Here is a 72089-nt window from a genome sequence, read left to right as displayed (position 1 = left end):
AGGCACAAAAGAACCTAGAGAAGTACCAACCGTCAGAGTTTTATATGGCATCGTACCTCCTAGATGCAATATGTGTGAGATGCCATTTTGATAGGTGGAGTTACAACTAAAACCTTGAGATGTCAGAGCTTGTGCACCTTCATTATAAGATCTTTTGGGACTTGGGCTACAAGATTATGCATGAAATCACTTATGAGTCATTTATTTCCCCTTTCTATTAGTTTCTCTTCCAGGAAGATGCTCCTTGCACATCCAAGAGAGCTAAGTAAATAATCATTAGAGTGGTAAATTGGTTTCCCATTGAAGAAGTCACCTTCATCAGATTTTTTGGCTCCTATAAGCTCCCTCATGCTCTCCCCAAGTTAGTGACAGATAGGATACTCCTGTAAGAGGTTTGTTAATAGATGACTACAAGGTTCTCTAGAACACTAGTCAAAGGAAATAAAAATCTTTGGCCCTCCTTCCCTTTGACTATTGGAACATACATCCTCGATAATTTCAAGGGGGCCGAAGCAAAAGTTGGAGAAATGAAAGGATTATTCTTTGTGGATTTGGATCACCGTAGGTATGACCCAAAGTGGATTGTGGTGACACATTACAAGAAAGTATGTTTCAATTGGTCATATGTTCATAACAAGCATAGTCATGAAGATAAAGTCAACAACCGGTACAATGATTCCAGGGAATTAGGACCAAGTGAACAATAAGAAAAGGAGGATAAGTACGCCAAAAACTCTCAAGAAAGCATAAACCTATAATTCTGAGTAAGAATTCTTAAAAGAAATAAAGAGTAACAAAATACATGTGGAAAAAAATAAGAAGCATAAAAGCAATGACCAAGAGGACCCATTGGATGAGAAAGAGGGGAACGAAGATGAAGAAACCCTAGTGGAAAGTAATTCAAATCTTTCCAGGAAGAAGTAGGAGATAAGGAAAGAAAGGGAGGAAGAGCTTAGACAATCACAAGGGACATGAGACTAGCAAGAAGAAAAAAGAAAACAATGAGCCAGAGAGAAAGCATAAGCAAGAAGAAGAATTCAAAACAAAACAAGAAGAAGAGGAGAAAGAAAAGAAAAGAATTGAAGAATAACAAAAGAGAAAATACGAAGAATATAAAAGGAGGTTGGAAGAGGAAGAAATCGAGAAGAAATAGGAAGAGCTCAATAAGAAAGTTGATCTCAATCGCCTTAACCAACATCAGGGTCAAGGGTTTGAGATGCAAATTGATATATCTCCATTGGAAATTCCTCCATCAACCCCAATTAATGGTGGACACCTACCACTTAAAGGATTGGGCATCCCAGATGAAGAAGAGGAAGAAGTATTGTACATTACTAGATTGATTTTTTATCAGGTCCACTGTAATATTATGTAGGGGAGAAGAAAACGCTATGCCAAGTGTAGAAAATCTGATGGTAGGTAAACCCGATAATGCAATATATATCAAAGCAGAATACTATAACCTACTTCTACTATAAATTTTTAGAAGCTTAAATATCGAGTTGAACAATATAACTGGAAGAAGAAGAATCAATGCACAATACACATGAAAATAATTTAGGTAAAGCCTCAGCTAAAAACCCCACTATCTGTATTATCATACAAGGTGGAAATACATAGGAATTATACAAAGCCTTAGCTCTCACAACTAGCCAACTCTCAGTAAAATCCTCACAGATGCTCACAGGAAATCTTGGCTTCTCTTTAGCCTTCCTCTCTTCCCTTTAAGCTCCTATTTCCTTGTGTTGTTCCTCTGGGATGATTCTCCTGTTACCAAGTGGATGACCTCCTCCAAAACTGTGCAATCCTCAAGGATGAATCCTTGACTACATGCACGATTTTTATTTATAAGAAAACACATGCAACTGATAGTACACTATCCTTGACATTTAACTCAACTTGATCTTTCTCAGAATAGACATGCATGAGTTTCTGTTGAGGGAATCTTTAGTTAACTAGAGTAGCACTAGTTGAGTGCATGCATGCATCAACTGACTGTTAACTCTCTATTAGTTCCTCAAATAGTTTGGAACTAATTTAACTGGACTTAACTCAGTAAACTGAGTTAACTAATTACAACTCAAATATAACTCAATCTTATCCCCTTAATTTAAGGGATAACTATTGCATGACTTCAGAAAGACTTCTAACTTGAATTTCTCCAACTAATTAATTCAAAATGAATTAATCAATTATTTCCAAGTAGTTGTTAAGACTAAATTTGATTTTAATTCATAATTTAATTCAAGGAAAAATTAAATTGGAATATTCTTGTTGCCATATTTCAACACTCCCTCTCAACAAGAAAGGGATTATCTGCCACCCGATCCTGTCTCTATGGAACTCGAAGTTACACTTTGACAATGCCTTTGTCAAAATGTCTGCATCTTTCTCCTCTGTCGAAATATATTGTAGCAACATGATCCTCTCGACTTGTGAAAAGACACGGGCAACAAATCTTGCCTTATGCTTCTCCACACTACCATCAGCAGCTTGCTTTACCTTGTAAAGCCAACAGGAGCTCACAATTGACTTGTTCTCTAGTCTCAAAGCCACATCCCAAACACTATTACGAACTATGGAGTCATACTCCTCCACCATAACATCAACTCAAATTGGCTGCTGCACTGCTTCCTCAAAGGAAGATGGTTTGGTCTCGTCAAATTCCCCAACAAGGGACATGTATCCAATGTACCTCTCAGGTGACCTCCTCTGTCTACACTGAGAAGATGGTGCTCCCACATTCTCTCTCACATCCTCCAAAAATCTGTCATCTTCTCTTGTGTGCTTCCATCCATCTCTGGAAGACTTTTCTTGAGTGGATGTCTCCACTCCTGGAACCTTTGCATGCAGGTGCTTCGCATCAGTCTGAGTCTCCTCCTCCTTAGGAACCAACAGTTCCTCCACAGCCTGTAGTTGGAGCTCCCTCTCAAGGGAAACTCACATGGCCTTCTGCTCATCAAACTTGAGATCTCTGCGAACCACTGTCTTCTGACTGGTAGACAAGTACACTCGATAGTTGTGAGGTGTATCAGTGTACCCCACAAATATCCCCAACTCTGCTGTTGCATCAAGCTTCTTCTGTGTATCCTTTGTCACATGGCAATATACCGATGAGCCAATGATCCTAAAGTTACCCACATCTGGTCTCTTACTGGAGAAAGCTTCCGTGGGTGTCTTCATCCTAGGTATGCGATGTGGGCTTATATTTTGAAAATAGACCACTACATTGCATGCCTCATCCCACAAGTGAAGTGGTAGGCCTTGGTGATGCAGCATTTCCCGTGTTTCCCCTACAATAGTTATGTTCTTCCTCTCAGCCACCCCATTCTGCTATGGGTTATGAGGTGTCTTCAACTCTCGTTTAATTCCTTCACTGCACAGAATTCCTTAAACTCTTGAGAGACATATTCTCCACCGTTGTCACTTCTCAAGGCCTAGATCTTCATCCCTGACTCTTTCTCGACCAAAGATTTGAACTCACAAACCTTTGCAAAAGTTTGGTCCTTATTCTGCATGAAATAAATCCAACATTTACGAGAATACTCATCAATGAAAATCACATAATACCTTTGGTTCACTATGGATGCCATTGAGAATGGTCCACACACATCAGTATGAACTCGCTCTAAGATAGCCTCTGCTCAAATGTCTCGATCATGAAAGGAAGACTTGGTGTAATTTCCCAAGGTACAACCTTTGCATGTGTCAACTTGCTCAAGTTTACCTTTGGGAAGTCATGTAGATATCTACAGCATTATCTTCAAATCCCCATGATGCAAATGGTTGTTATAGCTCCAAACCTCACTCTTGATGTTTGTGATGCTGCACTCATGGCCTAGGGCAACCCCTCCTTCTAGACCTGGTCCAAATATTCAAAAAACAATGTTTTACTCCCTATACGAGACATTGCCCTGAGATAAACGTGTGTGTACACGAGTCTGTGTATACCCAACCCACGTATATGTCTTAAAACACTTGAAAAAAAATTAAAACTCCTTAATTTCAGGTGGAGATCGTGGGTTTTACCTGTTGATTACCTAGTAGTGCCCATGGCCCAATTGTTCCCAATGAATTCCCAACTAAAAAAATACTTTGGGAGAAGTATAAAAAGGCTTCAATGGGAAGGCCTAAAGGAGGAGAGAATAGAGAGATCACTCTACTGAGATTTTCCCTGACCAGGTCTGAAGATCCTTGTGCTTCCAGCACTTCCCCCATTTACAGGAAACCCTTGTTTCCTTGTGTGATGATGTCTTTCTACTTGAGAGATCATGAAGTAAGTCATGGAAGGAGTTTGTTAAAGGCTTGAGACTAGACGAATCCGGAGGATGGTTCCACTTGGAGCCTGTGAAAGGACGAATTAGGTGAAATCATTCCTTTCTGTACTTTAGTTATTTATAATAAAAGAAACACTTGTCTTGTTCCTGATATAAATCTTCTTCATGTTCATGATGTCAATGTTATAATTCATATGTGAATGGTTGTTTTTAATTGTATAACTAACTGCCTTTCCTTATGTTATGAAGATGATTTCTTTATGATGCTTGGTCAATATACTATTGTACTTTATGGAATTGTTTGTTTTGCAGGTTGAAGGACTAAAAGGAACTCAAAGAGGGTTTGGAACCTAACTAGATCTTCTCAAACGAAGGACCCTTAGGTGCACCCCTTTTTCATATAGTTTGTTTATATTAGCATCATGGCTATATGGAATGTGTGTTTCTCTCTGTAAATAACCTCTGATCTGCTAGGGTATCAACCTAAGACCCTAGGGGAATTTATCCCTTAATAGAATTAGCAACTCCGCTGGGGACAATAGTATTGTTGTTCCTAGTTTGGGTTTATTCAAGCCAAACGAGCTCAGCTATCTGTTTTCTTGCTGTTACTGTGTAGTCTGTTCCTGTAGGAACTTGAATTGTAAGTTTGATCAGTTTCTTCAGACTGCTTTTTGTTTTTTCTTGAAATCTTTTATATACGTTGTTTTTCCAGTTTACAGAAGTGTATATACGGATGTTTCCTTAATTAAACCTGCGTATACACATGTTTCCTTAGGATGAGTCGCGTATACATGCAGCTGTGCACTAACACAGTCGTGTATATCTTGTAATTTTCAAGATTTTTCAAATATTTATGTTTCTAATGGTCTGTCTGCTGGTTTGATTCAGTCCTAAACAATTACTCTTCTGTGTCAGTCTTTAGTTTTATAGCAAGTATCTGATTTCAAATTCTCTCTGATTGTGGAAGGTGTTGGTCTTATTTGCTTTTGCAAGCGTCATCATTTTTGTTTAAGCACACAAGATTTCTTGCTGGGAATCTTGGTTGCTCTGATTCCTCAGGGCACGAAGGTTGATCTCAATCTTTGTGTCAAATATTGTTTTGGTGACCTTTTTGTTTGCTTGTCGAAAGTACATTTTTGTGACCATCTACTTTTCTTGCTTTCCGAAAGTTGTTGATTGACACTTTCTTGAAAATTGTCTTTTTGATCTTTTGGTCTTTGTTGCCAAGCTCTTATTGCTGCTTTTGATTGCTAAGAGCATCTCGAAACACATTTTTTTTGTTGAGTTTTCATCCATTTTGTGTTGTCAGCTTGCAAAGTTTTTTGTTGCCAAATTTTCAATTGTAAAGTTTTAGTCTTGTTGAGAGCACTTTTTAAAAGACATTTTTGTTTTTTCTTTTGAAGAAAACTTCTTGAAAAACTTGGTTTTTCTTTCTTGAACTTTGTTTTGATTTAGTTTCTTTTATTGATTGAAAGTGCATTTTTGTTTGTCTTGAAACTTGCTTTTAGTGTAGAGACAAAAATGAGCATTAGCAACTCATATTCCATCTAAATATTTTAAGTGGCAAATCATATTGATAAACAAGTTACTTTCATTTCTTGATTTACAGTAGTCATAAGTCTTGCATCAGCATGTACTCATTGCATTAGGATAAATTTGCACATCTTTTTAGGACATCCATAGTTTTGTTAACTTTTGTGAGTGTGAAGCTTGAGTAAGAGAAAAGAAAAGAAAAATTTGTTGCTTTCTTTGAAGTTCCTCTGAACCTAGTAGAATTTTCTTTCATTGAATAACAAAACGAGTGCATTTGCATATAGTTTGGTTTTTATTAATTTATTTTGCATCAAAACACCACAAGTTTCATTTCCACTTATCCCTTGACTTAAGAACAACCCATTTAAAAACAAGCGCTAATTAAAATATACTAGAACTTTTCATAATTGTCAAGCTAGACACACCAACAAGTTTTAGGATATTTTAGGGCCTTGGATTAGGCGAGTGGAGAGAAAACTCTCCAAGGCCATTTAAACTGTCAAACATAGGAGTCTGAATAGTGAGTGAAAATCCAATAGCGTTAGGGAGACTAGGAAAGCTCCGGATCTGGGAGTTAAGCATGAGGGTTTTTGAAGATAAGGAAGAGAGATACCCCCTCTCCTACTTGTTAGATCTAACCTCAAGACTATTCCGCCTGGCTTCTGATACGAGTTGGTAACCTTAGTTGCTACTCCTAGGGATCTACATAGGCGGCTATGGAGGGGAATCCTGTGGCACTTGAGGTCGACGTTGTATCACTCTCAATGGTACTACTGGAGGGCACCCTTGCGAAGCTTGGGGGCTTGCACCAGCGTAGGTTGTTGTTAGGAGGTCAGCGTAACTTCCTCTGTTACCTTCGCTGGTAGGACTGGGCCATCATTATCCCAGACTATCTTCAGAAGGCCCTTTACTTCACTTTCTTGTATTTTGGTGTCCAGTCCTCATCACCCAGAGTGGAAATACTCGAAAGTTGTTTGACTGACTGATATCTTTTAGGGACTTTTTAGTGTGTGCTCTGTGCTCTTAGTTGGCCTAGCTTTCATTTTTTCTTGAGTCTTTAGCTAGAACTTAATAAAAAATTCAAAGTGGTTGACCGATCACCTAGATGGTCTCAAAGACTTCGTGGTCTTTCACCACCAAGTTTAGAGCCTTCTCCTAGAAGGTGCAGAGGCAATACTGCTAGTGGATTTTGTCCCGTGGTAGCTGACGCATCGAGGATTGATCCTCCTCACAGGGACATTAGTGTTCAAAACAGGCCTGGTACTTTCGTAGAACAAGAGAGGAACACTCCAATTCTTTCTCAAGTTCTCTTTCAATCGAAAGATAACATAGAAGTAGAAGAATTTCAAGAGTCGTTAGCGACTCTGAATTCTCCCTTACCTTCTAGTTATCCAGAAGTATTACAATACATTGGGTCTCCGGCGCATAGACTGTCAAGTCCAGGTCACATTACGCACTTACCATCGATGGCTACTACTGGAAGCATGGCTTCTACCACAAGTGTTACAACTATGCAGACTCCAACATTAGTACAAACGGGAGGAACAATCTCCATCCCCTCTGCATCTTTGGGTCTTTTGCTAGCACATCTTTAGTTGGGTCTACCTCCATTCCTTCTATGAGTGGAAATTCCCAAGCCAATGCTTTTCGTACTGGATTCTTTCCATTTGGCACCCATTCACAGGGTATTCTGTCAGTTCCATTTAGTGCCTCCACATCCATGATGGGTGGATCAGCTACATTTCAGGGTTTTCCTTTTGGGAGTGGTCATATACCACATTCCATCCTGACGATAGGATATATTCCTTTTTCTGCCACAGGACAAAGCAGTAATCCCTTTCAAGGTTGGACTAACCCTGTGGTTAGTGGCATGGGAACTGGGAATCCATTTTTCGGCCAATAAGGGAATAGGCCGTACTCCACAGTTAGTTCATTTTGAAGTATTCCTCCCTTAGCTTCTACTTGGAATCCTTATCAGGGGTTATCGAATCCTTATAATCCTTTAGGAGGGAGCTTCACCAGTTATGGAGGTTTTTTGGCCGGAGTTGGTCAAACTCTGAGTTTTGCTGGATCACAAGGTCTGCCTTTTGGTTCAGCTAGTTCTGCGGGTTACTTCGGGCAACCTGGTGCCTCCCAAAATCTAGGCCAATCTTTTCAGAACTTTGGGAACTCCGCCCAGTCTGGGTGGAATCCCCAAGGTCCTCCTAGGCTTCCCTTTTTGGCAACATTGAACTTGCTAGATCTCACAAAATTAACAAACGATCCAATCAAATACAATCTGGCCTGGCCTCTGGTCCCAACCAAACTCCCTTCGGACATTCCAAAGTTCGAGGGGAAGGGTGGCGAAGACCCGGGCGACCACGTAACCACATTCCATTTGTGGTGCTCATCAAACTCCCTTATTGATGACTTGATTAGGTTGAGACTTTTTCAACGCACCTTGACTGGTAATGCGACCAAGTGGTATATAGAGTTGCCAGGGGGTAGCTTTACATCTTTCATCGACTTAGCTAATATTTTCTTAAATCATTTCCAGTTGCCTGTCCGTTATGATGCCGGAACTGAACTTCTGGCCAATTTCCGTCAGGACACGACAACTCACATTTCTGACCACATTCAGGAATGGAGATGGAGAAAGAGGCTTATTAAAGCCGAGATTCCTCCAGAATACCGTCTCGAATGGTTTTTGAAATCTTTACAACCTGAAATCTCTAAGGATGTCTCCCTGTCCGGAGTCTATTTTGAGGAGCAAGCTATTTTTAGAGCCCAACAATTAGAGTTGATTTATTCTCAGTCTGGGATTCTACAAAAAATCTTGCTTGATGCTCCCAGGACTAAGGTTGATATGACCAAGTCGAAGCCAATTCCCCACGTGGATGGTATCGTTGGATCGATAGACACAAATGTGGTGAACCTTTTGAGTCAACTACAGCAGTTGTCTTTACAAACTGCTTCTAACAACCAGGTCACATCATCTAACCCTTCGTCTTCCCAACCCTCTTCAATTAATGCCGTCCAATCTGCCAACCCCAAAGGAAATCAAAATTCCAATGGGAAGAAGAAAGGACAAGGTAATAAAAAGAGTCAAGATGAGAAGACTGACACGAATAAATCTGGCAATAATGCTAGTAGTGGCAGAAATGAGTCTAAAAATAAAGTCAAGTTTCCATGCAAGTTATGCAGTGGAGACCATTTAACCCATCTCTGCCCCAAGATTCAAGATGCTCAGCGCTTGTTAGGGAAACAAGGGACTTCTAGCTCTCAAGCTGTGTTAACCAACCCTTTTCCCCAAGGGTAGCAACTTCTTTCTGGCGCGAGTTCAAACCCTGGTACCTCCACAAGGGGCAACCAGGAAGGGGAAAAGTCATCAAATGTCATGATGGGTTCCAATGTCCATGTGGCCACTCGGTCACATGATTATGGTGAAGCAGAAACTTCCAAGGACAAAACTGCTCCCGGAAATACTGACCTTCATATTGAGCGACCCCCTGTTGAGACTATACCACGGATACCGAAAGGTTCCACTAAACACGCAACTATTAATCCTAATGCTAGGGCCGCCCAGAATTACTCCATTGTTGAGGATCTGGCTCAGAGTCCATGCGCCATGTCCACTTTAGAGGTTCTCTAGTCATGTCTAGCTCAACGAAGTGCTTTACTTTCGGCGATTGGGGTAGTTGATCCAACTAACTCTTTAGTGCTCACTTTCGACATGTTAAATGTCAAAAAGCGACTCCCTCATCATATGGCTTTCCAAATAATGTCTACATACTGGAAAATTAACATTTTTCATACCATTATTGATGAAGGAGCTTCCACGTGTGTCATGTCGATGTCATGTTGGAAGGTTATTGGATCGCCTTTGGCTGTTCCTTCACCTACCCTCCTTACTGCATTTGATGGACATTCTCATAAGCCACATGGGATTATCCTGGCTCTTCCCATATGTGTTGGGGGGGAAGTTCATTAATATTGAAGTAGAAGTCATTGATGCTAACCTAGACTACAATATTCTCTTAGGAAGGAACTGGGTATACAAAATGGACGTCGTTGTTTTGACTCTGTTTTGTGTCATTTTCTTTCCTCATGAAGGGAAAATCGTTAAGGTTGATTAATTGGATTATTGTCCAGTCGATCCTCAAGTAACTTCTGACTCTACTGTTCCTTTAGTGGATAACCCATCCGCCTACTTAGAATCTAGGAGTTGGGATGTATTCTTCATTGATGGGTACCTTTGATCTTCCCTCTCCTATCGCTAGAATCAATGTCGTTTCATCATCTAAGGAGTATCCTCGAAAAGAGTTCTTCCAAACTCATTATTTTTCGGACCCTTGGACCTTGCCTTCACCTACGACCACATTAGCTGAAGGACAAGTTAATGGAATGGCATTCCCTATGTCTGTAGTAAAGCTTAGATACCAGTCTATCGTTAACTCTGCAGACAACCACTCTACTCCTTTTTCTAAGGAGGAGCTAGATGGTGATGTGGCCGCAGCCTGGACCCTTGATTCTACCTTCGCCTTGGACTGCTTAGATACAGTTTTACCTTCTAAAGAAGCAATCCTAGAAGTAATGATGGGTGTAGATTGACCTTGGGAATACTTACACCATCGTTCATATTTTCTTCCTCCATTGCAGGAAGTAGAATCTAGGTTCTCCGAGCTCTTTACTAGTGATGTTTGTATGGTATCAAATCCTTTGGCTCCAGCACACTTTTGTGCCAAAGGTAATATGTCGATGATTTCAAAAACGATATCTATAAACATCTTTATGAACCCTAACGTGATCGAGAATCTCTTCATCGGAGTCGAATGTTCCCCTGAAGAAATTCAAGTTTACACTAACCTTTTCAAGGAATTTCGAGATGTATTCACTTGGTCTTATGAAGAAATGCTTGTCATTGATCCATCTATAGTTCAACATGAGATCAAGACGTATGAAAACGCCAAACCAGTTTGTCAAAGGCTTCGGTCGGTTAATCCTAGGAAAGCAGCAGCCATTAAAGCTGAAGTAGAGAAGCTGCTCAAGGTGGGTTTTATATACCCTGTTCCTCTTACCGATTGGGTTTCTAATCCAGTCCCTGTGGATAAAAAGAAAGGAACAATCCAAGTCTGCATTGACTTTAGGGACCTAAATAAAGCTTGTCCCAAAGATAATTACCCCACACCATTTATTGATTAGATTATTGACAAATGTGCTGGTAATGAGATTTTTTCCTTCATGGACAGTTTTTTCTGGTTATAATTAAATCTCTATCCGTCCTGAGGATCAACATAAGATAGCTTTTATATGTCCCTAGGGTACCTTTGCATACAGAAAGATGCCTTTTGGTCTTAAAAATGTTAGAGTTACTTTCTAGCGGGCCATGTCATATGCTTTCCACGACATTAAACATATCATCGAAGCATACTTGGACAATCTAGCTGCTCATTCTCGAAAGAGAATTGATCATCCTAGTCACCCTCGATTGGTTTTTGAGCAATGTCGTTTTTATAAGATCTAGTTGAATCCCAATAAGTGCATTTTCATAGTTACATCTGGTTGGTTATTAGGGTTCATCATGTCAAATGAAGGGATTCAGATTGATCCCTTCAAGGTTGAGGCAATAATTCAATTGCCTTACCTGTCCTCAATTCGATAACTTCAAATTCTTCAAGGGAAAGCTAATTTCTTAAGAAGGTTTATAGCAAACTATGCCAAGATCACTAAATGATTTATGCATTTGCTACGTAAAGGAGTTCCATTTGTATGGGACAACTTTGCACAACGGTCGTTCGATGCTTTGAAAAAGGCATTAGTCTCTGCCCCACTTTTGAGTCTGCCGGATTATGGTAGGGACTTTCTTTTATATCTCGTTGCAGCAGAATCAACCATTCAGATGGTTCTCATTCAGGAAGACGATGCTCTCACGGAGCATGTGATTTATTATTTGAGCTGAGGCTTGATAGTTCCTAAACTTCGCTATTCTCCGGTTGAGAAGTTGGCTTTGGTTGTTGTCCATGCTATCCAGCGGCTCCGTCATTATATCTTGCTATGCAAAACTTTTGTCTTAGAAGCGATCAATCCATTTCAATTGGACCTCAGTAGGTGAGTGATTGGGGGAAAATATAATTGATGGATAGTCATTTTACAAGAATTTGATCTCGAGTTCTTGTCCGCCAAGTCTAAGAAATCCATGGTTTTCGCCAAGCTAATTTCCGAGCTTCCTTGTGGAGAGGATACTATTTATGAGGAAAGTTTTCTCGACGAACATTTATTCCTCATCTCTTCACTCGACCCTTGGTATGGAGATATCATTGTCTATCTCCAGACTTCGAAGTTTCCCTCTACTTTCTCTAAGGATGAACGCTGGAAATTACGTCACCTGGCCAAGAAATATGTTATCATAGGTGATAGATTATACCATTGAGGGGTTGATTCAATCCTTCGACACTGTTTAACCCTAGAGGAAGCAGAGTCAATGCTCAATGACTGCCACAGTGGAGCTTGTGGTGGTCATCTTTCAGGGCTTGCTGCAGCCCACCGTATCTTACGTGCCGACTATTTTTGGCCTTCGCTCTTCAAAGACTGTGTTGAAGCGGTCAAATGCTATCACCCCTATCAAATCTATACTCGGAAGATGCGTGCACATCCAGCTCCTCTTTTTCCCGTTGTCATTGTCGGTCCTTTTACTAAGTGGGGTATTGATTTTACAACTTGTAATCTGCCTTCAACAACGTAAAAGGGGTGCACCTGAGGGTCCTTCGTTTGAGAAGATCCAGTTAGGGTCCAAACCCTCTTTGTGTTCCTTTTAGTCCTTCAACCTGCAAAACAAACAATTCTAGAAAGTACAACAGTATATTGACCAAGCATCATAAAGAAATCATCTTCATAACATAAGGAAAGGTAGTTAGTTATAGAATTAAAAACAACCATTCACATATGAATTATAACATTGAAATCATGAACATGAAGAAGATTTATATCAGGAACAAGACAAGTGTTTCTTTTATTATAAATAACTAAAGTACAGAAAGGAATGATTTGACCTAATTCGTCCTTTCGCAGGCTCTAAGCGGAACCGTCCTCTAGATTCATCTAGTCTCAAGCCTTTAACAAACTCCTTCCATGACTTACTCCATGGTCTCTCAAGTAGAAAGACATCATCAGACAAGGAAACAAGGGTTTCCTGTAAATGGGGGAAGTGCTGGAAGCATAAGGATCTTCAGACCTGGTCAGGGAAAATCTCAGTAGAGTGATCTTTCTCTCTATTCTCTCCTCCTTTAGGCCTTCCCATTGAAGCCTTTTTATACTTCTCCCAAAGTAGTTTTTTAGTTGGGAATTCGTTGGGAACAGTTGGGCCACGGGCACTAATAGGTAATCAGCAGGTTAAACCTGTGATATCCACCTGAAATTAAGGAGCTTTAATTTTTTTTAAGTGTTTTAAGACATATACGTGGGTTGGGTATACACAGACCTGTGTACACACGTGTTTAGCTTAGGGAAATGTCGTGTATAGGGAGTAAAACACTGTTTTTTTAATATTTGGACCAGGTTTGGAAGGAGGGGTTGCCCTAGGCCATGAGTGCAGCATCACAAACATCAAGAGTGAGGTTTGGAGCTATAACAATGGCCCAACTACCTGTGCCACAACTTGCCAATGTCTTGGCTTTGCAACAATTCTGCTTTCGTACTCAATGCTGCACAATCATCTACCTCTAGTTTATAGAGATTCTTCACCCAAATCCCTATCCTCTTGGTTTGACCCATGGTTATGTGTCTTAGGAATTCCTTTCATTTACTAAAGACAACATCGTAGCCTTTGTCCTCCAACATCGCAACCGATACCAAGTTCTTCTTCAGTCCAGGCACATACTTCAAATCTGTCAAGGTGATAGGAGCTCCATGCTCCCTCTGAAAAACAACCGTGCCTAATCTTGAAATGTTATACCTTCTGTCATTACCCGTCTCTATGCACATCTTGAGGTATTTATCCTCCAAGGCACTGAATAAATTTTTATCATCGGTCATGTGGAATGAGGCTCCACTATCAAGATACTAGACACAACCCATTATCAATGACACCATGCATGCGATGAGGGTAAAGTCCATTTCGAACTAAGAGGCTAATGCCTCACCTTCCACTCCTTCTGAGGATCCCTTCTTTGACTTCCTCGACGGGAAATTAGTCACATAATGTCCCATCTCGTGACAATTAAAGCATCTCACTTTAGACATGTCGCCCTTCTTCCCTCCATGAGAAGAATTTGATTTGGAATGGGAAGCCTTCCCCTTCCCTTTCCTTGCCTTACTTTCTAAGGCCAGATTTTCTTCATCATCATTCTTGGATGAAGAACCATCTCATTTGCTCCTCCTGATCTCCTCCTGCATAAGATCTGACCAAAGTTGTTCCCAATACAACAGGTTTCTCCCTTCCATTCACAGAGTCCTTGTAGCTATTCCAACTCTTTGGAAGGCGAAGGAGAGTGAGCCTCACCATATAATCATCAGAAATAGTTATTCCCACACTGCCAAGCTCATCTTTGTAGGTGGTGAGCTTGTTCAGATATGTGGAAATAGTATCGCCCTTCTCCATCTTGATTCTTCAAAGCTTATCCTTGAGCACCAATTTCCTCTAGTCGCTACTGTTCTGGTAGAGGTCCTTCAATGTCTTCCACATTGAAAATGGAGTATCCTTCCCATGGATACTCAAGACAATATGGTCTCAAACTCCCTCAAGGATGATCTGTCTCGCCTTCGCCACACACTTCTTCCACTCAGCCAACTCTTGTGCATTAGTTGAAGCCGGTTTTGGGATTTCTTGATCAATGAATTCCTTCAAGCCATTGTCTTCTAATACAACCTCCATTCTATATTTCCATGCTATGTAATTCGAGCTACCTTCCAAGGCATACTCAAGTCTCAAGACATAGAATGCCATTGGCCAACCTTGAAGTATGACATGAATTCGATTTGCACCTGAAACCCAGAACTTCAAACTTTGAATTCTATTCCCAGTATACTGTTCACAGCTCTGATACCATGCAGAATTTTCTACAAATCTAGCTTTGATACCATGTAGAAAATCTGATGGTAGGTTAACCCGATAATGCAATATAAATCAAAGCAAAATATTGTAACCTACTTCTACTATCAATTTGCGGAAGCTTAAAGATCGAGTTGAACATTATAACCAGAAGAATAAGAATCAATGCATAATACACATGAAAATACTTTGGGAAAAGCCTCAGCTAAAAACCCCACTATTTGTATTATCATACAAGGTGGAAATACATAGGAATTATACAAAGCCTTAGCTCTCACAGCTAGCCAGTTCTTAGTACAATCCTCATAGATGCTCACAGGTAATCTTGGCTTCTCTTCAGCCTTCCTCTCTGCCCTCCAAGATCCTATTTTTTTGCACTGTTCCTCTGGGATGATTCTCCTATTACCAAGTGGATGAACTCCTCCAAAACTGCGCAATCCTCAACGATGAATCCTTGAATGCATGCACGAGTTTTCTTTATAAGAAAACACATGAAACTGATAGCACACTATCCTTGACATTTAACTCAACTGGGTCTTTCTCAGAATAAACATGCATTAGTTTTTGATGAGGGAATCTTCAGTTAACTGGAGTAGCACTAGTTGAGTGCATGCATGCATCAACTGACTGTTAACTCTCTATTAGTTCCTCAAATAGTTTGGAACTAATTTAATTGGTCTCAACTCAGTAAACTGAGTTAACTAATTACAACTCAAATATAACTCAATCTTGTCTCCTTAATTTAAGGGATAACTCTTGCATGACTTCAGAAAGACTTCTAACTTGAATTTCTCCAACTAATTAGTTCAAAATGAATTAATCAGTTATTTCCAAGTAGCTGTTAAGACTAAATTCGATTTTAATTCACAATTTAATTCAAGGAAAAACTAAATTGGAATATTCTTGTTGCCATATTTCAACACCAAGAGCCCTACCAGGCCTTTATCAGTGACTATAGAGAAATATATTGTCTTGGATACTTCAATGAATCTTGAGATGATCGCTTCAACTGGAACTACCTTTGTGATTTGATGGAGATCTTGTGTGATGGTGGTGTGGATATTCTCAGTTTAATGATTGAAAGTTCTTTTGAACTTTGGTGTACTATTTCTTCATGTGTCTTCATCCCTTGTGAGATTTTCTTATAATAGATTATGTGCTTACCTTATTCTTATGTTAGTAAACTTATTTATTGATATTAGCATTGTATCATTGTGTTACTGTACGCTCACTTATGCTTCTATATGGTTATTAATCATGAAATTATTCATGGTTGGTAAATTTATCTTATATGTATGTGTGGATCTTATTTGAATCCTTGCTAAATATTATTTCCTTGGGATTCATTCTATGAAATTATGTTGTTTCTATTCATGGTATCTGTTATGTTGTATTTTCGTAGGTTACTTGCATTTGTTGAAGTTTTAGTTGTTCTCTCTTAAGTTGACACTTGTATTGTCTGAGGCAAATCTTAATCAACTAGATGGCAGGTAGGCCTACATACCTGATGGGATTCCTTAACCAAATGGTGTAGAATCTAATTGGGACACTTCACTGGGGATATCCCCTAGCTGTTGGTGGTACATTCCATCCCATCAACAAATTTTGCGCTATAAGGAGGGCATATTTTACTAGATGGATAGTACTAACACCCATCCTGGTCCTAAGGCTTCCAAATAGGATTGTAACCAACTCTCTGTTATTCCTCCTTTACCTCCTCATCGTCCTTCTCAGGGTACTCCTTTACACGAGCTTCCCCCAAATGATTCTCAACCTCCTCCACTCAAGCATTATCTGGACGAGGAGGAAAAACCTCTCTATGATGTCACATATAAGAAGTTGAGAGCTTTATGCCCTGTTACTCAACAATTCTCTAAAGGTCTCAAATGTATCCCCACCACAACCTCTCTTCCTAATCAACACATGTCTAAGCCTCACCATACCCGTAAAGGTGTCCTGGTAAGTTCGATACCACATTTGATTAGTATGACTTTGGATGATTATGTGGATGTTGTTGAGAGACTTTCAATTGAAGGTTTGGAGAGCCCCGAGGATTTGAAAGGGAGGGACATAGAGGCAAGAATTCACAAGGTGGAAATCAACCATGACAAATGAATGATGAGGTGGTTCAAAAACCAAGGGTTGAAGGGAACATTAGGAATCAAGTCAATTTGCACAACATTGATGCCCCCTAGAACGAGAGGAACCTTACATTTCTGAGTAATTTGAGGAACCTTAGAAACATCATAAAATTTAGGAATCTAGGAAACCTAAGGGTCCCTATGGGAAATGACGAAGAACCTCCATGCACTAGTGAAGGCTCTAGGTTTGGTTCTAAAAGTGACGAGGAAGAAAATGTTAACCAAGTGATCTATCAACGATCAAGAGCTAGCTGTCAACAACCTTTATCTTGGATGGCCCAATCTCCTTTAGATGTCCATGGTCCGCTTCATGACATGCCTCGACACCCTGAGAAAAAACCCCCGAAATATGACCTTGAGAAAGGGACCATGACTGAAGACCATATCAACAATGTTTACCTAGCCTTGCAAATGATGAGAGTACAACATGATGATGTTGCTTGTAGGATTTTCCCTCACACCCTTGAGAATAAAGTAGCCACATGGTATCACTCTTTGCATGTAGCTTCTATACAAAATTAGGATGAGTTCCAAAAGACTTTTCTCGAAAATTTCGCTAAAGATAAGACACCATCTATGCTTCTTAGTGAGCGAAGTAATTTGAATATGAGTAAGAAGGAAAATGTTAAAGAATTCAATCAAGGATTCACCACCATATTGATAAGTTCATAGTTGATGGTTTTTGGAAATGGTTTAAGGAAAAATGGCGGGAGTGAGCAACGAGGGTTCAGAGAGTAGCAGAGACTGTTTCTAATGGAGGGCGGCAGAGGAGGGAGCTTGACTCCCTCCTACAAGGATGTGGTATTCAACAAAGGCAAAACACCGGTGATAAACAGTAAAGGCGTGGTTGAGGAAAAAAACAGAGATAATGATAAGGGGACAGAGAGGACTAAGACCAAGGTAAACAGTAGCATAAAGGACAAGGAGGAAGAAGAAAAAAATCATGGTTCACAAGACCGAAAGCAAAAGGGACCTTGCAAGCCTAAAGTAGAAATCACTCCCATAGTAATATTAAATGATCCTACTCTGCAAGCGCACAAAGATCACATGGGGAATTATTCCATTATCTACAAATTCATGGGACTATGGCCCACTGAAAAAGCTTTACAAACGTGGATCAAGTATCATTGGAAACCCAAAGGAAGCATTAACCTACATCTTGGGTCAAAGGGATTCTTCACAGTAGTGTTCTGAAACATCGAAGACAAAGATAGAATATTCAAAGGAGGACCCTACTTCTTTGCAGTAGGTGGTCTCTATATGAGGCCTTGGATGATGAAATTCATCCCAGAGTGGGAGACCTTCACCTCGGTTCTAGTATGGCTAAGCCTATATTCTCTACCTCTTGATTATTGGCAAACTGAATCACTAGCAGCTATTGGAAATAAACTAGGGCGTTTTGTCAAAGTTTCTGAAGCCAAAAGAAGAGGGAAATATACCTCCTTTGCAAGAATATCTGTGGAAATGGATCTATTAGAAACTCTTCCAGATGAAGTTATTTTGGAAGTTTTTGATGAGGAGTGGGTGTAGACAGTGGACTACGAGCATATCCCATTTAGATGTCGTAGATGCCATGAACATGGACATCTATTCAGAGATTGCCCTCTCAGCAAAGCAGGAAACAAAGGCAACCTCAATACTTCGAAGGATACAAAGAGCTTTCAGAAAGTGGCAAGCAGAGGAAAAAAGGCAAAAAGAGAATAAATAAACAATAGAATGAGAGGCAGAAGGTCAGTCAGAACAAGTTTCAAGTGCTAGACGATAATGAAGAAAACATGAAGGAAAATCAATCTCAAGAGGAAGATCCTAATGAAAAAGAAAAGGAAGAAAACAATAAACAATCTCAAGATATGGGTTATCAAAATGAGACTGTTATGAGTGAAATAGAAATGGAGATGGACCAGGAAATGACCCAAAGCATAATAGATCTAGAGGATCATGAATTACAGGAAATTCTAGACAAGGAAAACCTGGACCTGGAAGGATTCTTGAGGTAGGGATCCAAGGAAGGAATAGAAGCAATACCTCCAAAAGAATGCTCCAGAATACATCAGTTATTTTTATGGAAACCCCAAGAAAGAGGGTTGGATAAAGGTAAAAGTATTCACAAGCAGGAGCAAAAAGGTGTGAAAACTATGAAATCAACTCCAGGATTAGCAACTAGAAATCTAGGAAAGAAACGGGGCAGGAAAAAGAAAAATTAGCTCTTGATGGAGTGTGCAAAGCTGATGATAGATTTGGGTAAGATGAAAGACCTAACCAGTTACTCTTTCACAAATCTTTAATTATGAAGTTCATATCTTGGAATATCAGAGGTCTAGGTAGTAAAAGAAAACAAAGAATGTTAAGTAACAGAATGAAACTAGCAACACCGGATATAATCTTTATTCAGGAAACAAAATGCTCCATTCAAAAATTAAATCAAATCCATAGAAAATGGATGGATAGATTTGAGTTTCTCAAAGTGAAAGCAGAGAACACAGCGGGAGGCATCCTCACTCTATGGAACCCCCAAAAAGTCAGCATATTAGATGCAGAGGCATCAAGAAATTATTTATCTGTTATTATTCAACCAGTGGGAGTCGTGGATACTTTCCTGGTCACAAATGTTTATGGTCCACAAAGAATAGATGAGAAACTGAGACTCTTAAACTCCTTGGCAAAGCTCAGAAGTAGAAATGAAGAAATACCTTGGGTCTTGGGAGGATATTTTAACATGATTAAATCACTTTCTGAAAAAAAAGGAGGCACCAGATTGCTTAATAAAGACTCCAAATTGTTCCAAACCTTCACAGATGATATGAATCTGGTTGACTCGGCAATGCATAATGGCCTTTTTACTTGGAACAACAAAAGAGGAGGTGAGGCTCAGGTAGCCTCCAAGTTAGACAGATTTTTGATCTCAGAGGAGCTTATGCTAGCAAATAGAGAAATAATAGCTAAAGTTCTCCCCTTTGGAGGTTCTGATCACTGGCCGATTCAATTAGAACTCAAGGGGTTTGATTCTCCCAGGAATAGACCCTTCAGGTTTGAGAATATCTGGCTCTCCCACCCAGACTTCATTAGCAACATTGACAAATGGTGGGTAGAAGATCTGCAGATCCAGGGTACTAACATGTTCATCCTACACAAAAGACTTCAACATATTAAATTCAGACTCAAAGAATGGAACAAGAAGGTTTTTGGTAACATTTTTGTGGATAAAAAGGCAGTGGAAACCAAACTACAGGAACTCAATCAAGCATTGATCATAGAGGGTTTTGATAAAGTCAAAAGTCAGCAAGCTGATAAACACCATCAAGAATGGGAAAAATTATGCAAACAAGAGGAAATCTTTTGGAGACAAAAGTCTCAAATTCAATGGCTCAAAGAAGGTAAACATAATACTAAATTTTTTCATAGACCCGCCATAGCCAATAGAGCTCACAACAGAATCTCTTTGATATTAAATGACAATGGGGAGCTCCAGACCTCTCATAAGAATATCAAATATGTGTTGATTCAACATTTCAAAAGTATCACTAAGGAAAATAATCCAGACAGAGAGCAATGCATCAAAGATATTATAAAAAATATCCCTAAGCTAGTGTGAAGAGAGGACAATTCTAACCTGATCAAAACAGTCACCGAAGAGGAAGTCAGTGAAGTTATTAAAGATATGCAGAATGGCAAAGCTCGAGGTCTAGATTGTTTCAATGTGGATTTTTTTAAGGCCTATTGGAACATTGTCAAGCAGGACATTCTGAATGTTGTGGAGGATTCCAAAAGAAGCACAACTATTTTGAAATCCCTCAACACCTCCTTCATCTCTCTGATCCCTAAACAGGATTCAGCCCTGACTGCTGATAAGTATAGACCCATTGCTTTATGCAATGTGGTATACAAGATTATATCCAAGGTTTTGGCTAGCAGACTCAAACCTCTTCTTCCTTCTTTAATCTCAGGTGAACAATCTGGTTATGTGGAAGGCAGACAAATCCTTAATAATATTATTCTAGCCCACGAGACAGTTCACATGCTAACCAGCAAAAGACAGGCCGGTATGATCATGCAATTAGATATTGCCAAAGCCTATGACAAGGTAAACTGGATCTATATCAAGAGGATCCTTTCTACTTTTGGGTTTGATCACAACTGGGTCAGATGGGTTATGGCTCTGGTTACCTCTTCCAGCTTTTCTATTCTAGTGAATGGATCTCCCTCAGATATCTTCACTCCTTCTAGAGGCCTCAGGCAGGGTGACCCACTCTCTCCCTTTCTCTTTATCCTCATGATGGAAGGATTGGGCAGAGCCATTAAGAAAGCTAAAGCCTTCGGAAAAATTAAGGGCCTTCAATTAACAGAGAATGGACAGACAATGACACACCAACAATTTGTGGATGATACAATGCTGCATGGAATTCCTATAGTCAAAGAAGCTTCAGCATACAAAAAGATCCTGAATAACTTTGCCTTGGCTACAGGTATGGAAGTTAATCTCTCCAAATCAATTTTTTTTTCTTAAATACTAACATTGCAATTCAGAGAAATATCTCCAGAATTCTGGGCTTTCAAAGGGATTCCCTCCCTTCAAAGTATTTGGGAATTCCCCTTACAGCCAGGCCCCTGCACAAAAGTATTTCGGAACCGGTGCTCAACAAGATGCAAGACAAAGTTAAAAAATGGACTATCAGATCATTGAACCTAGCTGGTAGGTTGATACTGACAAAAGTCGTTCTACAGTCAATCCCGATTTTCTTTTTATCAGCCCTCCCAGCTCCCAAAGGTGTCTTACAGCAATTCAGGAATATCCAGAGAGACTTCCTTTGGGGCAAGGAAGAAACAAGGAAGAAATGGGCCCTTGTTTCTTGGGATAAAATCTACAAACCTAAGAGTCACGGGGGTCTAGGCTTAGATGATTAGGAAATTCTAAGTAATGTTCTAGGAGCCAAACTCTGGTGGAGATGGGTTAAAGAACTAGAAGCTCAATGGGCTAAAACCTAGAAATAAAAATATGCAAGTTCGTGGCAAACAAATGATCTTATTACAATGTCTGGAAACATAAAAGGCTCTTACATCGGGAATAAAGCTTGGGAAAACAGAAGCCTAGTACAAGACTATAGTTTATGGGAAATCAAAGTAGGAGATCTTGCTCTCTTTTGGGAGGACAAATGGTAGCAAGAACCAATGTTGTTAAAAGAGGAATGTATGATCCTCAATCAGGAAATAGATTCCCAAGGATTAACCAAAGTTAAATATTTCTGGAATCTTCCTCACAACTCTAGAAAATGGAGAAATTGGAGAAGCATAGACTGTAGAGATGACATCCCCCTAAAAATAAAAGCCGAGGCAATTATGAGCATGCTAAGACAAAGGAAAATCTTAGTAACAGAGGGGCAGGATCAGTTAAGATGGGGCGTCAATAAAGAAGGCTCCTTTAATCTTAAGGAAGCTAAGAGAATTACCCTGAATCTAGATTCTAGCAATTCAACAAATTCATGGCAACAACTTTGGAGCCACCAAGGGTGGATGAAGATCAAGCTATTCATGTGGTTAGTTCACCACAAATTTTTTTTTAACTTGGGATAACATTAGGAAAATAGGGGTTATTGGTCCTTCTAGATGTCAGCTATGTGAAGCTCAAGAGGAAACAATGGAGCATATTATTAATAGTTGCACCTTTATCACCTGGTTGTGGGATTCTTTTGCCACCATTTTTCAACAGATAGACAGAGACAAAGGAAGCATCACTAATACCCTGAACAAGTGGAGAAGGAACTTTTCAGAGAATGAGATTCTCAATCTGGACTAGGCCTTTATGCCAAGCTTCATTATCTAGAATGTGTGGAAAGAACGGAATAAAAGAATTTTCAATGATGAAAAAACTAGTCCTCTCCCCCTGTTGGATCTAATCTTGAAGCAGATTAAGGAGATAGTTAGTACCACTGTTCACAATTATCCCAAAAACCCTCCCACAGAAAATGAGATGAGAACTCTCAGGCAACTGAGAATGCAAGAGATCATTACTAATGGACTTAGTAGAAGAGAAGGAAATTTGGGAAAGGATAAGGATTTCTGGCAGCCTCCATCGAAAGGGTACCTGAAATGCAATATTGATGGTGCTTCAAAAGGAAACCCTGGAATAGCCAGATACAGAGGGGTGTTAAGAGATGAAGAAGGTTTTATAGTCTTCATTTTCCACTGCCACTTAGGTAAATCCACAAACAATATGGCTGAATTAATGGCCTTAGAACAATGCCTAGAACTGCTGAATCTAAATCATAGCTCAAATGTCATCATAGAGGCAGACTTAGAGATCTCCATAAAAGCTGTTAAAAGAATTAGTTGTGGAGCAGTGCCAGAGAAGGTCTCAAAACACTGGAGACCAATACAAGTGTATCAAAGAGTTCAAAAACATCTCCTAAGTCTACGAACTGTTAGTTTCAGACATGTTAGACGAGAAGCCAACAAACTAGCAGACACTTTAGCCAACCAAGGGGTGATTAATTCAAAGTGCAGATTTGAAATGAAATGGCAGGAGGTGACTGAGGGTAGAGTAAAATTTCTATGCGAAGAACAAGCAGCAGAAGATAGAGAAATTTTTAAATATTGGGCCAGAAGGAAAGGTATTGAATGAAGATGTCTAAACAGGTTCGATCTCAGTTCTCGGGTTGGTACCGGGAAGATGAACATGCTCAAAGCAGTCATATAACACCCTGGCGGAAAGTGACTAGATCCCTTTCCCTTCAGGTTGTACTACAGGGTTCTATCCACAGTCAGCAGCGGTCTCTATTTGGAAAAGGGTGGTTCCAATTTTTTGGCAAAGGCGGTTCCCCTACATTCCTCTCACTGGTCGGAAAACTAGGCTCAAGAAGTTTACGGGTGATCACTCGGCTTTGGTACGCTAAGTGGTTTTTTTTTTTTGGGATTGATCCCATTAGGATCCCGCCATGTGGCTAGGGAGGGGTAATGAAACCACCCTCCATTGCGCGTTAAGTTTCGCACATCTTAAGCGGTGCCATATTTTGTTGTGCCGCCCGATTTTGTATGTTGATTTAACTGTCAGATTTGTAAGTACTTTTTTGTGGGGCCACGAGTCTTATCGAGCTTGTCGCGATAATGACGTGGGCATTTAGTGGAGCCTTTGATTAGGATTTTGATTTTTTTTTGTTCAACCTAAGGTTGATTTGAGAGATTATTATGGTATGTTGTATAGGGGTGGGGCTTTACTATGGCAGCATGCCCTTGGCTTTCCTTAGTCCATGTGGCCGGCATGGTTATTGTATATTCTGTAAATTTATTTTTGGTTTAATGAAATAGAAGGAACGACTCTTGCTTAAGCAAAAAAATGATAAGTTCGTAGTTGACGTGGCTCTTGATGATTCAATTAATGTTAATCATTATACTAAATCCTAACCATGTGACGTTTTCATGTTCGTGAAACAAGAAGAAAAGGTTACTCTTATTGAAAACTTTACAAAGGCTCTTGTTTTTGAAAGGATTTACTTTCCATAGGAGAACTTGAGCATGGCATCTGCTAATATTTGAAGTCTGTTGGTATGAAAAATTAGGCCTCGGCTAGAAAATCCCATGATAAGGATAAGGATTCTTTTGACTTTGAGACTCTAGCCAAATCTATGAAGCAATTGACCAGCAAAGTTCCAAAGTTGAAAAGGAAAACCAATGAGAGTTCGTCAGGAAGTAAGTCTTCCAATCCTTTCTTTAAAAGCAATAATAATCTGCTTGCAAAGTTAGCTCAAAGATCTACTATGAATTTCAATGTAGAAGATCCTAGTATGGAGAATTACTGAACCTTTCACCAAGCTTCTCATTCAGAAAATATTTGTCCAAAATGGATACATAATATGACCGCAGTAGTTACAAAGGTGCTTGAGGATCAGATGATTGGTGATGAAGATAAGGAAACTGAAGATGTTGAAGACGAAATTGTTCCCCCCGATGATAATGTTAGTTATTCTGTGTTATAATTTTAAGTTATTTGAGGGGTTGAAGTCCAATCTATCCAATAAGCCACTGTGGGAGACACTCCCCCCTTAAGGCATCGAAGACATATAACCTGAGGAGTAAAGGTTCAGTAGTAGAAACCATGCCAGAAGAGAATAAAAAGGAACTATTAAGAAGGATTTTTCCCCTGAACAATCCAACCCATCCTTCAACCTCAGCTCCCAAAATTTCATCCAACCAAACCATGAAGAGTTCTTTGAAAAGTGGTAAAGTTAACTCCAATGATCCTAAAAACTCAACTAAATCCTTGCAACCTGCTCCTACTCCTCAAACATCTAAAGAAGAAAATATGTCTTTGGATATGGGATACAACATTATAGAGGACATGAAGACGACATGGGCCAATATTTCACTTTATGAACTTGCTAAGCTAGCTAGTTAGCAGGAGTTAATCATTAAAACCTTTGCTACCACATCTCCTACCGGTAGGTCTTCTTCCTCCTCAAAGGCTATCTTTTCTAGCGAGTCCAAAACTTTGGTTAATCTACAATCCATTTTCAATGCTATGAATGAAAATTCTAGAGGCTCAAATCCCCCATTTATTTTGAATTTTGAGATCTTTAACTACAATGTACACAATTGTCTTGTCGATTTTGGTGCATCTACCAAAGTCATGCCCTTGTCTATTTGCAAGAAATTGAACATCCAACTAGAAAAGATAGATGCTAAGATCATTCAATTAGATAGGTCTCAAGTCCCTACCATGGGAGAATTTAACAATGTGATAATTTATCTTCAGTATTTAGAGTGCATCAACGCATATACATAGTGGTTGTTGCCATACCCAAAACTTATGGACTGTTTCTAAGTAGGGACTGGTCGAGCAAACTACAGGGGTATTTTTCAACTGATTGGTCTTATATTTGGCTTCCTTAAAAAGGTAAAAATAACCAAATCTAAGTTAAAAGTGATCCCTGTATGAAGCATATGATAATTGAGTTGGAAGCTCCAAATGAGATGATTATATTAACTGATGAGGAGTTGGGAATGTTCTTTTTAAAGATGGACATCAGGTGATATGAAGTCATATCATCGCCTATTCCACCAAACGCGCATTTGGAACTCCTTCCTTATCTCCCCGCTGACGCTAATGAACCTTCTACTATATATGTAAATAGATTTAGCATGTACATGGTAATTACAATGAAATTTGGACTTTATATTGTGATGGGTCTAATACTTAGGATGGAGTTGGTGTCGGTTGCATTATGATGGACCCCCAAAAAATAAGTTTTTAATTTCTTGCAGGTTAAAATTTTAGTCTACTAACAACACCATATAGTATGAGGCATTCATCCTCAGACTCAAGAAGGTTATTGATCTCAAAGTTGAATGTCTAAAGGTGGTTGGTGATTCATAAATGATCATAAGACAAGTATGCAATACTATTCATTTTTTATCATTGCATATGAAAAACTATCAACAAGAGGTATGGCCCCTGATTTCTTCTTTTAAGGTTTTTGGTATTAAATCTATTCCTAGAATTAATAATGCTTTTGCTAATACTCTAGCTAATGTCGTAGCCAAGTTTACACCTTTGAGGGATGGTTTTTATATTGAGATTATTTATAAATATGTCGTCCTAGATAACATAAATAATCTTTGTGTTTTCAATGATGGTTAAGAGATATTAGATTTCATTTCCAACATAGATGTATTGAAAGACGCGGCAATAGATGAAGAGCATGACAAAACATTACAAGAAGAGGCTAATGCACTCAAGGACAACCCCATGCCCAAAGGTGGTGTTACATTGGAAAACTTATTTGATCTACAAAACTAGTTTCGGGGACCTCCAAATATCAAGGTCCAAAGTTCCACGTTATCACATGAGAAAATTAATATTTTGATTGATGTTGACCCTAATTTCATCAATCTACGCGTTGGCTACTCACCCACTGAAAGACAAACATTCATCAACTTGTTCAGGAAGTATCAGGATGTATTTTCTTGGATGTACAATGAGCTCAAGACATATGAGACCCCAATCATCCAACATGTCATACCTATAAAAGGTGGGGTCAAGCCACTTCAACAAAATATATGGAAAGTGCACCCAACATTGAATCCCTTCATTCAGAAGGAATTAAAGAAGTTGTTAGATGCACAAATTATTTTCAAGGTCAGACACTCCACCTAGGTCTCGAATCTAGACCCTGTACAAAGAATGTCTAGTCATATCTAGCTATGGATCGATTTGCAAAATATGAACTAGGTTGCAGATAAACATAACTATCTTATTCCCTCTATGGAGAAAATTCTACAAACACTATATATATCTGAAATGTTTTTTTTACTCGATGGTTGGGTATAATTAGGTTTTAGTAGTTGAGCCAGATTGATTAAAGACAATTTTTAGAAATAATTGGGGAACATTTGCCTTTTGATACATGCCCTTTGGCCTCATTAGTGCTGGAGCCACATTGTAAAGGGCGACAGAAACTAATTTAAGAGATATTATTTGCCAAAATGTGGTAGTGTATTTGGATGATGTGACAATGTTTTCAATGAGGAGATTGGATCAAATCCACCATCTAAAGCATATATTTGAATGTTGTAGAAAATACGAAATATCACTTAATCCCAAGAAGAGTGTATTCATGGTGTTCGAAGGAAAGCTTCTTGGGAACATCATAACTAAAAGAAGTATCATCATTGATCCTGAACGTGTGAAGGCTATTGTGCAAATCCCACTTCCTAGTAGTAAGAAGGATATGCAGTCTTTCCTGGGAAAGATCAACTTTCTTTGTAAGTTTATTTCAAATTTTGCTCAGATAGTGAAACCATTGGAGAACATGATAAATAAGGATGTGAGATTTAGTGGAACCAAGAAGAGAAGGAAACATTTGATAGTATCAATAAATCCATTATCGAAGCCCATTATCTTTACAACCCTGATTTCCACAAACATTTTATTATGTATTCATTTTCTTCAGATTCATTATTAGCAGTTGTGCTGACACAAAAGGACAGTAAACGTGAGGAGTAGGCCATATATTTCATGATTACTAGTCTACAAGGTTCAAAGCTCAACTACCCTGACATGGAAAAACAAACATATGTTGTTTACAAAGTTTCTAAACTTTTTCAGCCATAGATCCTGAAGAATAATGTGACGATGTTCGTACCTCACCCAATCATTCGGTCATTGTTCATCCAATAGGAATTGGGTGAAAGAAGAGCTAACTAGATGAATTTCCTCCAGGAATATGACTTGGAGTTCAAGCCTTCTCACACAATAAAAGGATATAGGCTATGTAAATTGGCTACTGAAGCTTCTCACTAGCTGGACAAAGAACTAGAAGGGTGGGATCAGGAGATTGAAATGTACCAAATGATCTGATTCCAGCACATGATTATGCATCATCTTGGTATACTGATATGAAGCAGTATTTAGGACAAGGGACCTTGTCTCCTCCATTTTATGAGAAATAGAAAAAAAATTTAAAGCTTAAAGTTGCATCTTATTAGCTATTTCAAGGTAATCTGTTTCATAAACACCACAATGGCATATTGCTCAAATTTTTAGAATATGACGATGAACAAAAGGTGTTGAAGAAGCTACATGATCGGCCAATAGGTGGAAATTATGTCGCTGATACTAAAATGCATAAAATCATGAGAGCTTGTTTCTATTAGCCTACCTTGTTTAGGGATGCCCACACATATGTGCTAAAATGCTCTATATATCATAGATGTGCCAAAAGGGAATCACAGCTGATCATGCCACTCCAGTATATAGTATTTGAATAACATTTTTAGAAGTGGGGGTTGGATTTCATTGGAGATATCGTGTCACATTCATCAAAACAACACATGTACATAATCACAACCATAGACTACTTCACGAGATGGGTGGAAGTTGTGAATTTACATCAAATCAATGACCAGGAGGTAATTCATTTCATTAATCAAAACATAATAACCAGGTTCAATGTTCCTACCTCCCTTGCATTTGATAATACTACTTATTTCTCATTATTCAAATTATATGATTCTGCTTTGGAAAATGGTATCATTTTGAAACATTCAGCTAATTACTACCCCCAAGGCAACAAACTAGCATAGTCCACCAATAAGAACCTAATCTGTATTGTCAAGAAAACCTTGTTGTTACATCAAATAAATTGGCACAACGCCTTAACCAATGCATTTTGGGTAGACCATGTCACCCTAAACCATCTCTTGAGACTTACCTTTATTTCCTGGTGTATGGGAAAGAAGCAATATTACTGCCAAACTTATACCTCCCTGCCCTCCAATAATCACAAGAGTCTCGAGGCACACCTTGTGCTACCATGCAAAGCTAAATTGATACTCTACTTAAACTTGAGGAAGAGAGACAAACGACTAGAGATAAGTTTTTCATACACCAAAATCAAATCAAGAGATTGTTCGATAAGAAATCCACATGGAGGAATGAAATCAACGTAAGTGATCTAGTCTTGAAATGGGATCAAGCCCACGAGGACAAAGGAAAGCACACTAAATTTCAAGCCTTATGGATTGGACCTTTTCATGTTAAATAAAAGCTTGGTCAACATACCTACCACTTACAAACCCTAGAGGGGAGGATTGAACCCCTTCCTGTAAATGGACAAGCCCTTAAGCTTTACTTTACCTAGCAGCTCCTTTGGCTGCTTCCCCATCCTTGTATATATCTTTCTTTTCTATTTTATTTTTTCTTCTACAATTAGTTCCTAATATCATTCCTACATTATGCATTTCATCTTTGTATTTAGTTCTATATTTCCTCCATGTCATCTCTGTCATGATAACCTAATTCATGAATAACAACTTTAGTCTGAATAAAGAACTCTTGAACATTTCTCAACATTGAATGCACTCCAGAGTTGAGGTAGCTCCTACACCAATGGTTTAATTGTTATACTCTTGTTTGTTCTTGCTCTCAACTACCTTTAAAGTCACAACCTAACTGAGATGTGAAGACCAGTCTCAGTGTGGAACCTTGATTATCCAAGGCACCCTATCTTCAATAGCAATACCCTCTCTGTTGACCTGGTCTTATAGTTTGAAAATTGGTTCACACCCACTGACTTGAAAGGGAGAAAGAAAAACCATAATGGGTGAAACACTGTCGGGAAAAATAATAAAGTCTATGAAAAACAAGAAACAACCTCTCTTGCACGTAAAATAAGTCGAGATCCCTTATCTTCCCTGGAAAAATGAATGCCTAATAAATAATTATAATGAGCATATACGAAAGAAAAAGTTAAGTAAAGGGTAAAGGATTGAGAAAGGATTCCTGCATAGAGAGGCCATTGAGGTACTATCCAGGCTCACTGGCAGCAGAGCAATGTTTGCAATTTCTAGGATGTGACTCTGTCGGGGTACTGTCTAGGCTTGCTAGAAGTGGAGCAACACCATAGATCTATAACTACAATACTAAACTTTTATAGCCTATACATCATTATCTAAACCGCTATTTCAAGTCATTGGGAATACTCTTCGTGGTTGTGTTTGGTGAGCTAAGTCAAGATAGTGAGGAACCTATGATCAACACTAAAGGGTAACTTGGAGACGTCAGTGGGACTCATGATCTTGGGACAACACACTCGCAAGGGGCTATTTCACTCTAAAACTAGGATGAGAAGAGACTCTGAGGTTCTACTAGTGAATCACAAGTTGTTGTAGTTGTTACAATAACCCCAAAATTTGACCCCCTTCAAAATTTTGGAGCCCCCCTCCTTACTAGACTTTTCCCCTTTGTATACACCTTAATAAGGTTTCACACCTCGGTATCGAGTCATGTTTCCCTTAATCACTTGAGAAAATTTCAAGTTACTAGTTTTGAGCTTAACTTTATCTCAAGGTTGCAAGTTACATATGTAAGCCATAACTTTAGATGAAAAGTTGCAACCAACAACCCCTTTCAAGCACATCTAATTTACCTATTTCGTTGAGTTGCACATTCCATAGGTCACAAAATTCTCAACATTTTAAAATCAACAACCAAGCGACCTTGCAACCTTGCAAATAGTACCAACCATTATTCTCAGGTCGTAAAGTCATACAGTCGCACTCCTATTGACCTTCTATCTTGTGACCATAATTTCTTGTGACCTTGCAACATAGATAACATTAAGCTCTTTAAACACATAGTCTCTAGGTCATGACCTATTAGAGATCATGATCTGTGATCTCCCTTAATCTGTGACCCTGTAACCTTCAAAATCCCACACATGCAACCATTCTACATATACATCCCTCACTCATTTTTCACTCTTCGGCTTATTGAAGCGCTCAAGGTAGGTGGACTTGGCAACCTGGTAAGCATGTGACTCCTTCTCTCTAGGTAAGAATCTCTTCACCTTCCCTAAAATCCTTTGTCATTGCCACCTATCTTCCTTTGCACTCCAGAGCTTGCATTTTCTTTTCAACTAGGATTTAATCACCTCCATGAGCCATTTTAAAGCCTAAACTCACCCTAAAACCCTCCAAACCTCAATTCACCCACCTAGTTGTGTGTTTAACTCCCTGTTCCTCATTTCAAGGACATGTCCTCATTAGGTGATCTTCCCTTGATCTTTTGTGCTCCCATAAGTTTAGCACTCACCCTAAAACCATATTTTTCCTCCTAAGTCATCACTTAACCACTTTAGCCACTGAGAAATACCAAGTCACACTCCAAAAGCTCGTGATAACCTCAAGATCGCTAGGTCACAAAGTCACACCATGATTTTAGGCGATATGTTGTAATCTTGTGACTGTACAACCTTCCATTCTTGCAACCTCTTAATCATGTGAAGTTGTGACTTGCGACCTTCAACATCTTCAAAGCCTCAGGTCGTAAAGTCATTATTCCAATATTGTTTTGATAAATAACCCCTAAACTACTACGACCCTATGACCTTCCCTTAAACTAGTTCTAGTCTCATGATTTCTTGTCCTACCCCTCACATTTCGAAGTCTAGTTCATGAATCTCAAGGAAAATTTTATCGTAAAATTTAGAAACCTTGGCGAATCTTACTAGTCCCTAATATGAAAATTGTAAAATTTTTGGTGATAGTTTTGTAGAAATATTTATATCTATAATCATTTTATATTAGTCTATATAAAATATTACCAGTTTTTAAGGTAAAACAATTTTGTACTATAAAATTTGGGTGAATAATTTTTAGAAAAAATGGAAATGGACGAATTTGATTGAAAAAGCATGGAAAATTAGCCCGCCTGCGAATATTAGACCCTAAAATTTTCCCTATTCATAATCATTGTTCTGGTTATTATTATTTATGCCATAGTTTTCATATTGGGTTTGTTTGTTTGAAATTCTAGGTGACATTGATTTGGATTGTATATCCATGTCATCTTTCTCTCGATAAATGGCACCTCCAGTAGTCAAATCTTCTCGCAAAAGTGTAGAGAGAATCAACCAAGCAATTCTAGAAGGGATGCTACCACCACCAATCTACAAAGACATGAAATTAAATATCAACAAAACCACCAAGCTCTCATGGTTTGAAATCTATTTAGAGTTCTCAATGAGAGATATTCCCTAGGGCCATGAGGATTTCAGGGTATCCATCAATGTCAAGAGGTCTTGGCTCCATCAAGTAGCCATGCATTGGCCAATATTCTCATGTGTAGAAATCATTGACTTGATACTACAAAACAATAATACATATTGATGGGTTATAAGGAGTCACATAGGCGAAGCTTTCACTTCTTTAATTGCTCCAGATATTTCCGCCTGTTATAAGCTACCAGAGCAAGAAGAGTCCTTCAAAACTAGGTGGTTATTATACTTCCAAATGTCAACCAAAGATATTCTAAAGTCATGGTGGAAAGAACCATCCAATTTGCAGGTCGATGTTGATCAAGTATAGAGAACATAAGGCCTTAGGAAAGTCTATCAGCTTTTGGCAGCAATGATGAATTGATTGTATGGAAAGTCATATATCAACACATTTCTTGGAACATGAGTCCTTATCATGTACATGGTTTCTATCATAGGAACTATTTTCATCTGAGCAATAATTCAGGCTTTGACTTTGATATCTAATATACAGGAAACAAAGAACCTGGATAAGGACTAGTCGTCAGGTTTTTATATGGAATTGTACCTCCTAGATGCAGTATATGTGAGATGCCATTTTAAGGGGCAGAGTTACAATTGGATCCTTGAGATGTCAAATCCTGTGAACCTTTATTATAAGATATTTTGGGACCCAATATACAAGAGTATGCATCAAATCATTCCCGAGTCATTTATTGCCCCTTTGTACCAGTTTCTCTTCAGGGAAGATGCTCCTTGCATGTCCAAGAGAGCTAAGGAAAGAATCATTAGAGTGGTAGAGTAGTTTCCCATCGAAGAAGGCACCTTTATCAAAGTTTTAAGATCCTATAAACCCCCTCATGCTCTCCCCAAGTTGGTGACAGACAATCTGCTCCTACAAGAGGTTTTCTATCAGATGACTACAGGGTTCTCTAAAACACTAGTCAAAGGCAAGAAAAAGCCTTGGCTCTTGTTTTGGAGAATTTGGTATCTATGGATAATACTAATTCCCTAGATAAGTAGTTGTATCTAGAACAATAGTTTAAAGTGTTTTAGGCTTTTCCTATAAGCAATAGATAAGATGAGAAGATAATAAGACCTACTTGTAGTTTCGCTTTCCTCTCGTCTCCCTTGTATCGATCCTGTCGCTCCTTCTCGTACTTAATACGCTTGAGAAGTACCTTGTAAACACAACAAAAAACAAAGAACCTATCAAAGCACACGATCCATTCAATATAAGTGAAAGGAATCAGATACAATTCACACATATAAGCATTATGAAACAATACAAACATATGGGAAAAAGGTTCAAACACTTTATTAGATAGAAGAAGGAACTACAACCATTGGTGTCTGATTCAAAGCCATTCCTCCAGTTTGGATCCCATCCACATCACATCAAAAGCATGACAAACTTGTAGAATTACAATACTTGCTTCAAAGCCAAATCTCATAGCGACATTATCTCCTTACAATTCAACATAATCTAGTCCCTAATCACTCAGATGAGTGGAAAATTTATAAGAAGATGAAGAAGGTTTTGTCATAAATGGTGGCATTGAATGGCCTTCCATACCTAGAATTAGTTCCATGGAGGAAGGGATGAGAGGATAGGATGCACCTTAACTCATTCATCATCCGTTTTCGAGCTCATAGGAGTTGATAAGTGAGGGAACCTTATAGATGACTCCAAAAGATAAGAATATTCCCCAAACCTTATGTGAATTTCGCTCATTCTCGCCTAGTGCAGGTGAAAGGAAGCCTAAGTGCTCTGTAGAGCACCCTGGCAGTGGACTCAACTGCTCTGCAGCGCACCTTTACAAGGGCTTACCTGTGCTGGTCCCTCTAGAGGCTATTTCTAGATGTCTTCAAGTCATGAAATTGTCTGGGAAGGAGGAATTCAAAGGGGTGACTTGTTTAGGGCATGAAGTAACTGAAATTAGGGTTTGATGAGCCCTAAAACATTGATCTGGATGTTGGGAATTGATGTGCTCAAATGGATCTATAACAGCTGCCCCCTAAAGCATGAAGTCAGAAAAATGCCAATGTCGAATGAAATGATTTACGATGTGATGAGGAGGTATCAAAGTGGAAGGTGACCTGCATCAATTACAGTGCATATATCATGATATTTTAATTACGTGAATTTTTGAGGGAAGGCATACCCATGCTCATCTTATAAACTTTCATTACATGTACATAAACAGTCGTCTACAGATATAGACCCATGATCGGAATGACCATCAATGTAAACTTGCCATTGTACATATGATTTAGTACTCTTGAAATCGCAGCCCAGATGGATGAAACTAGATTCGGGGTCTTATATCTCATTCAATTCTTTGCTCAAGTATGAGTCTAACCATGTGAATATGTGATTTGAAGTTGAACATGTGAAGACACCATCTGATTACCAACCAATGATGTAAGTTGTTAATAGATGCGAGATAAATCACCGATAATGATAATGATCCTCAAGGTATTGCAGTACATTCTGCATGGTGTGAATGGATGATTTGATGTTGAACACCATACAAAGTCTTTCGATCGAAGGCCATTGATGTATGCCTATCGCCAGAAGCGAGAGACCTGCCATTGATGCATGCAATCCTCAAGGTACTAAAAGGGTGTGTCTAAGTCAACTTCTTAGATAATGAGCTGATGTCGACAAGAAGCGACTCGTCGCAGGAGGGCCTTGATGTATCCCACATCAATGACATGAAACGAGTGTAGTGATTTTTGAGATGGAATTTGACTAATGACACAAGGTTCAGCAATGGTGGTCATGAAAATGAAGGTTTATGGTATTGCAAAGGATGGATTTTGACTGAATGACTTCTCTTTAACATGTCAGTGACACTGAAATGAATTGTAGCATTAACCCAAAACAAAGTGATGGATGGTATGATAGACCAACAGTGTGATAACCATAAAGCTAGTAACCCCACCCAAATAGTCACAGTGATGGAGTGAAAGTATCATGTTCAAGAGCGACCTACTACCATAAAGTGGTTTTCCCCTTTTTACCATTTTCCCCAGTCATTACTGACCAATACCTCTTTATTTTTATCAAGCTTGATGAGGATAACATATTCTTGTTTTATAATTTCACCCTTCAGGCGAATCCATCACTATTTCATGTTTTAACGAGTCTAGCGAAGGTGAAACTCGGTCTTGTCTAGATGGACAAGTTTGTCACTATTTGATGTTTTAATGAGTTTAACGACAAATATAACTCGGTCCTTTTCATGTTTATAGATTTTGAAAAGGGACAAAAAGAAAACTCCACAAGTTCTTTTTCATAAATTAATCTCTCAAGCCTGAAAAAGCATAAAATAATACAAGAGAGATATCGTTTCCAATCTGTTAACGAGCTGGAAAGGACAAGCGCTCGATAATCTTTTCATGTTTAGAGAGTCTGAAAAGAGCTTAAAGAGGACTTCAAGGGGGTTCCTTTTTTGTTTTAATAGAGCCTAAAAAAGAGATAAAGTGTGCTCTGTGGGCAAAGGTACAATTAACAATCGAGCACGTTGAATTCTGTAAGTCAGTTGCAAAACTTGCTCAAAACAGCACCAAATGGATTAAAAATATCTGTTTCATAGGAAAAAATAGGTAAATAATAATTTTTACTTGATTAATGAACATGAAATAAACATAAAACAAGTTTTTACCATGACTTTTACCATTTGGAACTTACCATTCAGTTTTGTTCTCTGAGCTAGTTTTTACCTCGATCTTCACCAGTTGATTGTGAGAGATTCTACGGACCATTTCTCGAGCCATCCGGAACAGGTAAGAGCTAAACCTCTCTACTTTCTTTTCAAGTCATTCTTTTCTCATTTCATGCAAGTTTTAGGGTTTTTTGGGGCCCATGGGGTTTCATTTTTTTTCCTATCAATGCAAGATTTCACATCAAAAACTGCGCTGAAGAGCACCCAAATAGAGGGCTCCATGCTCTGCAATGCACAGTCTCTGTGCATGGGCTACGCTGGGTGAATCTCCCAAGTTTGATTTGGTTGTTTGATACAAAATTTGTCCTATTTTTTGCATGGAAATGATCCAAATTAAGCTTATGATTGTGTTTCAGGCTTTCATTAGATCAGAATGTCAATTACATGGCAAGAAAGAGAGCATGAAGAACAAGACATGGTTTCCCTAAACAATCCGAGTATAGTTGAGGCCCTCAAAAATTGCGGGTTACTCAAATAATTTAAGTTGTCCGAAATGAGGCGACAAATAGAACTACTGTAGTTCCTTGTTCGTGCATGGGATCTGATAGATCAGAATTTTCACATTAGGGACAAGATGGTCCCTATTACCATTGATGATATTTACTTTCTTACCAGACTATCGAGGCGAGGTGCCCCCATCTCACTTTCTGGATTTTCCCATGGAGGTGAATTAGTGAGAAATTATATTAGACAGTTTTGACAACCATGTACACAACCTAGCAAGGATGGGAAAATAAACATCAAGGATGTAGGTGATTTTCCTTTGAGAACGATCCTCTTCACAATTGCAAAATTGGTTGGCAGTGTGACACTACATCTGGCGAACAAATCTTATATGTAGTATGCACTGGAGTGTCTAGAGCCAAAAGTTTTCAACTAGTGTGAGGTTGTGCTTTCTTCACTGAAAAAAACTGACTAAGGTAAAAAGTGGTAAGACGAAGAATTTATGCTATGGTTTGATATTAATCCCTTTTACCTTAGAGAGAATCCCATTGATGCAACCACAACATGTATCACTGGATGTAGCTGGTCCTAGAGATACACATATGCAAGTGGGTTGAATTGATGGCTTGACATGCGGGTCAGTCAACAATAATTTTTTCCACTGCATTCTTCAGTTGGCTCAAGTGACAACGTTTTGTCATTGAGGAGCATCCATACTCATGGATGGATTTTTGTGGAGATTCAGATTTGATTCTACTAGTTGGAGCACAATGGGTTGCTATGGGTAAGTTGTTTGACCAAAGTGTTTTTCGATTTTTCAAGTTTCTACATGTTTTTTGTGTTTGTAATGTTTCCAAGACTAAACTAAAATTACTCTTATGCATGCAGATGTGGGTATTGTTCGACCTGTGGGACACCAACAGGTTGCAGGTGGGATAGCGTGGAGAAACATCGGGAGAGAAGTTCTCCAGGACTTGGATTTGGCTGAGACCTTAGCAGAGTTGCAAGATCACATAGAGGGATTAACACTTGGTATTCCAGATGTCCGGATCGAGGAGCTACCTATGGGGTTTCAATGCCACACTATTGGTGTTCCTAGCCGCTGTGAGAGGCTTTTGTGCATGATAGCACAGGTTGTGACCTATTACCATGAGCACCACTAGATCTACTTAGGATGTTTTGCATGAATTTTGAGTTTTCGGGTCAGATGAACAAACGTGTCTTGGACACAAATTTTGTAAAAAAAATTAAAACACCTACCTATTTCACTTTCAGAGCTTTCTACAGTTATATGCAATCCTATTCAACTGATGATGTGAATTGAAAATATTACTTTTACATGTCCCGCAAATGTCTATTTAACACATAGAGAATCAGTTAATGTGTTAAGATTTATGGAAATATGTTGCTATTGAATGTGTTCAAAATGTCTTTCCAAAATACGAACTCTAAGGAACATACGAAAAATTGTTTGATTTCAGATAGTATAAATGTTTGTTAGTTGTAGTACAACGAGTTGCGAGTCTAGCCTAACGATGATTTGGAAAAATCCAAGTGAAATGGCATCAGAGAGTAGTTCAATCAACGTGCTATACTTAGTGATGTTGTTCATCGATCGACCGATACAAATCTCTTGGAAACTCACTAACTCGCCACTTGGAGCAAAAATAGCCCATGTTGCAGAAGACAAGTTTTGCGCACTACGACTAGCACCATTGGCGTAACCAACAAAAGGTTCCAAAGAATCCAACATCTGCAACAAATGAAAAGCAGATTACTAACCAAATAAAAATCTCTAAAAGATACACACACACTCACATGCAATGAAAGAATATATACAGTGAGTTTTACTACACCTAATCAAGCATAGTAACGTTTGAGGTACAACCCGTTTCGGGGCTGCAACAATGGAATCCCGTCATAATCTACTAACTCGTAGGCACATTTAACCAGAACACACTTGAAAATATAAGGACCCATCCACATTGGTTCGAATTTCCCTGTTCCAAGTTTATCAGCTTCTTGATCGTAAAGCAAGACTAGGTCTCCTTCTGAGAAGATACGAGGCTTGACATTTCTATCATATTGCGCCTTAATACGTTTCTTATGCGCTTCGTTAGCCAATGCTACATCACGACGAGTTTCATCCAAATGGATCAACTTCAAGAAACACGCTTCTTCTTCAGAAGTGTCGGGTAACAGGTCAATCACGAGTTTGAGCGATGAAATTTCACATTGTATCGATAAGATTGCTTCCAAACCATACACCAACTAAAAGGGTGTGAATCCAGTTGCATTTCTCACCGAGGTTCGATATGCCCACAAGGCAAAGTATAGGATTAAGTGTCAGTTTCGCTTATGAACCCCTATCATTCTCTGCAACATCCGCTTCAGGACATTGTTGATGGCCTCAACTTGTCCATTCTCTTTTGGGTAATAAGGGGTAGAACTATCATGTGCCAATCCTATCTTAGTAGTCAACTCAGCCATCATGTGATTGTGAAAATACGACCCATGATCTATAACTATGGCTTGTGATACAGCAAACTGGGAAACCACATGGTTAAAAAAGAAAAGAGCAGTCGTTTCGCCACTGTTGTTCAATGTTTTCATTGCCTTGGCCCATTTGGTAAAATAATCAATGGTGACTATAATATACCCGTGCCCCCCGACCGAGTTGGGGTTACATGTCATAAACTCAATGCCCCATTTGGTGAATGGAAAAACAGCAATGACTGGATGCAATGGTGCAAGTCGTAATCTAGTTTTTTGGTCATATATATGGCATGCATGGTAGCTTCTGACAACAATAATACAATCTTTGAATATAGTTGGCCAAAAGTAACTAGCATGGAGAATTCTCTGTGCGGTTGCATATCCAGATAAGTGTCCACCATAGGCACCTGAATGGCAATCATTCAATGCTCTCTCAACTTCCTCATGTGAGGCACCTCTGTAAAACTGTATCGATACCATGACGATAAAGAGTGTCACCAACAATCAGATAATCTTTGACTTGGTAACAAATACGTCGCTATTGCGAGCGAGAGTTATCAGGTTGGAAAGTTTGGGTCTAGAGATAGATCAATATATCTCCATACCATGTGTCAGATGATGATATTAGAAATAGAGACTCATCCAAAATTGATCTAATAATCACCCTATAAGTGACCTCAGTGAAGATTTATTAAACAAAAGGTATTACAGACCCATGTGCTGGTGTGTGTGTGTTCTATGTTATTGATACAACGGATCGATCAGATTGCCAATACACAGAAAATAAATGGAAAGACAACAAAGAAATACAGTAAGCAATACAAAGACATAAATAGTTTTTAATAAGGAGTTCACCCTATTCTCCAGGGCTACATCTCCGGTCCAGCTTCAGTGGTGGCCTTGTTTTATTATGTCTTTCAGCAGAGAAATTACAATGCAGGCACTTAATATGAGTTCTCCCGAAGCAGATTTTGCTTGGTAGGGTGGTTCTTGGATTCCCCAAGCCACTTGGAGTACATAGTCTCTTGTTCTTCCTACCAGCTCTGTGACCCTCAGTCTACAGTGGAAAGAGCCAACTGTGATGCTCAATCCAGACAGATTCCTCTATGGGAAGGATTTATTCCTCAAGCTCTCTGGTGCTCGACGTTGCCTGTGTTCAGCTTGACCCTTTGTCTCCTTTGCTTGGCTTTACTGCTCTCTGTGCTCAGTCCTCCTCTCAGGGTTCACTATTCACTGTCTCTCTTGGTCACTTGGACTTTTCGTTCTCCCTTTCTGAATCCTATTCATGGTCTCTGTTCATGGCTTTAGCCATTCGACCTCCATGCATGTTCGGTTCCTCTCCCACCTACATCAATTCGCCTTCCGCCTGTGTGTTTGGAGTTCCCTGTTCGGCGTTAGCATGAATGCTCGGGAAGTAGCCACTTGTCTCCATCGAGACAGCGCCAGCCTGTTCGTCGATTCGTTTCTTTCTCCATCGTGGAAGTCAACGGATTCCAAATCCCCTTAAATCGTGGCTTGATTCCCTATCAATTTCGCTCTGTCTATCGGACGCAATCTCTGCCATCCGATCTGGGCTCCTCCAGATCCAACGTCATTCGCACGTCGAGCACGGTTAAATTGCTTGACTGATAACACGTGATCACGGCGGTTTTCTCTCAACTCTGCAGCCACGCATCGATTGCTGAGTATGATCGCTCCACTTTCTCCAAAACCACTTACCGTTCAAGGGCACCCCGATCAATACCATCGATTTCTAGGGCGCGGGTCCTACCTTTGTACTTTAGCGCCTTTACCTTTTTCCACCCATGGTCCTCTAGTTCCCCCACGTGGCCGAGTGCTTAAGGCTCCTCCTTTTCGGCCCTGTTTGCCCAGCGAAGCGCTAACGCGCATAAAAAATCAGCTCCTTTTCCCGATCCGGGGCTCCCAGGGGCTATTTTGACCTCCTGTGCAATCTCCATGGGCCTCGGTCAGCGCACTTTGACCGAGGTCCTCGTCGTTCCGCGCCGGCTGCCATGGCCACTGGTTCAGGGTGTTTTTTATTACTGTTTTAGATTCTTCAAGGATTTGTTTCATCCCGATATAGTCATGATTTTATGACAGTCGTTTATGGATTTGATTCAGATCACGACCTCCCAATTGAAAAGCTTTTGGACCACCAAAAGTTGGTTTTCTTCAAGCATCGACTAAGTGAGGAAACTGTTGTCTCACTTGTCCAATCTCAATCCACTTCGCACTGCTCGGCTTCGAACCTTTAAGCCCAATCCTGAGGTATTCTTCTTGTCCACTCTACGTTGTCCTTACCTTCCTGTCTAGCACTATATCTTCCTGCAACTCATTAAGATATTCATGTAGTAGGTCATCAACGGAAGGCAATTGACTCTGCTCTTCAGGGTCCTCAATCATTGAAGGTTCAAACAACCTCAAGCAATCTGTGTTCACAACTGAGTAGATGTGCATGTAAACTGGCAGATCAAGGTGAAAAGAATTTTCACCAATCTTCTCAAGTATCCTGAAGGGTCCATACCTGATAGGTTTTAGCTTCTTACCTTCACCTTTCATCCTGTCCTTGCTGATATACATCCAGACTTGGTCTCCAACTTGAAAACTATGCTCCATCCGATGCTTATCATGCCTAGCCTTGTACTTGGCCTGGCTCTTTTCCAGCTGTTCCTGTACTGCCTGGTGGATCTCCTGGATCTGTTCAATGAACCTAGTTTCTTTGTCCACATCACTATGTCCATCAACCATGGTATCTTTACCAAAGACAAAATCCAAGGGAGACCTTGGTATGAAAACAAACCAGGTCTCAAAAGGAGATCTCTGGGTAGAAGAGTGTTTGGCTTTATTGTAAGCATGCTGCACATAACACAAGTGTTCATCCCAAAGCTTAGGGTGTTTGCTGCAATATCCTCTCAGTAACTAGATCACTGTCTTGTTAACTACTTCTGTCTGGCCATCTATTTGTGGATGAAAAGTTGTGCTTTACTTTAATTTGGTGTCCATTAGTTCCCATAGACTGGACCAAAACTTTCCCACAAATTGGGTATCTCGATCAAATATAATAGAAGTGGGTAATCCGAAATGAACACATACATGTTCAAAGAATAATTTTGTAGTTTGTTCAACTGTAATATGTTTACTACAGGGTATCAAAATACACATTTTGCTGAACCTATCCACAACAACATATAGATAGTCATGACCTTTCCTAGATTTAGGCAGTCCTCCTACAAAATCCATGGAAATGCTTTCACAAGGGTGAGAAGGAACTGGTAATGGAGTGTACAAGCCTAGTTTTCTATTACTGGGCTTGCTTTTAGCACACATAGCACACCCCTTTACATATCTAGAAACTGTCTCACTCATTCTTGGCCAATAGCAGAACCTTTGCAGCTATTTTACTTACCCCAAAGTGACCTAATATCAGAGAAGTGTGTTCTTCACTAATTATCTTTGCTCTCTCAGTTTGTGGAATGCAGAGTTTCCCACAATGATATAAGAGTCGGTCCTTCACATGATAGTCCAATTCTTCTACTCTTTTGCCTTGACTCAAAGTTGCATATACATCTTTAAAGTCCATATCCTAAGCATACTGTTCTATGTAGCTTTCATGTAGCACATAATTATGCTTAAGTATGGTAGATGCATTTATAATGGGTCTAGATAACATGTCTGCAACCTTGTTATGTATGCCCTTTTTATATCTGATGACTAAATGAAACTATTGTAGAAAACCCATCCATCTGTAATGTCTTGATTGTTGCAACTTAGTTTGGGAGTGTAGATATTGAAGTGGCTGATGATTAGTATGTATTACTGTTTCTTTTCCCATTAAGTAATGTTTCCACTTTTTCAACTCTGAACTAATGCATACAATTCTTTATCATAGGTAGGATAGTTGACTACTACAGGATTAAAAGTCTCAGAATGATAACATATGGGTTTACCGTGCTATGTCAACACTGCTCCCATGGCATAGTCACTAGCATCCGTTTGGATCTCAAATGGTCTTTGTAGATCTGGCAGTGCTAGTACAGGTGCTGTACTAATTTTTTCTTTCAAGGTGTCGAAGGCTTTCTGCTGTTTTCCTCCCCACTGAAACACCTTGTTCAATCCTGTCAAAGAATGTAAGGGAGCTGCAATTGAGGAAAAATTTGAAATGAACTTCCTCCAATACTGTGCTGCTCCTAAGAAGCTTCTCACTTCTGTAGCAGACTTGGGTTTAGGCCAGTTTACAATGACTGCCACTTTAGAGGGATCTATTTTCAATTCACCTCCCCCTACTATATGACCCAAATAATTTAGAGAGGTTTTGCCAAATTCGCATTTGGAGAGTTTAACATAAAGTTTTTCTCTTTTCAAAACATCTAATTTCTGCTTAACATGCTTTAAATGTTCTTCCCACATTTTACTAAAAATCAAAATTTCATCCAAATACACAATAACAAAATCATCAAGAAAATGTCTGAGTACATCATTCATTAATCTCATGAAAGTAGCAGGGGCATTGGTCAAACCAAAAGGCATAGCCAAACATTCATACAATCCCTGCTTTGTTTTGAAAGTAGTCTTCCATGCATCTTGCTCTGCAACTTTGACCTGATGGTATCCACTGTGCAAATCCATCTTGGTGAAATAAACAGCTTCCTTCAGTTGATCTAAAAGATCATCTATGTGAGGAAGGGGATAATGATTTTTTATCGTTATTTTATTCAGTGCTCGATAGTCAATGCACATCCTCCACGAGCCATCTTTCTTTCTCACCAAAATGATTAGTGACCCACATGGTGATGTGCTAGGCCTGATGAACCCTTTCTCGAGCAACTCTTGCACCTGCTTCTTGATTTCAGCATTCTCAAAAGTAGATAACCTGTACATCCCAATGTTAGGCAAAGGAACATCTTGCTACAAAATAATATCATGTACTATTCCCTTTTTGGGTGGCAGACCTTGAGGTTCTTGAAACAGGACATCATACTCTGAAACAATATTTTCTATATCAGCTTGTTGATCAGGATTACAACCCTCAAATACATTGGTTTTATCAGTTTTCTTTTCCTTTACAACCATTAGTAAGAACTGTTTGCATGAAGCTATCATTCTTTTCATCTGTCCTGAGTTTATGAGAGTATAATTATTCTTGAGCTTATGAGCTCTTACAAAATATTCGATTCCATCTTTGACAAGTAGATACTTGTTCTTGGCTCTATAGAAAATAGCCTTTCTATCATACAAGTAAGGACTTCCTAAAACAATTCCACATATATCCAAAGGAATTATATCTAACTCAACCTCATCTACAAATGCTGACCCAAAAGAAAACTTGAGTTTGCACTGTCTAGTCACTTGTAGTTGTGCTTTATCATTCAACCATCCTAATGGGTATGGATTCTTATGAGGTGTAGTTGCTAATCCCAATTTCTTTACAATTTCTTCAGAAATCAGATTTACTTGTGAGCCACTATCAAACGAAGTATCAATCTTCTGATTTTTGGAAACAACTCGAATATGAAAAAGCTCATGCCTTTTTCTCTCATGTTCTTCATCAATAACAGATTGAACATAATTACTAGTAGATGATTCAGAATTCTTACCTTTTATACCTGTGGCTGTAATGATTGTTTCATCTCTCGAGTCTGACCCCAATTCTTTCTAAATAGCTACAACAGTCTTCTTCTTCTTGCCCTCGGGCTTCTTAGGTCTCAGCTCTGGATGCAAAATCCAACAGTGCTCATCATCATGCCCCTCCTTTTTACAGTGGGTGCACGAGGCTTTGCCTTTCTGTGCAGTGTTAGCTTCCTTGCTTTCCACTTTTTGCTTTCTTTTCTCCTTGCTCTTGCTTACAGTGGGTTGGGATGGTCCCCCAACTTCTGGATTTCCATTCTTTCCTCTAGCTTCTAGATGAGTAGCTTGTACGGATACGTCATCTATACTAGTCGGATTAAACATGAGGATGGTATGCCTCATGTAGCTATGTAGACCACCAATGTACTTCAAAAGAGTTTCTGGTGAGTCTAATGAAATACCCAACATCAATGCTCTCTTTTGGAACTCTTGAGTATACCCTTGTACACTTTTCCCTTTCAACTGCTGAAGATTTTGCCAACTCATCATGGCTTGTTGCATGTAGGCCAATGGATAGAACTTCTTTTTGATTGTAGTAACAAATTCACTCCAGATAGAGATGGTCTTACCATGCTTCCTCATATCAGCTTGGGTTCTGCCTTCCCACCAAACCAAGGCAGTGCCCCCTAGGCGAAGGCTTGCCAGCTAAATCTTGCTCTTGTTTGAGTCTATATTTTGTACTCTGCAATACACATCAATTTTTCTTATCCAGTTGTCAAACTTTTCAGCATTTAACTCTCCATCATATATAGGAAAATCAAATTTAACATCTAACTTAATCAAAGATGCTTTCTTATTATGCACAGGGCTGCTAGGAGGTGTAGGGAAGCTTTCTTCTTTCCCCTTTCCTTTGGAGTGGTCATGGGAATGAGATTCATATTCTTCTTTATCTTGCTTAGAGCCTGATGAATCTTCACCCTTATGCTTTCTAATGTCCCTATACATTTCTTCTACCATGGACTTTATAGCTAGGAAACTTTCTATGAATTGAGAGTCTGGCCCTATAGAACCTTCTTCTGACATTGTCTTCAAGAATAGACTCTCCCAATTTTAGGATTAGTTTCCACTAAATCTCCTTCTCCTAATTTGAGATCTGATCTAGTGAGCATTCACAGCTAAACCAACACAAGCTTGTCTAACCTTACAACCTAGAGCTCTGATACCACTTGATCTAATAATCACCCTATGAGTGACCTTAGTGAAGATTTATTAAACAAAAGGTATTATAGACCCATGTGCTGGTGTGTGTGTTCTGTGTTATTGATACAACGAATCGATCAGATTGCCAATACACAAAAAATAAATGGAAAGATAGTAGAGAAATACAGTAAGCAATACAAAGACACAAACAGTTTTTAATAAGGAGCTCACCCTATTATCTAGGGCCACGTCTCTAGTCCAGCTTCAGTGGTGGCCTTGTTTTATTGTGTCTTTCAACAGAGAAATTACAATGCAGGGACTCAATATGAGTTCTCCCGAAGCAGATTTTGCTTGGCTGGGTGGTTCTTGGATTCCCCAAGCCACTTGGTGTGCACAGACTCTTGTTCTTCCTACTAGCTCTGTGACCATCGGTCTACAGTGGAAAGAGCCAACTGTGATGCTCAATCCAGATAGATTCCTCTATGGGAAGGCATGATTCCTCAAGCTCTCTGGTGCTTGATGCTGCCTGTGGTTAGCTCGGCCCTCTGTCTCCTCTGCTTGGCTTTACTGCTCTCTATGCTCAGTCCTCCTCTCAGGGTTCACTGTTCACTGTCTCTCTTAGTCACTTGGACTCTTCGTTCTCCCTCTCCGAATCCTATTCACAGTCTCTGTTTATGGATTTAGCCATTCGACCTCCATGCATGTTCGGTTCCTCTCTCGCCTACGTTGATTCACCTTCCACCTGTTTGTTTAGAGTTCCCTGTTTGGCATCAGCATGAACGCTGAGGAAGTAGCCATGTGTCTCCATCAGGACAGCGCCAGCTTGTTCATCGATTCGTTTCTTTCTCCATCGTGGCGGTCAACGGATTCCAAATCCCCTTAAATCGTGGCTTAATTCCCTGTCAATTCCGCTCTGTCTATCGGACGCAATCTCAGCCGTCCGATCTGGGCTCCTCTAGATCCAACGTCATTTGCACGTCGAGCGTGGTTAACTTGCTCGACCGATAACGCGTGATCACGACGATTTTTCTCTCACCTCCGCTGCCACGTGTCGATCGTTGAGTGTGATCACTCTGCTTTCTCCAAAACCACTTACTGTTCAAGGGCGCCCTGATCAATAATGTCCGTTTCCACGGCGCGAGTCATGCCTTTTTACTTTAGCGCCTTTACCTTTTTCTGCCCGCGGTCCTTTGGTTCCCCCACGTGACTGAGTGCTTAAGGCTCCTCCTTTTTGGCCTTGTTTTCCCAGTGATGTGCGTTAGCGCTAAGCGACAAGAGCTAACACACATCGAAAATCAGCTCCTTTTCCCGATCTCGGGCTCCTAGGGGCTATTTTGACCTCCTACGCAGTCTCCATGGGCCTCGGTCAGCGCGCTTTGACCGAGGTCCTCGTCGTTCCGCGTCGGCTGCCATGGCCACTGGTTTAGGGTGTTTTTGATTGTTGTTTTGGATTCTTCAAGGATTTGTTTCATCCCAATATAGTCATGATTCTATGACAGTCATTTATGGATCCAATTCGGATAAAAAATCGATGGTTTAGATGTTGAATCAATGGAGGTCGAGGGAAGGTCGCAAAGTAACTCTGTGAAAACTAGAGATTTCTTTGATTTGGACTTGATGAATTCCAAATCAAATTCCTGTAAAATAACTATCCATTTTGAGTATTTTCCCCCCAACAATTGACATGAAAAAATGTATGTCATAGGGTTGCAATATGAAATGACAGTTGTTTTCCGTAGCAGGATGTAATGGTGAAATCTTTGAACAGCTTGCATAGCTGCCAAAGCTAGTTTTTCGACATAAGAGTACTTACTTTCTGTATCGTTGAGATTATGGCTCAAGTAATAAATTAGATGTTCAATTCCATTTTCTTCCTGGACTAAAACCATGCCAATGGTTGTATCTGCAGCAGCGAGATACAGGTAATAGTCGTTTTGGTAATTTGGAGAATGCATTAATGAAGCTCTAATCAAGGTATCTTTAAGAGCATCAAAGGAAGCTTTCACAACCTGATCCCAATGGAAGGGTATATCCATTTTCAAAAGACATGTAAAACCTTTAGCCATTTTAGCATAATTAGGAATGAACCTTAGAAATTTTTCTTTCCCTTGGAGTCTCTATAATTGTAAAAGACTTGAAGGTGGAGGCAAATCCAGAATTGCCTGAACCTTTAATGGATCAAGTCGGATCCCCTCTCTAGACACTACAATTTCGAGCAATCAACCAGGACCAACACAAAACACACATTTGTGCGGATTGAGTCGTATCTTGTAGTGTCAACACCGTAAAAATATTGCTCTCAAATGTTGCGGGTGATCAGTGCACTTTTGTGAATGAGCAGGTAAATCGTCAAGGTAAGGTTGAACAATGTGCTTGATGTCATGGAAGGCATAATTCATTTCCCACTAAAATATGGCCCTGACATTCTTCAAACCGAATGGGAGTTTCCTATAGGCAAATGTGCCCCATGGACAAATAAAAGTTTTTTTCGATTTGTCCTGTGGGCAGATATTGATTTGATTGTAGCCAGAAAATCCATCCATAAATGAGAATATTTCGCATCCAACACATTCATCAATAATTTGGTCGATAAAAGGAGTAGGATAATTGTCCTTTGGACATGCCTGATTTACATCCCTATAATTGACACACACTCGAATTGTCCCTTGTTTCTTCATGACAGGAACAAGGTTGGAAACCCAGTCAGTAAGAGGTACAGGGTAAATGAAACCAACCCGCAAAAGTTTTTCAACTTCTGCTTTAATTGCAGTGGCTTTCTTTGGATGAACAGGTCAAAGCCGTTGTCAAACTGGCTTGACATCAGGGTACATTTTGATTTCGTGTTCAACAATACTAGAGTCAATGCCTGACATCTCCTCGTAAGACCATGCAAAGATATCTCTAAATTCATGAAAGAGAGTACGGTAACTATCGAGTTCTGATGGAGAACAATATTTTCCGACATGAATGTTCTCTACAATATTAGGCTTGGTCAAAATATTAATAGAAATCATTTCTTCAATATTTGACAGGTTTTGCTCATATTCTACTATGCCTATGAAAATTGAATTCAAAAGGAAATCAACAACTGAAGGGTGGTTTAGTTCATTTGAATAATCTTTGATGTCATCTGGAAGATGGGAATGATGATGATAATATTCCCAAGGTTCTTCTCCTATCATCATTGATTGGACGATTCCTTCATCCGTAGAATGTATACATGAGAAAGGATTCGAAGAAGTACCATATTCTAATGAATAGTCTACCCATACAATTGGTGAATGCGGATTTGGGTTTGCCGCACAAGCCCGAAAAATTGATTGCTATGCTAATTCAATGGGGCTTAGTGGCATTACCTCAATATTAATATCAACTTCAAAATTGTTGGTAATCCTCCTTAAATCAGATGAAGTGGAGGAAATCATGTTGCAAGTCTCTACTCTTTCCACTTCTGCCAAATCAGATGGTGACGATAGTGTAAAAGCATTAGGGAAGGATATTTAAAGAGACCCATTCCAACACTTTGAAGTGACAGCGGGGGTCCGTGTACCAACAGAATGCTTCTAGTAGCCTGTGAACTATTGGAAAAGAAGGCTAGTTGATCGATGACTGTGATTCCACCCTTATGAAGGAATGCAATAGTATGAAAGTATGTGGAAACCACAACAACCATAACATATACCCATGGCCTTCCCAGTAATATGTTGTAATCGAGGGGTTTGTCAACTACCTCAACTTCAACAGTAACTATTTTGCCCCCTAGTTCAATTTGCAGGTTACTCAAAATCCCTCAAGGAGTATATGTTCTTTCGTCAAAAGCTTTTAACGTGGTTGGTGATCGTGACAATGGTGGTGAGCCAAGCGTTTTCCAGTAGTGCATTGAAATAATGCAAGTAGATGCCCCCTCATCAATAATAGTTCGATGAAAATTCTTATTGAGAGCTTTTACTTGAATTAGGAAAGCTAACTGTGCCAGTAATTGTGGTGTATATCTCGCATGGTTAAAAACCACAAGATTAGAATTTGTAGGGTATACTCCACCTATTGCTTAGAGTAAAGTTTGCTTTTGGGAGGGACAATTTTGTAACACCTCAAGTGTCGACATAGCAAAAGGTGATTGAGCAAGATCTTCAACTATGTTATAGTTCTGAGCCGCTTGAGTCTGAGGGTTAAATGTTGATTTGTGTAAAACTTCCTTTAGTGGTTTTATTGTCAATTCTGGTACAATAGGTGGAATATTTTCAGATGAAGTCAAAGTTGAAGGATTAGGTTGATCAGTGGCCTCATTATTTGATGATGAAGATGGATTTCCATAATATTTGTTTCTCGTTGACACCAAATCTTTGTTTTGTGGCTTTGTGATGGATAACATGAGTACTTGGGATGTGGAAGAATGGTCTATCGCAACCAAATGTTTCTTCAGGTTTGGAAACGGAACAGTCAACACTGTAGATGTGTTTGAAGTCTTTAAAAGTTTAGAGACCTCTGAGTGGTGTGGATAATCTTTTGTAAAATGCTCATCATTACAGATTAGACATGGAAAATGCCTTGCCGAAGTAGAGGAATCAGATGATTTCTCTTGAGGGTAATTATCTTGTTTCTTTTTGTTTTTCCCCTTTTTCTTACCTCCTAGTTGCTTTTGATTTTTGCCTTTGTCAGATGACACGACATTAATTTCAGAAGCAAGAGTGTTTTCTAGTGCATTTGTAGTTTGATTGGTAATGGAAAGAGTTTGACCAAATGGTCTTCCTGCCATTTGTGTGCTCAAAGAACCGATCACGCCATCGTCGACATGAGAGTCCTTACTCGATTGTGGATGAGGAGGAACAGTGAAAGTTGGTCGGGGTGCATTAGGAATTTTTTCGTAGAGCATGCCAGATTGTGTGTAAATCAAATCCAAGTATTGGGAATGAGCAATTACTTGCTCTTATGTGACAACTCCACCTTTTTCCACATCCTTGGTGATTGATGGCAACAAGCATTTTATGAACCACTCAGCTAAAAGTTGATTAGGAACATATGTCTTAACCATTCGATGACGATGCCGCCACTCATGAATATGATATGATATATGGGTAGCAGTAGTCTGTTTAAATTTAGTTAGGAGTTCTGTTCTAGCCTCGTATCTGATAGGTAACTAGAAGTGAGTGAGAAATGTAGTGGCTAAAGTTGTAAAGTTGTCGAAAGAAGCTCTTGGTAACTCGATGTACCATTTAGTAGCTGGACCAGTAAGTGTTCTTTGGAAAAGATGGAGTCTAACCGAATCATCATTTAAGGAGTTTGATGAACACCACCAATGAAAGGTCATGACATGATCTGATGGGTCTTCTCCAAGATTTCCATTGAATTTCGTAATGTCAGACAGTAACTTATGCAGAATTATTGGCCACCAAGGTGAATATAAGATTGGATCATTAGTGAGATGATTTAAATCTGGTAATTCTAAAGTTGCTACAAATGGAAACTATCGATTCAAGTTAGGTTGAGCATACCCAGGATATGATGGAATTGCCTGAGCAATAGGTCTTTGCATACCAACATAGGGCATCTGCATTTGATAACCTTGGTAGGGTTATTGTTGAACAAATCTGCATAAGGTGGTTGTTGATAACCAGTTTGAATTTGTGGTTGTCCATAACCTGCAAAGCCTTGTTGACCAGGACCTTGGTAAGCTTGATATTGTCCAAACCCAGGTTGAGCTTGTTGGGCAAGTCCAAATTGGGGTTGGAATTGCTGGAATTGGGGTTGTTGAAATTGAGGTTGCCACGGTTGTTGAATCAACTGTTGTTGTTGTTGTTGGTACAACTGTTGTTGATTTAATGGTTGTTGTTGCCCAGAAATGAAAGGTTGGCTAGGTTGTGAATAAATTATACCTTTGTAAGCTTGGGTCAGTCCAGATAAGGGTAAACTAACCCGAGGTTGTTGTTGAACCTCAAAAACAAGTGGTTGTTGTACAACAACCCGAGAAACTTGAACTTTTTGACTCGAAACTTGTGGTTGCGAGGTAGAAGGACCAGTTTGTACCAGTTGAGATACAACAGTTTGAACTTGTGACTATGGTATAGTAGTAACAACAAGTGTAGTAGGAATAGCTAACACAGTTTACATTGGTTGTGATAGATACACAAGCCTTGGTTGAACTGGCATTGTTGGTTTCCATTGACAAACTCTAATTCCAGGTTGATCTGAATACTGTGGGATATTACCATATGATGCTCCTCCAAAATAAGGAGGATATGGTGAATAAGCATATTGCTCTCCATATGGTGGAAATCCAGTATTTAATGGATACATAGGTATTTGTTGACCGGATTGCCCAACTTGATATTGATATGCAGGATCAAACTATTGAGTTCCCGTTAGAGAAGAACCATGTATAATTCTGGTTGAGGACATGGGTGATGACCGTGGTGTAGAAGCAACCCTTGAGTGGGTTCTAGATAAATATTGGTAACCAACCGAGATGGACGATTCACCATATAAGTGTGACTCAGGTGTTGTAGAAAACATTGAAGAGGTTGCAATAGAAGATTCTGCCATAGCTGCATCAGATGATAAAGTATGGGATGTTGATGGTTGTTTAGCCATAGTTAACTGACCCAAAAGTTGTCCTAAAGAATTGACGAGTACTTGAAAATAAGCAGGATCAAATGGAGCGGTAAAATGAGGAGTACGATGGTAAAGATAAAGTTGAGCTCCAAAGTGGAATGGGGTTCCAGGTGTAGAATATTCTTCCAATTCTTCCTCTATAACAATTAAAACTGGTGGGAGAACTTCACCATCTGGTCTGTAAAAGATTTCTGGTGTTGATAAAGTTGAAGTTTCAGTAGTTACTGATGTCTAAGGGGTAACTAGTTTATCGTCTTCTGGCAAAGTAACAAGTTTTGAATGTTCAAATTCGAAGTCCAGATGCTCGGGTAAATGAAAAATAGTTTTAAAAAGAGGCTCCTGAACAACTTCAGGTTCAGATGTAACTTCTGTTTGAGCTGTGATAGGTTTTGGATTAACTTCTGGTTGAACTGATTCAAGTTCATAAGTAATTTCTTGTTGAGCAACTTCAAGTTGAGGATCAACTTGGTTTTGAACAACCTCGGTTACTGTTTCACTAGGATCAGCGCTAATGTCCTTAGGTAATTGTGAAACTTCTCCTTCAAAAATAGATGTACCAGAAATAGTTGGAGTAACTAGAGTCTCAATACTTACCGAAATAGATGATTCAGGTAATTCAGATGAAGAACTAGGAGTTCTTGATGTATTTGACTCAGTTAAGCGAGACCGCTTTGACCAAATAGGTGTAGATTTGGGCAGCAAAGGTAGTTTTCTCGCTGTTCTTGATGAACGACGGGGTAAGGGTTGATGTTCCTCCACGATTGCTGATTAATTTTATTATCAAAAAAGAAATAAACAAAAAGGGGTATACTAGGAAAAAGGTTTACCAAGCAACTGTGAATTGCAGAATACCTCCTGGCGAACCAAGAAGTATGGGCAAGAAATCTCCCTAAATGTTGTGTTCAGTGTATCACAATGTACAAGGCAGTCGACTCAGTTACTTAAGGATGGATAGAAACCTACAGTGTTCCTCCCATATATACCCGAAGGTACGTGGAGGCCCAGTCCATATAAGCACTGTCTAATGCAAAACCGCACAGTGAGAGCATTCCCAATTACTTTACGTACTGTAACACCTCCCTATATATCAGAAGGTATGTGGACGAGCTACGATATACTCACGTACATAGAATAAGGTATCACACTTGGGATGTATTGCAGACAAGTTAGCGACAACTTCTTTGTTTTACAACACCAGAACACGTCTCTAGCCTAGAACCACTAAATGTTCTCATTAATGACAATGCTTCATTAGGTAAATTGATGTTAATTTTAAGTTGATCTTGCTTAGGAATTTTCCTTTCAAGTTCACCATGTGATATATTCTGAAATTACTAGGGATGCAACTATCATGATAAGCATTCTTTCCATTCAATTTAACAATGAAATTCCTAGCTACTTAGGGATAGAGCAATTAGATTTCTTTCGATCAAAGAACAAAGAGCACAATCTAATGCAATTTCCATACACTATTACTATGAACACACACAAACTTTTTCAATGCAACATGCATGTACTTCTTTTCGATTTCCTTAATGTGAATATGAACAAAAGGAAATATGCACATACAATCAATCAATCTTTCATAAGAATGAAGAATTTTACGATAGTTCTAATTCAAAGGAAGAGAAGACTTTACGACACTTTCTTTCGAATGAAGATTAATCAACTATATTCTAACTTTGACTATTGATCGATAATGACAAAGAAAACATTAAGAAACATTAATCAATCAAATCAAAGTTGGGCTAGACCAGGAGATATAAACTTATTTTTTGAGACATAACAATTATTGATCAATAAGCAAACAAAAAAACAGGGAAAAGTTGGAAAAAACACTTTCCAAAGGTGGGAAACTGATCCTAGGAGGATCAGTGCAGCCCAGAGTGGGAGATAGTGTGCTTTAGAGCACTATCCCTAAGCCAGGGGTGCTCTACAACGCACTGTGTCCCTCACAAGCCTGTGCTGGTGACAGTAAGCCATTTCAAGATGCAATTTGACACAGTTTTGACCAATTTTTCAATGTAAAGAGATAAATTACAATCTATAAACACAAATAAAGTCTGCAAGGATGTCTTAGGAGGTGGATAAGCTACTAGCAAAGAGGATCTTTCCCCAATATGGTTGCAATTCATTTTGGAGAATTTGGCATGTACGAATAAATACTAGTTCCCTAGATAAGTAGTTGTATCTAGAACAACAATTTAAAGTGTTTTAGACTTTTCCTATAAGCAATAGATAAGATGAGAAGATAAGAATACCTACTTGTAGTTTCGCTTTCCTCTCGTATCCCTTGTGTTAGACTCCGTCCATGTCAGAGATTGATTCTTCTTCAAAACCCTGTTTTGAAGAAGAAATCATTAATGTGTGGTTTTAGATTATGTAATTCATGCTTCAGCTCTAGCTCTTCAACTGGCAGCGACTTCAAGCTCCTACCTCTGTAAAAGCACAAAGAAAACAAAGCATACATCAGACTCTACTTTTGATGAATTTGGTCAAGCTTTATCTTCATATGGTTTCAATTATCATGGTACAGAGGTTCTCTACAGTGGCACCCTTGGTACAGAGCTTACTTGTGAAATATTCATTGGTCCAGTTTACTATCAATGACTTCAACTTGCAAGTGTGTTTAGAGGTGAAGCAGACAAAATACTACAAGTTAAAAGGGCGGAAGCTGATGCAGAGGCAAAATATCTTGCTGGTGTTGGGGTTGCACGATAGAGACAAGCTATCATAGATGGGCTACGAGAAGATGTGTTAGAATTTTCCCATAAGGTCCCCGGCACCTGTTTTGGAAATTGTCATAAATGAATTATCTTATAACATAGAACTTATTGGCCCTGTTGCAAAGCATGTGCTAGATTTTGTGGCAGCATTAGGGATGTATTTTACTTATGGGTTGAAAGGCTCTCTCACTTTTGATATCTGCTGCTCCGTTCAATCGGTTGCCTCAGGAACTTCTTCCTAATGTTATATCTTCAGTAGGAAATAAAGTAAAGGAACTCTTTACATCTTTGCTGGACCAGAGCAACTTAGTGGCTGCTTCAGTTAGCTGCCTGGGAGCAACGTTGAACACAACTCTACCGTCTCCACAAGTAGCAGCTATGCTTGCAGCGGAGTTATCATCAGGGACAGATGACAATCAGGCACTACTTTCTATGTTGTTTTCATTTACGGAGCTAGTGGCACATCCAGTCATTCGTTTCGAAGCTTTGCAGGCCCTTAGAGCAGCAATACACAATTATCCATCCATTATGTCTTTATGTTGGCATCAAATTTCTTCAACTGTATTGGGACTACTTGAGTCATCTTATCTTGACATTGGCACACATGCAACATCGACAAAATTCTGCAAGGGAACCTCCAGGCAAAACCTGAGACCAGTTGATGACAAAACAATGCTGAGTGCTGTAAAGGTATTGGATGAATTTCTTCGAGCTGTGTCTGGTTTTAAAGGGACAGATGATTTGTTGGATGATGGACCACTCAATCCTTTTCTTATATCAGTATTGCCAGGACCAATCAGGTCTTTGCCAACTCTTTCCACATACGAAGTGAAAGGTAGAGAAGGCTGTCAGAAAGATGATCCTGGTAAAGCATCTGGGACCAGTCAGTGGGTAGAAGCGCTGGATAGATATCTATCTCCCATCCTTGTGCATTATGCTCCCATGGTTCGAGCAACTGCACTTACATGTTTTGCTGGTTTAACATCATCCGTTTTCTTTTCTCTTCCTGATAGCAAACAGAATTTCAATATTTCCTCTATTGTAACTGCTGCATCAAAAGATGAGGTACCCTCTGTTAGATCGGCCGCATGCCGAGCAATTGGTGTGATAGCAAGTTTCCCACGGATTTCTGCAAGAAAGAATAATTTGGAAGAACTTGTGAACTTCATTCTATCCAACACACTTGATACTTCAGTATTGGTGAGAATCACAGCGTCATGGGCATTGGCAAATATTTGTGATTCATTGCGACGAAATGTGGGAACTGTGGATGCAGAAAAATGTCCAACAATTGATGTGTCCCCTTTATCCTTGTTAGCTGATTGTGCTTTGCGACTTACAAAGGAATGGTGACAAGATCAAGGCGAATGCTTGAGGTCTCCTTGAAATCTGAGTTGAAGCGTGAGACAAAGAGAGAAGAAAAACCTTCTGCAAGTTCACCCTGGTTGGAGAGGATGGTGCAATCCTTTGTTTCCTGTGTGACTACCGGAAATGTTAAGGTTCAGTGGAATGTGTGTCATGCTTTGCGAAATCTCTTCTTAAACGAGTCTATTAGGTTGCAGTATATGACATGGGCTCCTTCGGTTTATAATATTCTTCTTCTACTGCTTCGTGATTCATCAAATTTTAAGATCCGAATCCATGCAACCTCAGCATTGGCTGTACCATCAACACGGGAAGATTATGGTGATTCATTCGCTGATATTGTGCAAGCACTGGGGCATACATTGGAAGTATTGGAACTCAGATCAGGATATAGCACCTTCAAGTTTCAAATATAGAAAAACTCTTGCGGAACAGTTGACATCAACCACTGTTCATATTTTTGGTCTTGCTTTTCCAGAAGATTACGAAAATTTTAATGGCTTTCTTACTAAGAGGGCATCATTTTTAGAAGAGTGGTTAAGATTAACTTGTGATAACATTGTCAAGTTCGCGTCATCTGCTGACATAAAGGACATCTTCAGAGAGGAGAATGAGGGTGATTCCCTTTATACCAAGGATTGCTTGGGTAGCTACGCTGTGAATGGAGAATGGATTTCATCCCAAGATAATCTTGCTTCCTATTATATCAAACCTGCAGGTACCGCCTCTGTGAAAGATGAGTTAATGCAAAGCAAATCAAACATTTTGAGGGCAGTAAGAGCATTGATTGAAATGTATTGTTATGGAATCGGGTGATGTCAACCACGCCAGGGCACTAAATCTGGTCCTCATTCACGCCACAAAGACATCAACCGCAACAGAAAAATAGGAACGAATTTCCTATTTCAAGACCTCAGAAATCAAAAAGATATGCGCTCCAGTATTTGTCTTTAAATTAGCCAATGATCAGAGCATTTTTAGGGACAGGGTTCTGTTTTAGGATAGAATGTAACGCTCCTTTCTTTTATTGTAAATTGTTCAAACAGCACCCAGATTGTGGGTCGATCTGTTGTTTTTGTTTTAGGATAGTTTATAAAATTTGATTTGTAAAGGAAAGGGGAGAGTTTTTTCTGAGTGCTGAGAGCTGCTGTAGCGTAGCAGAGCTTCATTGTACAGTCATTGGAAGAGATATTTAATGGATTTTCACAGCTCTGTTTGCTGAGATTCATGTGGTATGTTAATTTAGCATAAGTTTTCCCTTTGTCTCATATGTAAATGTTATGTTTCATTTCATTTCATGACCATTTCAAGCTGAACAAATGAAGTGATTAGGTAGGAATTCATAGTATTATATGCTCCTCCTATAATTTTGTTCGCGTTCAATGTTTTCTACTGTTTAAGGAGGATTCAAAGTATTATTTGCCCTCCTTAGCTCCTCACCAGTCTTGCCATCCCATTTAAAAATCTAGATTTGGTGTTAAATTGCTTGCCTACCTTGCCTCAGTTAATAATCTATGTAGTCATTATATTTCTCTGTTGGAACTATGATTTTGCCCATGCAGCCCAGAAAAAACCCCGTCATTAAAAACCCCCAAAAATCATTAAATCAACCCCCCTTATCAATTTACTAGCCTGAAATCTTTATTCCTAATTGGTTAGCTTATCATATTGAAAGATCTACCGAATCTGACCCGAGAGAGCCTTCTCATACCTCGTAGGGCTAGCTACGAGGTGAAATGGTTTGATGTAGCCTTGAGAGTTTGTCTATCTCAGCCTAGGTGAATTCCAAGCGCTAACATAGTGGCGACCATACTGGGGAGAACAAACTTGTTTGTGGGTTGATGTGTTTGTTTCGCAAGTCTTAGACGGAGCCTGAAGTTACGCCAGAAGCCTTCGAAAACGCTCTTGTTTTACATCAGCGTTAGTAGATAAACGCTGCTTCAGTCAATCTCCGTGAGCTTGTGAATACGACCACTTCGATTGCATTTTACCCCAGTACATGTATCAAATTCAGATCTGATGCTGATGGTGGACAACAGTCAGATACATATGCAGGCTGAATCATTCACCTGGCGACTCCAACTCGATCCAGACATTCCAGTGCCTGTTGATATGTTCATGCAATGGTAGGGTATGTGGCAAACCCTGCACTGTGTGAAGCTCTAAACGAATTTAGAGAAAGCTTAGTGGATATTGAAATTAATGAAGAAGTTTTCAGTTTTTTCCTTCAATGTTTGAAATCTCTAAATTATCATCCTAGCGTCTGTGAGTTACTTGTTGAAAGAATCGAGAAGGAGATTCAAGATTTAGATGAGCAGATCCAGTCTTATGATTTCCAAGACCCTAAAAAGTTCTTGGAAATCCTTCCTCCTGCGCAACAAGAAACAACAGACTTGCCTATAGAGGTACACATTGACAATGTGCAGCTGGAAATTTGCATTGCAGAGTTGGGACATCCAATAGAGTCCGGTTTCCGTGATCCTATTGCGGCATACATGGACATGTTTTTCAGTTTGATTGACATATCAGACTGTATTTTTCATGACCAGGGTCAGTATGTGCATGAAGGGCTGCCAGCATCTGCATCTGTGACTTCGTGGCAGCATTCTCAAACAGCTTCATTTCCAGGTTTACTTGAATGGTTAATTTGGCATTTTAGCATTACCTGATCTATTATTTGTACAGCAGATTAGAGTAGGATTTGTAAATAAATAAGCAGCCATAAGGGCAGCATCTGGTTTTAGTTTGCTTGAAGATTGTTTGAGTTCAGTTTCAGTTTGAGAATTAAGTCAAGAGTTATGTTGATATTGACTCCATTGCCCAATGGGTGGAGGCACTGTCTGCTCTCCCAAAGTTCTGCGGTTCTTGGCACCTCCAGGAAGCTGCAGCTGCCATCCCAAATGCAGCCGATGTTAGACTCCGTCTCATGTCAGAGATTGATTCTTCTTCAAAACCCTGTTTTGAAGAAGAAATCATTAATGTGTGGTTTTAGATTATGTAATTCATGCTTCAGCTCTAGCTCTTCAACTGGCAGCGACTTCAAGCTCCTACCTCTGTAAAAGCACAAAGAAAACAAAGCATACATCAGACTCTACTTTTGATGAATTTGGTCAAGTTTTATCTTCATATGGTTTCAATTATCATGGTACAGAGGTTCTCTACAGTGGCACCCTTGGTACAGAGCTTACTTGTGAAATATTCATTGGTCCAGTTTATTATCAATGACTTCAACTTGCAAGTGTGTTTAGAGGTGAAGCAGACAAAATACTACAAGTTAAAAGGGTGGAAGCTGATGCAGAGGCAAAATATCTTGCTGGTGTTGGGGTTGCACGACAGAGACAAGCTATCACAGATGGGCTACGAGAAAATGTGTTAGAATTTTCCCATAAGGTCCCCAGCACCTGTTTTGGAAATTGTCATAAATGAATTATCTTATAACATAGAACTTATTGGCCCTGTTGCAAAGCATGTGCCAGATTTTGTGGCAGCATTAGGGATGTATTTTACTTATGGGTTGAAAGGCTCTCTCACTTTTGATATCTGCTGCTCCGTTCAATCGGTTGCCTCAGGAACTTCTTCCTAATGTTATATCTTCAGTAGGAAATAAAGTAAAGGAACTCTTTACATCTTTGCTGGACCAGAGCAACTTAGTGGCTGCTTCAGTTAGCTGCCTGGGAGCAACGTTGAACACAACTCTACCGTCTCCACAAGTAGCAGCTATGCTTGCAGCGGAGTTATCATCAGGGACAGATGACAATCAGGCACTACTTTCTATGTTGTTTTCATTTACGGAGCCAGTGGCACATCCAGTCATTCGTTTCGAAGCTTTGCAGGCCCTTAGAGCAGCAATACACAATTATCCATCCATTATGTCTTTATGTTGGCATCAAATTTCTTCAACTGTATTGGGACTACTTGAGTCATCTTATCTTGACATTGGCACACATGCAACATCGACAAAATTCTGCAAGGGAACCTCCAGGCAAAACCTGAGACCAGTTGATGACAAAACAATGCTAAGTGCTGTAAAGGTATTGGATGAATTTCTTCGAGCTGTGTCTGGTTTTAAAGGGACAGATGATTTGTTGGATGATGGACCACTCAATCCTTTTCTTATATCAGTATTGCCAGGACCAATCAGGTCTTTGCCAACTCTTTCCACATACGAAGTGAAAGGTAGAGAAGGTTGTCAGAAAGATGATCCTGGTAAAGCATCTGGGACCAGTCAGTGGGTAGAAGCGCTGGATAGATATCTATCTCCCATCCTTGTGCATTATGCTCCCATGGTTTGAGCAGCTGCACTTACATGTTTTGCTGGTTTAACATCATCTGTTTTCTTTTCTCTTCCTGATAGCAAACAGAATTTCATTATTTCCTCTATTGTAACTGCTGCATCAAAAGATGAGGTACCCTCTGTTAGATCGGCCGCATGCCGAGCAATTGGTGTGATAGCAAGTTTCCCACGGATTTCTGCAAGAAAGAATAATTTGGAAGAACTTGTGAACGTCATTCTATCCAACACACTTGATACTTCAGTATCGGTGAGAATCACAACGTCATGGGCATTGGCAAATATTTGTGATTCATTGCGATGAAATGTGGGAACTGTGGATGCAAAAAAATGTCCAACAATTGATGTGTCCCCTTTATCCTTGTTAGCTGATTGTGCTTTGCGACTTACAAAGGAATGGTGACAAGATCAAGGCGAATGCTTGAGGTCTCCTTGAAATCTGAGTTGAAGCGTGAGACAAAGAGAGAAGAAAAACCTTCTGCAAGTTCACCCTGGTTGGAGAGGATGGTGCAATCTTTTGTTTCCTGTGTGACTACCGGAAATGTTAAGGTTCAGTGGAATGTGTGTCATGCTTTGCGAAATCTCTTCTTAAACGAGTCTATTAGGTTGCAGTATATGACATGGGCTCCTTCGGTTTATAATATTCTTCTTCTACTGCTTCGTGATTCATCAAATTTTAAGATCTGAATCCATGCAACCTCAGCATTGGCTGTACCATCAAACGGGGAAGATTATGGTGATTCATTCGCTGATATTGTGCAAGCACTGGGGCATACATTGGAAGTATTGGAACTCAGATCAGGATATAGCACCTTCAAGTTTCAAATATAGAAAAACTCTTGCGGAACAGTTGACATCAACCACTGTTCATATTTTTGGTCTTGCTTTTCCAGAAGATTACGAAAATTTTAATGGCTTTCTTACTAAGAGGGCATCATTTTTAGAAGAGTGGTTAAGATTAACTTGTGATAACATTGTCAAGTTCGCGTCATCTGCTGACATAAAGGACATCTTCAGAGAGGAGAATGAGGGTGATTCCCTTTATACCAAGGATTGCTTGGGTAGCTACGCTGTGAATGGAGAATGGATTTCATCCCAAGATAATCTTGCTGCCTATTATATCAAACCTGCAGGTACCGCCTCTGTGAAAGATGAGTTAATGCAAAGCAAATCAAACATTTTGAGGGCAGTAAGAGCATTGATTGAAATGTATCGTTATGGAATCGGGTGATGTCAACCACGCCAGGGCACTAAATCCGGTCCTCATTCACGCCACAAAGACATCAACCGCAACAGAAAAATAGGAACGAATTTCCTATTTCAAGACCTCAGAAATCAAAAAGATATGCGCTCCAGTATTTGTCTTTAAATTAGCCAATGATCAGAGGATTTTTAGGGACAGGGTTCTGTTTTAGGATAGAATGTAACGCTCCTTTCTTTTATTGTAAATTGTTCAAACAACGCCCAGATTGTGGGTCGATCTGTTGTTTTTGTTTTAGGATAGTTTATAAAATTTGATTTGTAAAGGAAAGGGGAGAGTTTTTTCTGAGTGCTGAGAGCTGCTGTAGCGTAGCAGAGCTTCATTGTACAGTCATTGGCAGAGATATGTAATGGAATTTCACAGCTCTGTTTGCTGAGATTCATGTGGTATGTTAATTTAGCATAAGTTTTCCCTTTGTCTCATATGTAAACTGTTATGTTTCATTTCATTTCATGACCATTTCAAGCTGAACAAATGAAGTGATTAGGTAGGAATTCATAGTATTATATGCTCCTCCTATAAGTTTGTTCGCGTTCAATGTTTTCTACTGTTTAAGGAGGATTCAAAGTATTATTTGCCCTCCTTAGCTCCTCACCAGTCTTGCCATCCCATTTAAAAATCTAGATTTGGTGTTAAATTGCTTGCCTACCTTGCCTCAGTTAATAATCTATGTAGTCATTATATTTCTCTGTTCGAACTGTGATTTTGCCCATGCAGCCCAGAAAAAACCCCGTCATTAAAAACCCCCAAAAATCATTAAATCAACCCCCCTTATCAATTTACTAGCCTGAAATCTTTATTCCTAATTGGTTAGCTTATCATATTGAAAGATCTACCGAATCTGACCCGAGAGAGCCTTCTCATACCTCGTAGGGCTAGCTACGAGGTGAAATGGTTTGATGTAGCCTTGAGAGTTTGTCTATCTCAGCCTAGGTGAATTCCAAGCGCTAACACCTTGTATCAATCCTGTCACTCCTTCCTGAACTTAATACGCTTGAGAAGTACCTTGTAAACACAACAGAAAACAAAGAACTAATCAAAGCACACTATCTATTGAATATAACTGAAAGGAATCAGATACAATTCACACATATAAGAATTATGAAACAATACAAACATATGGGAAAAAGGTTCAAACACTTTATTAGATAAAAGAAGGAATTACAACCATTGGTGTCTGATTCAAAGCCATTCCTCCAGCTTGGATCCCATCCACATCACATCAAAAGCATGAAAAAATTGTAGCATTACAATACTTGCTTCAAAGCCAAATCTCATAGCAACATTATCTCGTTACAATTCAACATAATCTAGCCCCTGATCACTTAGATGAGTGGTCAATTTATAGGAAGATGAAGGAGGTTTTGTCATAAATGGTGGCATTTAATGGCCTTCCATACTTAGAATTAGTTCCATGGAGGAAGGGATGAGAGGATAGGATTCACATTAACTCATTCCTCATCCATTTTCGAGCTCATAGGATTTGATAAGTGAGGGAACCTTCTAGATGACTCCAAAAGATAAGAATATTCCCCAAACCCTGTTAGAGCCTAGATTGACCTCAAGCTGAAGGGAGGCAATCCTAGGATAACCACAAACCAAGATTAACCTGGTAGCTAGCCCTACCAGGTCGGGAGAGGGCTCTCTCCTTGTCAATCTCAATCGAGATGACTAGATAAAATATAGAATTTTGGCTAGGTATAGTAGCTCTATGGTTTTTTATTGTTTTTTATTATTTTGTTGCTGGATCAAATGGAGCAGGCAGCTTTGGGTCTAGGAAATGAAGTTAGGAATGCAAGGTGTTCCATGGGGTGAGGTAGGTAGGTGTTTAAGCACTTGTAATTTAGTGAGATGGAAGGTCTAAAACTGATGAGGAGCTGAGGAGGGCATGCAGAGATTATGTATCCTCTTCAAAATGTAGAAAACATTAAAAACTAAATGGATTCCGAAGGCAGAGCACTTTAACCAATGTATTCTACCTATATATATTGATTTCATTTAGTTTAGAAGAATGAATTAGGTTGTGGCACACATAACACATGAGAAAAACTAATTACATAATAAGAAACTATGCAAAAACACATTACCACAAGAATCCCACAAAAATAGCTGCAAATTCTAATTTATTTCCTTGCCAAACTGTTGTAGAGATGTACAATGTAGCTCAAAGCATCCAAGAGAGTCCAACCTCTGCTAATGACTGAAAAAGTACATAATATAGACATGAAAACCACCTATTATATCCATCACAGGTTGAACCCAAGAGATAAGGGACTGTTTCAACCATATCTAAATTAAGGACAGGAATATAGGCAGTGGAACAACTTGCCTCTAAAACCATGGAAACTGATTCATTCACACTCAAACCACCTCAAAATGATGAATCTACCCTCTAAGGTGATTTTACAATTACATTTACATAGAAAAGCATCATTTATAGTCATAAATTCATCCAAGATGAGAGAAAAAGTCAACCTGTAGAAAAACTAAGCGAAATTTGGATTTTTGAGCAAACTAGTTCTATGCATAGTGCCACCTGCCAGGCGCATAGCACCACTTCAAAGCTGATTTTCGAGGCCTTCTCCTTAGCCAAATTGAGCCCAAGATATCTTGTTGGAAAGGTATTCCTATCTAGTGTCAGGAATATCTTGAATTTTTTCATTTGGATGTCATTTGCCCCATCAAAAGTGGAATCTCCCAAGGTTGCTTCCTGTGTGTCCAAAAAGAGGCAGAGAGGTCATTTTTTGTTGGTTTTTTTTACCTTTAGGTGACCAAGTTTTGATCCAAAATTGCTGAAAACTTTAGGGATTAATGTTCTCATCATGATGAATCCAAATACGCAAACCATTTCTCCAAAAAGTCCTGCAGTCAAAAGCGTAGCATCGGTGGAACTATGCACCTAATGCAATTTTCTGTGTTGGAAAATTTAAAAATTTAAAAATGACAAAAACTCACCAAAACTTGCCCAGATTTGGCACAAGGCACCCTCATTAATTGCTTTGATGGGCTAGTGAGGCCTCAGGTAAGATTTTTAGCTTGTCATGCTCCTTTTTTCTCCTCAAGGCCTTCCTCAACCTTCCCTTAACTTTCCTCATCCTTATATTACATATTTTGTTCTGGGTCATAGTGATAGGCCATGTGGCGAAGCATCTTCTTGTCTTTATTGGCCTTCTCAAGCAGCTTTTCAAGGTGTATGTTGACCCTCTCAAGCTATGCTTCCCTATCATTCTCAATTTCTTGTTCAATAGGGGTTAATGGAACATTGGCCTCCTTAATCTTTTGCCTGCCTTCTTTTATCATTTGTAACTCCATGAGGACTTGCTTGTCGGTCAATTGTTTATTTTCTTGCTCTAGATAATTGAAGATCCACTTTGCCCTCTCTAAATTGTATGACAAGGCTTGTATCTCAGCTTCTTGCTCCTTGATGATCATGTCTTTAGTAATATTTGTACCTTGAGTTTCCAAATCAATGACATCAACTCCTTGTGTCTTCTCATGATCAACAAGGTCAAAATCTCTCTCTTGCTCATCACTAAGATATTTCTCATGCATCTTTTTCTTGCCTTTACCTTTTCCCTTGCTATGTTGCCCAACTTGTACCTGTTTAGCTGAAGATGAAGGCAAAGCCCCTTCCACTCCTTGTGGAGATAGCATTTGCCTGTAGCCTATAGATGAAGGCGAGACCCCTTCCACCCCTTGTGGAGATAATACTCGTCTGGAAGCTGCAAAAAGTTTCCTAGTGCCTCTCTCATAAGTCACAAACACTGGCACTCCCACAGTTTCAGTCTCTTGGACCTTTTCTTGTCCTGAAGGTCCACCTTCTTCTTGAGGCACTGATGAAAAGACTCGAGGGCTTTTGAACATTTCATGAGAAATGAATGTCTCCCATGGTATGTTGAATAGGTTCAGCTGATGTAAAATAATGATTTTAATCACAGAGAAGTGGTAGATGCTAGTTAACTGCTGGGGGGATGATTTCTTCTTTACAATGAGTGCCATATTCTCAATGTTTTTGAATATGAAGTAGGGGATATTCATCATTCTCACCCTAGTGAAATGCATCAGCAGTCTAATGTGGTAAGCATACAGTCGGGAGAACCTACCTTCACAAGTAAAGTACTTGATGATGATCTTCATCAATGGAGCAAACCTGTCCTCCAAGAATTTAAAGGGGAATACTCTGCTGAGTTTGTTATGATATTTAGCCTTAATGTAAGGCTCATAGTACTCCCTGTCAATGTACTGACCTTTGTTCCACTTTTCTCCCACATTTGGAATACCTGTAGCCTCTGAAATAACAGCTGGTGACAAAGTGAATGTAACTCCAGCAAGGTTTACCTCATTGTTGTCCAAATGTGTCACAAACAACCTTGCTAATTCATGATGAGATTTTACCCTTTCCACCATTTCACAGAAACTGAAACATGACTGATGTTTGAAACAGGAAAGGGAAAATGGGTAGGCTTGCAGTTCCCTCAAACTGGTGGGCTCCTCTATGATATGTTTTCCTCCCTTATGAGGCTTTCTGCCCTGTGTGTCTCTCTCCCTGGAACTGTCACTATGGGTTTCTTCCTCCATTTCATACTCACTATCCCTCTCCATTGTTGTACAGTTGTTTCTCTTTGTGGTGAATGAATAGTAGTGGATTGGTGAATGAAGGTGAGAAGAGTATGAAGAGATTTGAATAGTAAAGCAGGTGAGGGTGAACAAGAATGGGAAAGGGATGTAGAAAGTAAGTAGGGTTAGTGAATAGTGTAGGGTTTGGGAGTATTGTATGGTTTGGGATGTATGGGTATAGGGTTTGGGAATTAGGGAAAGGTTTAGGGAATGATGTCTAGGGAATTATGTATGGGATGGGGTTTAGGGAAGCAAATAGAGGATATAGGACAACATTAATGAGTGAGATTTTTAAAATATATGAGACAATTTGGTGAAAATTAGGGTTTGATTTTTTAAGAGACAAAACCACCAAATACTGATGCAACAACCTCTTTTCATCAAGAATGATGATGTTACTTACTTGCAAAGAGGCACTTTGGAAGTTTTGAAGTGAACTGATGTAATTTAGAACGATCTAGAGCTCAACTGCCAAGTGTGTAGCGTACTCACCTAGGTGCGTAGCACTAGTTTGGTGCATAGCGCCAATTCAATTTTACATCGCAGAAAAAACCCAGGTGCGTAGCACCGCTCCTATGCATAGTGCCAAGTTTTGGTGCGTAGCACTGGGCAGTTTCCTCCAAAAACACAACAATTTCCTCCCTTTACTCAATAACCCCTTAAAATCATGATTTTGCTCATAAACTTCAACTCAAAAAATGAATTAACTTTGAGAAATAAATGACCTTTATATGGCTTGGGCACTTTTTATTTTTCGCTCTCCAAAACCCACTTTATAATGTCTTTTGGCTTTTTCAAATACTTTGTTTTTTGGATGCTTGACTTTTTGCTTAAAATAGGTGAACTAATGCTTGATGATCTTTTGTTTTTGCAGTGGCATGTACTTGGAAATATCAGCAAGTGACTAGGAGCAGCATGAGACTTATTAATTACATATGAGAAATGATGAAATTACATGAAATTTACAAATAAATACCAATGTTCTATTTTCACCTCAAATTAGTTTTGAGGTGAAATATCTATTAAGTTTACAAATTATGAAATTAAAAGTTTCCTGATGATTATTGTCATCCTCATGTGTCTGTTGACCATTATTAGTCAATGGTTATTGAAAATTTGACATGATGAAACCCTATTACCTAATGAAACTGAAACCGTAAGACCTAAGACCTATTTGATAAAATAAACTGAAAATGAACCTGAACCTGAACCATTGACTAAAGCACATGTGAAAAGAGGTCAGCAGATATGTGTCATGAGGGAAAAACTAACATGTGCCTACCATTAGTTGATCCATGACATAATGGAATACAACTCATTTAGAATGGGACTCCTAATATGAATGCAAAATAGTGAATTTTGATCACTGATGGTAGTGTGAAGGCACTAACACTAACATTGGCTCCAAGGGGGATGGTAGCTCCTTGGAGGTGCTAAGAACCATAGATCTTTGGGAACATGTAGGCTAGTGCCTCATCCATTGGGAAATGGGATCAAAACACTCAAAGACTGAAACTAACACAATGCAAACTGAGACTGACTCATGAATGAAGACTTACTTAACTAAAACAAGTACTTGCAAAGCTTTTCAATGGTAGTAGACCATCGAGATTTGAGGGCTTCAAATCATGATGACAACCACCTACCTATTGATGAAATATGTAAAATCATGTGAAATGGGCCTTCCAATGTAACCAATCCAGAAGATGGCTACTTACTGAAATCCTGCTCTCACTTTCCCCGAGCAGGTAGAACGATGTACATGTAGGCAACTCACAATAACAATTAAAACCAAGGCTTATGATAACGAACCAGACAACATTCATCTTCTCTAATGCTTGCAAAAGAATGCCGAAGGGATCTTGAAAATCCCAAAGCATTAACTTGTCTTGAGATTCAGCAGCAAAAATACAAGTACTCCCTTCATTCTAATCTGAAAGAACAGTTGGTTGCTGATTGATAGGAAGGCATAGAGAACTATAAGCTTCTGTTATCTGAGTATATGCTATAAATTCCTTGAGTATGAGAAATTTTGACTCAATTTCTGGCATATTCTCTCTCTCAGGCTCATATTCCTCAATTTAATTGTCTAGGTCATTCTTAGACAGAAAACATTCTTCAATATTATCAAACATGACAGCCCTATCATCTTCATGAAAGAAAACAATATCTTTTCGCTGATCTATAAATCTAATTTCAAGACTGTCATCATTTTCAAAAGTGGAAGAAGCTTCACTAACACCTTCTTGACGATGTGAACACTGCAAACCTGCATTAGCTTGGGCTGTAACATGACCTTTCAGGAGTTGATCTATCTCATCTTCAGATAGAGGAGAGAGTACTTTTTGTTTTCTTTTGCTAAAACAGTAATTGTCTTCTTTCCCTCCTAAAGATTCACAAGGTTGTTGAATATCTTCATTAATTTCAAGAAAAGGAGTATATAAATTTTCCTCAAACTGCTGATTCATTTCATGTGATTCTTGTTGACTATCAAGATGCAAAATTCCTTCATCTTCAAGCAAAGAAGAAGCTACAGTATCCTGACTATGATCTTGTGTAACGAAGTGACTAGCTCTTTGAGACTATTTTTGAAGGGAAGAATCAAAGAAGGCTTCAATGATTTCTTCATCATCACGATCTGAATCTAGATCTGGAATAGCCAACTTGACTTTATCACAATCTGAAATTGGAACTTGATTTTCCTGCATACTATCTTCTGCTATGAGCAGATCTGAAATAAGACCTTGTCCTCCATCATTTTCAATTGTACTAAGATCTTGAACCTGCTGCAAATTTTCCTGAGCATCTTGACAAGTATCCTCTAAGCTCTCTTTATGTTGCTGAAATGGATTTTCATACAAGGCTGCCATGATATAATCGTCCATGAAGTCATCATCTTCATAAATTTTCTCAAGATTTTCAACAAAACTATAAACATGTTTGCAACTGTTCTAAACTAATATTAAGGATGGATAAGATTCTTTATACCTTTCAAAGAACATGGTATGAAAATCTTTCAAACAGTAAATACAAGAAGGTGGCAAACTTTCATACCAAGATCGAGCTTCACCTTCTAGAGTGGCCATGAATATTTTCATCAAGCAGTCTTAAGGAAAATCAACCTTAAACTTGCAAATATGCATGTGAAATCTAACCAAATGTAAAGCAGCATCATTCTTATCATCATCTTTAAACATAGGCAAATTCCTTTGCTAATCTACCTTAGGAATTTTATTTGGGAAACCTGGAATGTGATCTCAGATCATGGGAGCATACCTTCGATCAAGTGAATCCATTTTGATAACAATGGATTCACTAAGAAATTCTTCAGGCTACTGGTTCTTGAAGAGTAGAGTTTCCATAAAAATTCTGAACCTAGGGATTTTTCGACACTGGAGTCGCCAGGTGAATGATTTCAGCCTTCTGGTATTTGATCGTTGTCCACCATCAACAATCAGATCTAAACTTGATACATTTTTCTGAGGAACATAACACTACGTTCCCCAATATGGTCGCCACTATGTTAGTGCCTAGATTGACCTCAGACTGAAGGGAGGCAATCCTAGGATAACCACAAACCAAGCTTAACCTAGTAGCTAGCCCTACTAGGTCGGGAGAGGGCTCTCTCCTTGTCAATATCAATCGAGATGACTGGATCAAATATATATTTTAGGCTAGGTATAGTAGCTCTAGGGTTTTTGATTGATTTTGATGATTTTGTTGCTGGATCAAATGGAGCAGGTAGCTTTGGGTCTGGGAAATGAAGTCAAGAATGCAGGGTGTTCCGTGGGGTGAGGTAGGTAGGTGTTTAAGAACATGTAATTTAGTGAGATGGAAGGTCTAAGACTGATGAGGAGCTGAGGAGGGCATGCAAATATTATGTATCCTCTTCAAACTGTAGAAAACATTAAAAACTAAATGGATTCCCAAGGCAGAGCATTGTAACCAATGTATTCTACCTATCTATCTTGATTTCATTTAGTTTAGAAGAATGAATTAGGTTGTGGCACATATAACACATGAGAAAAACTAATGACAGAAGGAGAAACTATGCAAAAACACATTACCACAAGAATCCCACAAAAATAGCTGCAAATCCTGGTTTATTTCCTTGCCAAACTACTGTAGAGATGTACAATGTAGCTCAAAGCATCCAAGAGAGTCAAACCTATGCTAATGACTGAAAAAATACATAATATAGACATGAAAACCACCTATGCTAGCCATCAGGGGTCGAATCCAAGAGATAAGGGACTATTTCAACCATATCTAAACTAAGAACAGGAATATAGGCAGTGGAACAACTTGCCTCTAAAACCATGGAAACTGATTCATTCACCCTCAAACCACCTCAAAATGATGAATCTACCCTCTAAGGTCATTTTACAATTACATTTACATAGAAAAGCATCATTTACAGTCATAAATTCATCCAAGATGAGAGAAAAAGTCAACTTGTAGAAAAACTAGGCGAAATTTGGATTTTTGAGCAAACTGGTTCTATGCGTAGCACCACCTGCCAGGTGCGTAGCGCCACTTCACAACTGATTTTGGAGGCCTTCCCCTTAGCCAAATTGAGCCCAAGATAGCCTGTTCGAAAGGTATTCTTGTCTAGTTCCTGGAACATCTTGAATATTTTCATTTGGATGTCATTTTCCCCCACAAAAGTGGAATATCTCAAGGCTGCTTCCTGCGTGTCCAAAAAGAGGCAAAGAGGTCATTTTTTTTTATGGTATTTTGACCTTTAGGTGACCAAGTTTTGCTCCAAAATAGCTGAAACTTTTAGAGATTGATGTTCTCATCATGCTGAATCCAAATATGCAAACCATTTCCCCAAAAAGTCCTCTATTCAAAAGCATAGCGCCGCACCTAATGCAATTTTCTGTGTTGGAAAATTTCAAAATGACAAAAACTCACCAAAACTTGCCCAAATTTGGCACAAGGCACCCTCATTAATTGCTTTGATGGGCTAGTGAGGCCTCAGCCAAGATTTTTAGCTTGTCATGCTCCTTTTTGCTCCTCAAGGCCTTCCTCAACCTTGCCTTAAGTTTCCTCATCCTTATATTGCATATTTTGTTCCAGGTCATATAGTGATAGGCCATGTGGCGAAGCATATTCTTGTCTCTATTGGCCTTCTCAAGCAGCTTTTCAAGGTGTATGTTGACCCTCTCAAGCCATGTTTCCCTATCATTCTCAATTTCTTATTAAATAGCGGTTAATGGAACATTGGCCTCCTTGATTTTTTGCCTGCCTTCTTTTATCATTTGTAACTCCATGAGTACTT

At 39.2% G+C, this 72089-nt stretch overlaps 1 protein-coding gene across 1 annotated transcript; it reads left to right on the top strand.

Moving 5' to 3' along the window:
• The first annotated feature begins 24820 nt into the window (after window positions 1-24820).
• LOC149151612 (uncharacterized) lies at window positions 24821-61231 on the top strand. The gene is given in 7 exon segments (XM_089443211.1): window positions 24821-24922; window positions 55452-56584; window positions 56629-57010; window positions 57012-57430; window positions 59885-60026; window positions 60206-60842; window positions 60933-61231. Coding segments are annotated over 7 exon segments (3114 nt in total).
• Window positions 61232-72089: the final 10858 nt, after the last annotated feature.

This window comes from Pinus tabuliformis, chromosome 9 (genome assembly GCF_031772625.1).
Source record: "Pinus tabuliformis cultivar Carrire ecotype Pingquan chromosome 9, CPIR1, whole genome shotgun sequence".
Taxonomy (NCBI): Eukaryota; Viridiplantae; Streptophyta; class Pinopsida; order Pinales; family Pinaceae; genus Pinus; species Pinus tabuliformis.
This window is presented reverse-complemented; position numbering and strand designations above follow the sequence as displayed.